General features: G+C 39.6%; 1 protein-coding gene across 1 annotated transcript; it reads right to left on the reverse strand.

Annotated features, from left to right (window-relative positions):
* Positions 1-14,273: 14,273 nt before the first annotated feature.
* Positions 14,274-59,074, reverse strand: CYP38 (cyclophilin 38). Its single transcript, XM_089385465.1, has 7 exons — positions 58,688-59,074; positions 58,276-58,560; positions 57,599-57,798; positions 25,656-25,891; positions 15,074-15,216; positions 14,731-14,802; positions 14,274-14,616 (listed from the first exon to the last, which is right to left on the reverse strand). The coding sequence occupies exons 1-7, from the start codon at positions 58,931-58,933 to the stop codon at positions 14,389-14,391; spliced, it is 1,410 nt and encodes a 469-aa protein (XP_089241591.1). The 5' UTR covers positions 58,934-59,074; the 3' UTR covers positions 14,274-14,388.
* Positions 59,075-72,089: the final 13,015 nt, after the last annotated feature.

Raw genomic sequence — 72,089 nt, forward strand, 5'->3', positions numbered from 1 at the left:
ATCAAAGTTCCGTTCCAACAATCTTACACGTAGGTACAACCTTAGTATGCGTTGGTCTCTGACGGAATATCGCCCGTTAAGTTGATGGACGACCAGCTGGGAGTCCAGGTTCACCACTAATTCTCGGATGTCGAGGTCAACCGCTTCGGCAAGTAATTCAATTACAGCGCTGTATTCGGCAACATTGTTAGTGGTACGACCTAGGCAGACACCCTGAAGGTCTAACAATTCTCCGTGAGGATCGTAGATCACCCACGCCGCAGATGACAAATTGCAAGTGCTGCGGTAGGCGCCATCAGCGAAACCAACATAGGGTGCACTAGACATCTGCACAAGAAAAAGAGAGCACAATAAGAGGAAAAACACGCTTTCACACCAAGGCAAAAACGAAAACATGCACAACACACAAAACACACGTATATACAAAGTGAGTGCGCGAAGTTATGCATAATATTTCTTCAGATACAGCCCGTTGCGGGGCTTGTCAAGAGGATTTCCTTCATAATCAATCAACTCATATGCGCCCTTTTGTAAAACTCTTTTCACGATGTAGGGACCTAACCACATAGATTCGAGTTTCCCTGCCCCCAGCTTATCCTTAGCTTGATCGTAGAGCAGTACTAAATCTCCCTCAACAAAGGAACGAGGATGAATATTCTGGTCGAAGTGAACCTTGACTCTCTTCTTCTGCGCTTCGATAGCCATAGAAGCCAGACGACGAGTCTCGTCTAATCGTTCTAGGTAAAGAAGCCGTTCCTCCACCGGAGTGGTGTTGGGGAGTAACTCGACAGCTAATTTTAATGAAGGAATCTCGCATTCGACGGGAAGGGTAGCCTCCAGTCCATAAACCAACTGGAAAGGAGTGAAACCGGTGGCATCCTTCACAGAAGTCTGGTAGGCCCACAAGGCTGGGAAAAGCATAAGGTGCCAGTTAGACTTGTGCATATTGACGGTGCGCTGAAGCATAGTGATCAAAACTTTGTTCACGGCTTCAACTTGACCGTTAGATTGTGGATAGTACGGTGACGAACTATCTTGGCGCAAGCCTAGTTGGGTCGTTAGCTCCGTCATCATATGATTTCGGAAATGCTTTCCATGATCTGTAACGATAGCCTGAGGGACTCCGAAACGAGTAATAACATGATTGAATAAAAACTGCGCCGCTGTGTGACCGTCTTCGTTCAATGTAGGCATCGCTTCGGCCCATTTGGTGAAATAATCCACAGCAACGATAATGTACCCATGCCCCCCGGCCGAACGAGGGTTACAGGATGTATAATCGATGCCCCATTTGGCAAATGGACCTACGGTTACAACAGGGTGCAGTGGTGCAACAGGTGCACGCATCTTCCGGTGGTAAACCTGGCATTCGTGACATGCACGTACAGCAAGGATGCAATCCTTGAAGATGGAAGGCCAGAAATAACCAGCACGGAGGATCTTCTGGGCGGTAGCATATCCGGACATATGGCCGCCACAAGCGCTGGAGTGGCAGTCATTCAAGACTCGCTCAGCCTCCTCGAGAGTTAAGCACCGGCGAAGAACAGAATCGACGCCGAGGCGGTACAGGGTATCGCCCAAGATACGATATGGTTGAGCTTGGTGACGAATTCGTCGTCGAGCATCTTTCGATACATTGGGACGGAACGAAGACGTTTGTAAATATACGATAATATCCCCGTACCACGGGTCGAGGGTGCTGATGAGAAACAAAGTTTCATCTGGAATATGCTCCTCTGAGCGGGATGGTGCAGAGTGAGATGGTAAAGAACAGAGCAGTTCAGCAAAGACCAGAGATTTCTTAGACTTGGCTGCAGTGAATGCCAAGTCGAACTCTTGGAGGATTACAATCCACTTCGAGTATTTGCCCCCCAGCAGCTGACGTGACAAAATGTAGGTCATGGGGTTGCAATCAGAGATCACGGTCGTTGTGCGCAACAGGATATAATGACGGAATCGTTGGACGGCACAGACAGCTGCCAATGCCAACTTTTCAACATATGCGTAGCGAGTTTCGGTATCCAGAAGGTTGCGGCTAAGATAATAGATAACATGCTCGGTGCCAGCATCATCGTCCTGCACTAGAACCATACCGATGGTGGTGTCAGCGGCAGCTAAATAGAGAATGTAGTCGCGGTGATAGTTCGGAGGTCTTAGGAGCGGAGCTGAGACAAGAAGGTCTTTAAGGCGCTCAAAAGACTCCTGGGCGATGGCATCCCAACGAAAGGGTGTGTCTCGCTGTAATAACCGCGTGAAGCCTTTAGCCACCTCGGCATAATTCGGGATAAATCGTCTGAGAAAATTAGCTTTCCCTTGCAAGCTCTGTAACTGTTGTAGAGAGGCAGGGGGAGGAAGATTCAAAACGGCCTCGACCTTAAGGGGATCCAGACGGATACCCTCCCGGGAGACGATGAACCCGAGCAGTCGGCCAGATTCTACGCAGAAGACACACTTATGCGGATTGAGTCGAATACGGTAGTGTCGACAGCGGAGAAAGATTTCGCGTAAATGAGATGGATGGTCTTGACGTTTAGCTGAATGAGCTGGTAGGTCATCCAGGTAAGGCTGTACGATGTGTCGGATATCATGAAAAGCATACGACATCGCATGCTGGAAAGTGGCACCGGCATTTTTAAGACCGAAAGGTAGCTTCTTGTAAGCGAAGGTGCCCCAAGGACAGATGAAAGCAGTCTTGTGCTGGTCTGCGGGGGCTATGTTGATCTGGTTGTAACCAGAGAAGCCGTCCATAAATGAATAAATTTTGCTTCCTGCGCAATCGTCGATAAGCTGATCAATAAAAGGCGTAGGAAAGTTATCTTTTGGACAGGCGCGATTGATGTCGCGATAGTCAACACAAACCCGAATAGTACCCTGTTTTTTATTCACAGGGACTATATTAGATACCCATTCTGTGAGAGGAATGGCATAGATGAAACCAGCTCGAAGGAGTTTTTCAACTTCGGCCTTGATGGCTGCAGCCTTTCGAGGGTGCACTGGGCGTAAACGCTGACGGACAGGCTTGGCGCCAGGATAAGTAGGGATTTCGTGCTCCACGATACTGGGATCAATGCCGGGCATTTCCTCGTAAGACCATGCGAAAACGTCACGGAATTCACGAAATAAATCGGTATAAAGTTGAATTTCCTCAGGAGTGCATGTGACTCCAATGTAAATATTCTCGACAACCCCTGTTTTGACAGAGATTTCGATAGCCAGAGTTTGCGTAATGTTACCCATGTTTCCTTCCGAAGACACTTGATACAACTGAACAGGCGTTTGGAGAGGGATAGATGGGGCACATGAAGCAAACCGCTCGAGACATGTGGCCATTTCCGAATGAGGAGGGAGAAACGAAGAGCGATGGTGGTAATCTGACCAAGGGAGCTCCTCGGGAGACATAGTCTCGATGATAGCCTCGTCGGAGGGGAATGATTCCTTCAGGGGATCCGAAGTGGCCTCTTCTCCCAACCAAGGGAAGCGGTCATATGAATCGGGAATGCTGCTTGGAAAAGCAGGTTCAGGAGGTGGAGCCGATGCAGCGACTATCTCGATGTAGTTGAGCTCGGCAGGGCTCAACGGCATCATCTCGCCCCAAGAGTTTTCCTGATTCAAGGGAGGGAGAACCCATGGATCGGAACGCACTGTGATCATGTTAACGGAGGCGAGATTTGGAGGTGGGAGGGGAAAGACTCCCATCAGGGAGGGATCTTTAAATAACCCAGCACCCACACTCACTAGCGATTTGGAGGTATGCTCTACGAATGGCACGTTCCCTTCAGAAGAGGAGGCAAAAAAGGACAGCTGGTCCACCGTGACGATTTTCCCTTGATGGGGGAAACGAACGACACGGAACAAAGAGGAAGCCACGGCGTGCATGGCATATGTCCAGCTTCGTCCAAGGAGGAGGTTGTAAGTGAGATTAGCGTCAATGACTTCAACCTCGACTTCTACCGTTTTCCCTTCTAAAGAGATAGGCAATCGCGGGAGGATACCATATGGACGAGATTCTCTTCCATCGAAAACCTCTAGGGTGGTAGGAGACTGGCTCAGAGCAGGAGAACCAATAGCTTTCCAACAAGCAACCGACATGATGCAGGTTGAGGCACCTTCATCAATGACCGTACGATGAATCGTTTTGCCATTGATGAGAACCTGTATAAGGAAGGCCACCTGGTGAGGCAATCTCTGCGTGAAACCCTCGAGATCAAAAGAGATTAAATCCGAATCTGCCGGGTCTATGCCACCAATCGCTGATAGCAGGGACTTCCTCTGGGAGGGGCAGCTCTGGAGGACTTCTAATGCGGACATAGCAGACGGAGCCTGAGCTAAGTCCTCGACAATGCTATAATGTTGTGCAGCACGAGCATTGGGGTTATAAGATGACTTCCTGAGTACACCTTTGGGAGGGGGTCGGGGAATCGTCTCGGTGCTGGGCCGTTCGATGTGAAGGGGACCAGAACTGGACGGAGGAGCGCTGGAGGGAAATTCTGGCTCCTTCCCGGCTGAAGATGGATAATCTTTCGCTCGAGTTGTAACATGGATGGGGATGGTTCCAGCCATGAACACCTGAGAACCGAACGAGGAAGAGGATTGAGAAGGATCTGCCACCTGATGCGTCTGCTGGGACGGGAAAGGCTCTTTAAGCACGGCAGGGGACCCTGGAGCACCTTTCAAAAGCCGACTAACTTCGGACCGCCTAGGGCAATCCTTGGTGTAGTGATCCTCCTCGCAAATGAGACAAGGATACTTAGGCTTCCGTTTGGCTCCTTCCTCGGAGGGAGGTTTAGGAGGGTTCTGCTTAGGCTGTCCAGATTTATCTTTGGCCTTCCCTTTCTTTTTGCCTTTCGAGGATTTGTCTGCCGCGGTGGACTGAACGGCATTTACCTCGGAGGTATTCCCAGGAATAGATTGGCTCTGAGAAGCATTCTCGTTAGAGGCATTTTGTTTCTGCTTCCCAGGGTTCGCGGCCGATTTCTTAGATGATGAATTTACGGAACCAATGACTCCATCAACAGAAGGCTTTGGTGGAGCTTTGGGTTGTCCGGGCCTCGGGGCATCTGGCAAATACTCATACAAAGTACCTGACTGAGAATACACTAAGTCTAGGTATTGAGCTCGCGCGATTGCTTGCTCCTCAGTTACACACGCCCCCATTGCGATATCTTTGGCAATTTTAGGGACAAAGGACGTGGTAAACCAGTCGGTCAGGAGTTGATCAGGGATCCAAAATTTAATCAAGCGACGGCGCCTTCTCCATTCATGTATATGATCGGAGATGTGCGTCGTCGTATCCTGTTTTAGAGACGTGAGAAGATGGGTCCCAGTCTCGTACCGAATGGGTAACTGAAAATGAGTTAAAAAGGCCATAGCCAACGAGTTAAAATCTGAAAACATGCCGCGATTGAGTTCGATGTACCATTTAGCAGCTGAACCAGTGAGAGTCCTCTGGAAGAGGCGAAGTCGGATAGAATCATCAAGCCATGAGTTAGATGAGCACCAAAGGTGATAAGTCATTACATGGGCCTGAGGATCCTCTCCGGATTTGCCGTCGAATTTTGGACAGTCACCTGGTATTTTGGTTGGAACCGGTGGCCAATATGGATTATGCAAGATAGGGTCATTTGTTAACTTGGACACATCAGGTAGTTCCAACGTTGCCAAAAATGGTAGCTGCGGGTTGAAGGACATCTGTGGCTGCGGATTCGAGGCGATATTAGGGTTCCACCCAGATTGGGGTTGCCCCCACGAACTTTGTCTGGACGGGCCCGACCCAAAAGGACCCGGCGCGTAGGAATTTTGTCCCGATGGACCTGGTCCAAAAGGACCTGGCGCATAGGGAGTTTGTCCGTAGGAGTTTTGTCCGTATGGATTTTGGCCATATGCGGACGGCTGTCCCTGTATCTGCCCCCCAACTCCCCATGTATTAGCAGCTTGCCCGACAGGTTGGCCATATTGATAATTTTGATAAGGGGTGACCTGTGGTTGCTGATAATTTTGATAAGGAGCATACTGATTTTGCCCCTGGGGCTGCTGGTAGCCAGATGACTGCTGGGTCCCATACGGAGCCTGGTAGGCAGGCTGCGTTTGGTACGAGGGTTGATAACCTGTTTGAGTTTGAGGCCCAGAGTAATGTCCTTGAACCGGCTGGGGTTGAACTATATGTCCCGAAGGTTGACTTGGTCGGATTCGAGATGGACCTGGTTGGCCAGCAGGGTAGCCTTGCTGGGCACCAGGTTGTCCATGTGCCACCAAGGGTTGTCTTTGCGGAACGGATGGTCGAATTGGCTGGATAGCTGGTTGACGCCGAGGTTGGCCAGCTTGTCCAGGTTGACGATAAGGGTGGACAACGGGTTGATTTGGCTGTATAGACGGTTGGCCCGTTTGTCCCCCAGCGTGAACAGATTGAGAAGAGGGCTGGGCTTGCTGTATGGCAGGCTGCCCTCCTTGGTGTATGGGCTGAGCAGAGGGTTGGCCTTGCTGTACAGCAGGTTGCCCCCCTTGCCCAGAAGGATTCGTGATTTGAGGGGTAGGTTGGCCCTGTTGAACATAGGGTTGTCCACCCTGCCCAGGGAATTGACCAGACTGGGCGGTAGGTTGGCCCTGTTGTACATAAGGTTGTCCACCTTGCCCAAGAGGATACCCTTGCTGGACCACTGGTTGATTTGGAGGATTGTAAACTGAGCCAGTTTGTCCAGAGGGGTACCCTTGCTGGAAACCGAGTTGGCCTTGTTGAAAAGAAGGTTGCTCTGGTTGTCCAGTAGGTTGATTTTGATATGGATATGGCGGACCTCCAATGCCCATGGGTTGTTCCTGGTAAGGTTGACCTTGTGGGCCCCCAGATTGTCCTGGGTCAGGCGGGCCATAAAGTGGTTGCCCCTGGGGGGTTTGCACGTAGAGTGGCTGGCCTTGATTGGGTGGTCCTATGGGCTGCCTGGGAGGATCCCGGTTCCCTTTGAAAATATGAGTAGCGTGATCGTACGTGACATTCAAGGGTTCCTCGTTTTCTTCGAAAGGGCGATGAGGAAGACCTGAGATGCTCTCAAGGAACTCACCGTTTTCATCATAGTAAAAGAAGGGACCTTCGTAATCCGGGTCCGTTATGGGTTCCCCAAAAGCATCATACGGTCCTGATCCTGGAATTCCACCAATAAAGGAACCAGCTTGAGGGTTTTCAGACGAGGAAACCGGTACCGCACTGACGACCGGAGTCGAACGTGCTACACAGACAGTAGGTTGAGTGGGAACTGAGGTGACGGGCGTGTTAAGCCCTGTCGTAAGGGGTGTACTAAGGGGCTGCGAAACAAAAGGCCCGGTGGAGGCAACAAGACTAGGATCCCATATAGTTGTAGAAGTTGTTCTAGCGGCATACCTATCCCTCACTGATTGATATCGTGGAGGGAGGGGAGAGGAAGCCGGGATCGGAGTCTCGATGTCTGTGACCACGGGTGTCTCACCGGTACTGGAAGCTGTCTCATCCATGTGGGAAGAAGACATTGGAGACGACATACCGAGAGGGGTACGAGGGGTACGGGGGGTATAATCGGGCTCCCAGATGGGATTCCAATCCTCTATGTAATCTTCGTCGCCTGGGGCACGTACGTTGATAGGCTGGATACTCGGAACAATGGGAAGAGTACCGCTTACAACTGGTACCTCTGGGGCAACAGAGGATGGAGAACCTTGATCACTTAGGTCGGGAGTTGATGGGTCAGCCAGGATGACCAGACCCCTTAGAAAACCTAAAAAATACTAACGATAAAACCCTACTCAAAACTATCGCACACAAGATCTAAAATAGGTGATGTTATCGTGGCCAAATTAATTTTAAGACATAAGAACCAAACTTGACCTTTTCATGTTTCAGGAGTCGAGAAAAGGACGAAAAGATGACTCCAGTCTCCTTCGAATGTTTAATGAGCACGAAGTGACAAGACGCTCACAGGCACCTTTTCGTTTAGGGAGTTCGAAAAGGATCAAAAGTGACTGCTCTGGAATTCTAGGTAGAGGGTGTGCCAAACTTTTCGCAAAACCACAGAATACTTTTTAGGGTACTTGTGGTCGATCTTCGTGAATGTTGTGTTCACTGCATTGCGAATCGTAGGGCGGCCGACTCGGCTTCCTATGGATAAAGGATAAAAACCTAGTGGGGTCTCCCTATATACGCGACGGTACGTGGGAGCGCAGTCCGTGTTAGACCACTATCGAGTCACAGAAGGAGGAATCACCCAACCTAATGTGAAACAACAGTGACTATGTTTAAAGACGCCGGAACACGTCTCTAACCTAGACCTCTAGATATTTGCGCTTAGTTCCAATGCGTTTTTAGATTCATTTGGTTCATTTTACAGTTGATCTTGAGATTAAGTTTCGATTTCAAGCTCTATCGTATGTTCGCTCACAATTACCTAGATGCAATCTATATGCCAAAAAATTCCGTTTTGTTCGATGAATTCTAGCTACGAGAGGGCAAGGAATTTTTAATCAAACAAAACAAGTACAAGCAAACAAGCAACTTAATGCAACTAAAGCGAGGAAAGGAAACTTTTTCTTTTTGAAGATGCAAATCAATGAAATGTTCTTTTCCTTTTCAATTTTTTAAAGCAAAGCTACTAGTTTGATTTCTTTTCAATGACACAAAGCATCTAAATGAATTTGGAGGAACCGGAACACCAAGTAAACTACTTAATGAAAGCACACAAAGTTCCCGAAACACTCAACCAAAGCTTCCAAATCAAAGGAAAACAAAATCCGCACGAGCTATGTGATCTAAGCTCTTGCAAGACAAGCGAGGATTGCAAGCAAGGAGGAAGCGAAAAACCACTCGGAAACACAATCCAAACACTCCAACAATCACTGAACAAGTGCATAAACAAATCTGAAATCGGCTGGTGGAACAAGCAAACAAGATCCCTACGGTAGGCTTGACACACACACGGCCTCTAGATGTCCTAGGGCTAGAGTGTGAAATCAATAGAGAAAAGCGAACACCCGAAGGACGAGAGTCACAACCAGTCAACTAGAGACCCAACACAATCCAGCAATTGCAAAAGTAACGTTGGAAACACGAACCAAGCAGCGAAAGCAAAAAGGGAAGGTATTTGCAAACTTAAGAACTGAGCAAAAACGGAACCCTAAGGAACCAAGCTCCGCAATCAAGCAGTTCAGAGTTCAGACAATGAAAAACAGGTCATCAGACAGGTGGAGAGAAGAAGGGAAAGTCACAGCAAGAGGTTCAAAAGGCCAATTTGGTCAAAAATGAATTTTACAGGATCAGCGCGGGTAGCCTTCAGCAACTCGACGCTGACAGGGGGAGGCCTGTAGCAACTTTGCGACGTCAGCGCGGAATGACAGGGATAAAGCGCGCTGTCTCAGAAAAACGAGGTCAGCGCGGAAAGAAAGCACACAGACGCGATGACAAAAACCACAAAGAAGCGGGGCCGCGATTCCAGCGCGGAAGGACACGAATAAAGCGCGCTGTCTCTGAAAACGAGGTCAGCGCGACTGTTAGACGTACAGGCGCGATGGATAGAAAACCAACGAACAGGGTCGCGATGTCAGCGCGGCTGTTCGGAATTAAAACGCGCTGAGAGCAAGGCCAAAAAATAAAAAGCTCCCCAAACCAAAGGCAAGAGCCTTTTAACAATAAAAATGCTTCCCAGAAATACCCAGAAAGTTCATAAGCAAAGAGACAATCCCAAAAACTCGAAAAGAGATCAATCAAAGTCAAACACAAAAGTGGACTCAAGAGACAAAAAGGCTGCTCCCCAGCGGAGTCGCCAAATTGTTGATGAGGTAAATCCCCTCTACGGATAGAGGCGATCCCTACTAGCCCAGCAAGGGTCTAGCAACAATCAAACAATGCTGCTATGCATGTTCCTAATTACAATTAAACAAGAGGTAAAGAGCACCTACTTGGATTCCAGCGCTGTCGTTTGACGAAGAGATGTTGCCTTCGCTCCTTCGCTTTGGCTGGTCACAATCCTCCGCGATCTCCGCGAATAGATACCTGCACACACGAAGAGGAAACAAACGCAAGCGTGAAATCTAGTAAAAGCAACCATACATCAGTCAGAAAAGATGTAATTCACATTTAACCATTGCAAGTACAAATGAGAATGGAACAATAATAGCAGTCATCTATTATTAATCAGAAAAGAGAAGAGTACAACCAAATGTTCTGACGTTGGTAACCTTCTCAGGAGGGGCCAGTCAGCATGTATCTCAAGCATTCACCTTTGAGGATGATTCTCCCAAGACAAACAACTCTCTCTCACATACAAGCAACACAAAACAACCTTCCCTAAGCAATCAATCACTTCCACACCTAGCACACCAAATACCTATAGTAGCAGCAATCTGAGCACTATAAGCTCTATACAATCCAAGCTATGTCTAACTAGCTGCTCATGGTAATGGTGAAAGTATATGTAGGAGAAGGAGCCTCCTAAAAGGGTGGAAGGATGAGCTTATCTTCAAGGGAAGTGGTTGCAAAGGGTCGAACAGACATGCCAGAGAAGGGAGTCGACATTCACAAAGCTAACAACCAAGCCTGGAGTTATCTGGAAGGCTGGTTGTTTGAACAAATTCGCCCAAACTGGATCAGCGCGGATTATGAGGAAACTGACGCGATGTCGCCGCGTCCACATAACTAGGACAGTCATGTCAGCGCGGAAGAACACGGGAAAGGCGCGCTGGCGACCAGCGCGGAAAAGTGATGTCCTTCCGAGCTGGCAGCGCGCGGGATACACTATGGAGCGCCAGTCATCGCGGGTATTTTTCAAACAGACGCGCTGATGAACAAAACTTTAGGAAAATGGGTTTTTTGGGCCAGTTCAGAAGGCATGAAGCTTAGTGATTGGCACAGCAGGGTGACTGACAGGAAGGCAGTGACAAATTACTGTGTAACAATAAGTTTTAAAGGAAACAAATGAAAAATAAATTATGAAATTGAAGTTGTGAAAATGAGATGTCATTAGATAGAGGATTCACTTATAAATCCATCGTCATAAACTCCACCACGTAAGATGAAAGATATGAAGGGGTTTCACCCCTTAGAGTTGCATAAAATCTCGTAGAAAGGATAATATATTTATGGATTTGAAAATACTATTGAGCAATTTAGCTCAATCTAAGGTTTTTATAAAGTTTAATCGAAAGTTTAACAAGGATTTTCATAATTACCTCTACTGAGGGTTAATTAAACCCTCAATCTATATCATTTTGGGTTGATAAAAGTAGCTCAATTGAGCTAAATGCCTTCACAACTAATTAAAAGTGACCTCAATCAAACTCTTTGGCCCAATCAAGGGCTTACTTAACACAATCTAACACCCTGATTCAACATTTTCCATATCCTCTAGAATGCTCAATTAAGTACTTATTTAAGCACTTGATCAAGGTCTTCATAATTTGATTAAGCACTTAATTTACCTCAATTGAGGGTATTATAAACATTATTTTCATGCTCTTCCTTGTAGATATTTGCTAACCAATGTCAAGATTCACCCTGTAGAACATATGTTGTGGTATGTATGGTTCTAGTTGTAATGCAATGATTGGTTAAAATAATTATTGATCTCCATGATGTAGTGTTTGTGTTTTTGGAGAAATGGAGTATCAGTTATTTAGTTGATTTGTGACTTTAAGTGGAAGGTGAACAATGAATGTTTGGATTTTATCTACTTCATGTTCCATTTTTTCAATTTCTCAAAAACTAAAATTTTAAATTTTAGATTTATATTGTCACGTTTTTCACATAAGTAATAAAAATAGTATGTTTATAAAGTTAAATTTATATTGTCACATTTTTCACATAAATAATAAAAATAGTATGTTGCATCTCCTCTTTATTTTTTAACAAAATACTATTTTTTATAACCTTTAAATACTCATTTTTTCAGTCAAAAAGAAAATATTATGATTTTTTTAGTAGAAATAAGTGAACAAACTCACCTCCTTTACTAATTGTTGAAATTTGAACAAATTAACATATGAAGGTAAAACTTTGACTCGCAAGAGAAAAAATGGAGGATAAAAAAGGTTATGTTTGTCCACTTATTAGCCCATTGCCTAGATATTGATTCCCAAGTAACATCAACTTCAACCAACCCACAACAAACTCATGAGTAGGATAAAGAAGAAAGATGTATTTAACAAATTCATATGTAACATTGGGATATCCTTTACAACAACTAGAGTAGAGGCAATGACATAAAGAAAATTGTATCCCTCATCGATGCACAATAAAGATGAGGTGTGGCTTTTCTAGAAGGATCAAATGAAAGGTCCTCTCACCAAAAACTTTAGCATAAACATCTTTAGTATGATCAATATACGATTAGTTCAGTGGTCTTCATTGAAAGCTTAATTTTAACCTTTTTTAATATGACCCAAACGCTCTTATCAACAACGAATGACAATGCCTTTAATCCTGACATTTACTTCTCAATACTAATGTACATTTTAGTCTTTAACGTTGAATTGCTTAAGGGCAATTCTAAAACCTTTCATCTTTAGTTTGATGGCCAAACTCAAGTATTCAAATGCACTCATGTTCATGTCCATTGGATGTATAACCATGCATGTTCCATGGCCTTGCATTCATAGCTTGTGATTTATTCAAGATGCATATAGTTTAATACACAACTCATTAAAGTCACAACCCTTTTCCGGTCTAATTTGCTTTTCAACCGCTTGCCCCTCTTGATATTGGAGTAAATTCGAAGTGGGAAAAACCACCTCGTTTTAGATGGAAATTCTCTCTCAAATTTAGCAAGGACTTTGTTGAAAGTCGTAGTTTCCCCAGATTGAAGGGAACTTCAATCATGGTTACTTTTCCCATGATGGTTTTGGGTTATCTTTAGATGACTAAGACTATCAAAATTTTGAAAAATATGCAAATCTAAGTGGAATTTTACCTCACCACAAAAATGGATTTATGAAAAAGGTTAAGTGTGTCCACTTATTAACTTGCTCCCTTGATATTGATTTCCAAGTGCCAATAACTTCAGCCAATGCACAATAAGAACATGAATAAAATAAAGATCAGTGTGTTTAATGGGTTCAATAAATTCATAATTGATACTAAGACATCCTTGCCTCACAATAACTAGAGTTAAAGCAATAACATGAAGCACATTTTGTTCTTCACCAATGCTCAATTGGAGATAAGTATGGTTTTTCTAAAATGATCAGTGCAAAGGTCCTCATCAAAAGCTTAAACTTAAACCTCCTCAATAGGACCCATACACTATCAATACAAAGATTTTCATCGAAAGCTTAAGCTTAAGCCTCTTCAGTATGACCCATACATTATTGTATGAACAAGAAATAGCAATGCCTTTATTCTCAACATTTACCTCTGAATACATGCATGCATTTGGTGTTTAATGTGAAATTTCTTTAGCATGAGCCTACAAACTTTCATTCTTGATAGGTCTACAATCTTTCATGCTTTGTTTGAAGTCAAACTAATGTGGTCAAATGCACTAATGTATATGTGCTATGCATGTATAACCAGGAACATCCATGACTTAGAAAGATAGTATGCCATTTACTCAAGATGCTTATAGTTGAGCCATACACAACTCATACGAGTCACAATTTTTTAATAGGATTGTTTTGGTTTCCGACCTCTTGATATTGGAGTAACTTGATAAGTCAATCTTGATATTGGAGTAACCTGATAAGTCAAGAAACTCACCTTTCCAACGTAATTTTCCCAAAAATCCAATAGAAATTTTGTCAAAAGTCATAACCCCCCTCCAACCATGGCCATGACACTTTTGCCTACCCATATCGATGGAATTTTGAAAAAATAAGCAGACTAGAAGGTTAAAATGGGTGCTCCTTCGATGTTGCATAACCCTCACCTAGAAGGTTCTCAGACATTAAACAGCAAAAGCCCTTCCTAAGTGTTGATATTTGATGTCAGATGATGATGTTAGATGTTAAATGATATATACATTGCATATTTTTCTGGTACACAACTCAAGCACTGTAGCACTTAAATATTTGAAAATGAAAAAACACAAGCACACTAACAGAAAGTTCCACACATTTATACCTATTAGTTTTTCTGGGGAATTTGGAGTACTGGATGATTTTCAAGTTCCTCACTGTGTTAAATTCCATCCCCATGCCAAACCCTTCAAAAATTATATTTAATCACCAATGTTATTTGCACTGAACTCTGTAAGAAATGTCAGTGTATCAATATTACCACCGGTGATAAAACTTATGAACCAAGAAAATTGCATACGCTTTCTTTAGTGTAGATGCACAAAAGAATCAATTAAATCAACTTATGTAGAGTAAATGAACAATGAAGTGTAATTTGCCGGTATTCCTCAAAATTTCAAAAATGAAAAAAAGATTGGTATCCTCAAATCAGGCTGCAATCTTATAGCTTGGATTGACGAGATTATCAATGCCAGAGACAACATGCGCCGACTCAATCACATCTCCAACTTTTAAGTCTGCAAGATAATCCTTGTTTTCAGTTACATATCCAAACACTGCATATCTTCCATCCAAGATATTGGCATCACTAGGTGTGAGTTCACTTTCTTTAAGAAGCCAAAATATTTGGCTTGAAGCAGAATTAGCATCAAATTCCTGTTTCAGAAACATTAAGAAATTTCAAGTCAGTGAGTAAACAAAGTAAAATGTAAGGACATAAGCGCAATTGAAATTAGAGAAAAATAGAAACTATTTCTGACTAAAACTCACATCTCGGGCCATTGCCATGGTACCAAAAGCATTGAATGGGAGCTTTGTCCGAGCTTTGTAACGGCCAAGCTCCTGCCATATAGGAAAATATAAGGTTTTAGTTTCAAGTGGTTGTTATAAAAGCTAGCCAACTTTCATCTGATCAGTTCCAACATGTCACAAACTCCAATGTGTAGTCACTCACTTGCAAAGCTAACCTTCACATATAATGCTAATGCAAGTAACTACAGTGATAAGCTCGATAGAATAAAAGGGTAAATCAAGAATTAGGAGCCAATGCCTACAACATATAGATAAGCCAAAATATCACCCATGCCTTTTTATTTGCAAAAGATTACTGTACCTCTAGAGTAGCACCGTAGACAGGTGATTTGTCTCCATCCACCATTATTTCTAGTGGGATGGTACGTACTTTTTCTGTACTGGGGTCCACAAATCCATCTGCTGGTCCTTCAGGATCACCCGTTTGCACAACAAATCCATCAGCTGCAAGGTAACATATCAACAGTTTAACCATCTATGACTGGAAATTTTTAATATCCTTAGTACAGATCAGGGCAATCTTTTTTAGGCGTTGTCTACCAAGGTCACAATTTTGCCCAGACGGCCAGAATCCGGTGAAAAAAAATTCAAGAAATCTAGTCTTGGGAGTGTTTGAATCGTATTTTTGATGGTGGAAATGGCTTCAGCACCGTCAAGAACCCTTTGGCATCCAAAATTCTGATGGGTCCACAAATCCATCAGCTGCAAGGTAAAATATCAACAGTTTAACCATGTATAACAGTGGAAATTTTTAATATCCTTAGTACAGATCAGGGCAATCTTTTTTAGGCGTTGTCTACCGAGGTCACAATTCCCAGACGGCCAGAATCCGGTGAAAAAAAATTCAAGAAATCTAGTCTTGGGAGTGTTTGAATCGTTTTTTTGATGGTGGAAATGGCTTCAGCACCATCAAGAACCCTTTGGCATCCAAAATTTTGATGCTTGACAGCTGTAACCTGGATTTCCAAAAATTTATGCCAGAATTTTTCAAAATCCTGCCGGAATTTCCATTGTTTTCCAGATGAAATTGTGGCCTCCTTAGACTACGGCCTCTTTTATCTGTTTGTGACATGCAGGAAAGCCTAAGAGAGCCTAAGAGGACAGTGTCGCAATAAATTGGTTGTCTCCATCACCATAGGCTCACCATGTGGTGGGGTTGTCGAGGTTTAATGCACGGCTGCTGTTCGTGTATGGAGGCAAGAATTTTTGCTTTTGGAGCGTGGGGGTTTAAAATTAAGATTACAGAATGAGAGTTGGATTAGAATGAAGTCCACAGATTTGAAGTCAAACAGCTTTAAAACTTAAAAGGTTCTGAAGGAAGGACACACATCATATGTATGGTTTATTAGTGTAGAACACAGCTTGACTGTGAAGAAGCAGTAGTCATATTAATGTGGAACGAAATCCCCAACAAGGGATATGCCACTGATTTTAATAAGTTTGAACTCAAAAAGCATCACAAAGACAACAATCGCAAGCAAGGGGACCCACAGAGCACTCAAGCAGCTTGAAGCATTGTCAGTACTGGAGTGAGGGGTGATGCCATAACGTCAGATATTGGCCTGATTAAGGGTGAATTAGTAATCAGAAAAAAGGCATGTTTTATGTCCATCGGTAAGAAAGAAAACAAAGCTTGGGGTTCCCTAGGGGTTTAAGTTTTTGTTAGAGTGGATGCTGCAGACAAACCCAGGTTCGCCTCAAGGGTTTGGATGGGTTCATTTTGGAAATTTCGAAGGTTGGGTATATCCCACTACTGGGACACCTAACTAAATTCTTATACTTGTAAGCGAACTATGCAATACGTTGACCTCATAAATTATATTTTAAAACAGGTTTTCATGTTATTAAAATTCTTGAAGTCTTGGTGCTATTATGTTTGCAAGGGCAAGCATCAAAACCAGTATGCTAAGTAGCAGAGGGAGCAGAGGGCAGATATTTGAAGGAGCAATTTCCAGTTTCAACATTCAAGCACTCTCCTATTCTAAGGAAAATTTATGCCTATAATGGTGAACATTTTTCCTTTAGATGCTTTCACAATACAGGACTATAGTAGAACTTGAAAATAATCAAATTTAAATGTTAACTGTACCTCTCTGAGATGAGATTCAATTGAAAGAGAGAGCCACCCTAAGATCCCTTGGATTATAGTATATATAAGGAGACTTGAACCTCATCTTGGAAGCCCACAAAAAGAATGGGGGAATTGCAAGAAGAAGCAAGTTCTATGACTATCCTAGAAATTTATCGATAAAATTCCTTGGAGCCAAAGAAGGGAAACTCCACATGGAATTAAAAATGAAAAAGTAAGAGCTTTTGTTACGGATCACTTCACAGATTCTTGCTCAGTGAGGAATGGTTTGATAAAGGCTTTGAAGTTGAATCTTTCATTCTTAAAGGGGCTCTTTCAGATCACTGCCCTGTATGTCTGGATATATCAAATGGTGAAAAAGCCAAAAACATTCCCTTCAGGTTTGAAGGCGTGTAGCATGATCATCCAGACTTGGAAAATAGAATCCCGAGTAAGATGTTTATTTTATCCAGGAAACTGCAACATTTAAAAAGAGGTTCAAGGCCAGAAATATCAGAAAAGATAAGATATGATGAGATAAATTAATGTGAAATTGAAATCAGTTGAGAGAAGGAATTGTTGATTGAGGTTCTTTGTGAGCCATGACAAATATCTCATTCTCGCTTACAGGCTGGAGGGTGAGGTGAGAAGTTACATGTGAGAAAAGATGAGGTAAATTAAGATAAGATAAATATCAGATAAGATTAATATCCAACAGTGACCATAGTGTTGGTCAATCGAACTCAAAAGTGCAGCCAATGTGAATAACCAGTGGGAAATACCTCTCAAGAAAATAAATGAACTGAAGAATGATATGACAAAGAAGTAAAACAGGATTGACAAGGAAGAGTTGAACCAAGAACTCCTAGATGAGGAAGAAAGTTTGTCTGGATGAGGTATACAGAAGAAAAAAGATTTTTGGTAGGCAAGGTAATCCAATAGCTCAAAGAAGGAGATAAGAATACTACCTTCTTCCAAAGAACCACCCAAAACAGGAGGGGAAACAACAGAATATCAAGATTAAAGAAATACAATTATAGATTAACTTAAGAGCAAGAACATATTTGAAATGGGCGGAAGTTTATTTCAAAGATTTGCCGACTGATCCAAGATCCAAATTCTCCATTAGAACAGCAGAAATACTGGATGCTATCCGGACAATCATCAATGATGAGATGATGCCAAACTTATGGCTCCTGTTACTGAAGAACTTTAGGAGGTCTGTCATTTCTTGAAAAAAGATGAAGAATCCTAGCCCATAAGGATTCCTGGCTGATTTTTATCAAAAACTGTGGCATACAATAAAGGATGATCTTCATGGATCAGTGGAAGAATCTAGGAGATCAGGCAGAATTCTGAAGGCTGTGAATTGTACTTTCCTAACCCACATTTCCAAAAGAAAGATAGCTTTGAATTTTGATGCTTTTGGACCAGTTTATCGTGCAGCACATAATACAAGATCATTTTGAAAACACATGCTTCCAAAATAAAACCTTTACCTAATAGGCTAATATCAGATGAGCAAGGTGGTTTTGAAGCTGGTAAGGAATCTTCAGACAATGTTATTTTGGTCGAAGAGTTGATTCACTCAATCAGGCAAAGGAAGGATTGTGGAACAATCCTCAAGCTAGACTAATCTAAGGATAAAGTGCAGTGGGACTTTTTAATGGAAACACCACTGAAATGCAGCTTCGGTCAGGAATATGTCAGCTGGGTAAGCACATACTTCTCTACTACATTATTTCCAGTCCTTGTTAATGGGGGACCTATAAAATATTTTCAATCATCCAAGCTTTGTGGAAATCCATCACCAATGCAAGGGGTTCATAAAGGATTAAAGGTGTCAGCATTAGCTCAAATTCTAATCCCATCACTCATCAAATTTGTTGACAATAGGATCCTAGCTGGAGCGGATTACTATTGGACACACTGCATTCTTGGACAAATAGATTCCTCTCCACCGCCAGAATATTTGTTCTTATCCAATTTGTTGTTTCAAATATTCTTCTCTAACAAAAATCTTGATTCTATTAGCTCTAGTTGCCACTCTTTGTGAGTGGAAGCATCTTTAGGAATTTTCTGTGGAAAAGGGCAAAGAGTGAAAAAAATGGCATTTGTTGCAATGAGATAAGGTCACTGAGTCAAAATGGACAGGAGCAGTAGGTATATGGACTGCTTTAGTAAATAAATCTCTGATGGCAAAGCTATACTGGAGACTCTTGGTAGAAGCAAATCACTTTGAGCTAAGACCTTAAAGTTGATAATGTGGAAGGCATTCTAAAATAAAATTTAAATCCCATTTTCCCAAGGGAACTAGTATCTAGAACGGTATCCTCCAAAGTATAACTGTGATAGATAGATAAATGTTGCAAACATCGTGTCTGAAAATATATTTCCAAGTGTCCAGAAAAAAACTTATCAGCAGCATCAGGAAAAATATCGGCAAACATTAAAAAATACAAATATTTGTTTTTTTCAATTTTTTAAACATCTGAAAAAAAAATACATCAAATAAATTATAAAAGCATTGCCACATAAGTTGCAAACATCATGTCTACTGATATATAACTATGGGTCCAGAAAGAAACTTATCAGCAACATCAGAGAAAATACCAGAAATTATTGGCAAGCTTTAGAAAATACAAATATTCATTTTTGTTAAACATCTAAAGAAACAACATCAAATAAAAGCATGGCCACATAAATATGAAAATAAAACTGATATACAAGATGTATAAAACCATTGTGAAATGATCAGTGTTTTAAAAACCGGGCCAGTTTGAACCGGTAACCGGTCAAACCGGCCGGTTCACTAGCCGACCAGGTCAAACCGGCAGAAAAACCCAGTTTCCTTCGCCAAAAAATTAGAAAAACCGGTCCTAACTGGCCGGTTTATGGTCAAACCGACCAGTTCGATCATAAACCGGCCAGTCTATTGCTAGGGCAGCTATAAACCCCACAGAATGCATTTTTGTGAGTTTTGAAGCTGTTTTGAGGGAAATTTGGGGTTTTTTCCTCCAAAAAGAGTCCCTCCAAGAAAAACATGCCTACCCTCTCATTTTTCTGACACATCTCAACCCTAGCAATGTTGGCAATTAATGGTAATGTTAAATTTTTAAAGTAAAAGGATGAAAATGACTTTTTCATCCTTTTACTTAAATTTTTAACATTACCATGAAATGACTCAAGATGTTTGAGAGTGGTTTCGACCTCATTGGATTTCATATGGAGAAACTAGAATTTTAAATTCACTCAAAATTCAGCAGACTTAATGGTTTTCAAAATTTCATGGTTTGGGAGTTTGCAATGTTTCCATTTGATTCTATCATGCGTGAGGGTATGAGATTGGCATTTGATCAAGAGCATGAAGCCCTTTAAAAACCTTGATGTTGGTGGCATTGATTGTTGAACTTTGTTGATGTTGGTGGTATTGATTGTTGAACTCCTCTACCATGGCCTTAACAAGAATGCACCCTTCACTCGAAGGAAAACAACTGGTTAGGCATGCTAATATTTTTCTACCACATTATAAGGTTGAGGAGATGAACCCTTCACTCAAACCAAAATCATTGATTAGGCATGTTAAGCCTTTTCAATTTCTATCATGTTATAAGATTGAACAATCCAAGTCTGAAGACTTTGAGCTAGATGATGTTTATGTATCTCTTCTTGATGATGTTCATGCATTTCTAGTAGCATTGAAACTTGAATCAATGATGGGTTTCATGAGTGACAATGTTGATCAGTGATTTGTAGGTTTTATGTCTATTTTTGCTACTACTACTAAAGTTGTAGAGGAGTTTTAGGAGTCCTCAAACTCTGAGCCATATTATTTATGTAGCTCATGTTGATGATCTGTTGTCTAGTAGTGGTGATGAGTTTGATCATGATGAGGAGTGATCATGTTGTTGATCACTAGTATGTAGACTTGTAGTAGGTCAGTGACCCCGTAACTTAGAGCATTGTTTTCGGACTCTAGAAGCCATCTAGAGCCTCATTGATTATGTATTTTGTTGTTGATATGTATTGCACTCAATGCCACTTTGATATATTCACCTTTACATGGTATATAGATGAGCAAACCTTGCATATTTTCTCTCTATTGGTTTGGAATCATGGTTTTAAATCTTAAAAATAGTTTTTTTATTAAAAACTAATTATTTCATGTATTTTTTTAAAGGCCGGTTCATTTAGACCTGACAAGTCCCGGTTTGACCGGTTCCGGTTTGAAACCTAGTTTATTAGGTGGACTGGCCCGGTCACCGGTTCCAGTTTTTAAAACTATGGAAGTGATACATCATGCATTGACACTGAATCTTTTCCTGAGCCCTGACTCCTGAGTCTCAAAATTACATTTTTTGGACTCTTTGCTCAAGTGAACTTATCTCCCAAGACAGACTCCATAACTCATGTACAGGACTTTTCTGTTATTTAGCACTATTTTTTAATTATCTTGTCAACTCTTCATCGATCTGAGTCTAAATGCCAAGACAAAAACTAATTATGATTATATCCTCCCCATTTGACTGTTATTAATTCCAGATGCTCTTCCAGGGGTTTTCAACTTCTGGGGGCTGCTGGAAGGGTCAAAGGGGACACACTCCACAATAAAGCTACTAATGGGCAATGAAGGCACTCAATTTCCCCTTCTCATTTCAAGGAAAAGCAGTGAATTACTCCTTTTCTCTCAATCTCCTGCTTCCTCTTTTCAACATGAGTCAAAACATTGGATTTTATAGGCAACCTGTTATGGACCTTACGATTTTTTCCATTGACTTCTGATTTTTTGTCAATATATCACAATTTTTTAAGACATCATGATATATTCAAATTTTTAAAAAATCATGATTTTCACTGGTTGTGCCTAAAGGCACTCTACACCCCAGTATTGAGGAGATGTTGTCATGAACATACATAATAATGTTACACTAACAAATAATAAAAAGATACTTACATTAAAAATTGAAAAAATTCAAATCAGAGTGAGTAAAAAAAATATAAATCGGCTTTAAAGTAAAACTAAATTTATATTTATATTAATTAACCAAGTTTACAAGAATATTAAATTAAACTATTATCAGAAAAACAGCACTTGATTTTACCAATGATATCACAATCATATGCAACTAGCAATTCTTTAAGATTGGCTTTGATAGTTCTTTATTATCATAACCCATACTTAACTCCAAAACTTGATAGTATGCTATGTATTGGCAGATTGAACAGGTTTTCGATGTGGTTACACAGGAATTCAAGAAAAGATGACGAACACTCGATCATATGTTGAATTATTTGGATATCTTCAAAACTAGCTCCACTATAAGGTTTTTGTCGTGCATACACAAGAATCCTAGCAAAAATGACGAACACTCAATCATATGTTGAGGTATTTGGATATCCTCAGAATTAGCTTCACTATCTCTTCTTTACTGTTTAATATAATAATTATTCTCAAGTTATGTGAATAGTTTTCAGTATCAGATTGTTTTATCCAAACTCTTCTGATAATTCCAATTTTTCCTGCTTACAGTGATGGAAGCTCAAGTTTGACACCATAACAAAATTCCATAGCAGCATTAACAGCAAGTTAAATGCATAACAACCATTCAAAAGTTTATTGTTTTAAATTGACTTAAAAGTGAGTAGAGCTTTCACAGTACACTTCCATCATACAACTGTACTATTGCTTTCTATCCATCAATAATAGTTCTAATATTATTATCATTATTATTCTCGTAATATTATTTTTAAGTACCTTGTTCAATTGAATTGATAATTACACGCACAAATAACCCAATATATATTCTACCACCCTAGATATGTCTTAACCCCGATCTATCAAGCACTAAGATGGATCAAATCTCTTGAGATGCAAACCTTTTTTAGCTTGAGGTAAGCATTTTGCACCTTGAGAGATTTGATCCCTCTCAGTGCTTGATATATCTGGGGTTAGGATGGATCTAGGCTGGTGATAATATCACTGAGCCATATATCGCAATGTCAGCTATATATCATCAATATCTGCAACACTAGATACATATTCTGGGATATTCATGATAATGATACAGTTCACTTTTGGGACGATGCTCAGAATGTCACACTCCTCTCAAAAAGCTGTAATGGACAGAATGAAACAAGTTAACAACTCAATTGGATTAGAGTAAAACAATATTGGAATGAGTCTTGTTTGGAAGAGACTCAGAATATGGCATACGATCATCATCTTGGAAAAATTCTGAGTAATCCAGCTTCATAAGGAGCGAAATATCCTTCTGACAAAGTTAGCCAACAGAAAACTTTGGTAAATGAAGGGAAAGATGTGTTGTGTTGGAACTCTAAAGGGAAAGGTGTATACTCAGTCAATGAGGATTATTTGTTAAGTATTTTACTATTTTCGAGGTAGAAGATCACCAAAAGTCCCTCTTTTGGAAAAAGGTTCGTTATTATCTAGTTGGGCTAAGGTATATTTGCATGGCTGGCCAGGAAAGGAAAAATATTATCTGAGGTAGCTGAGGAAAAGGGGTGTATCAAGATATAGTGAGTGTTTTCTGGAGGAGAAAGATGCAGATCACGTTCTTCTTCATTGTGAATAGGAAAAAAGTTATGGGACATTTGGATTAAATTATGTGAACTTAAGCTTCCCATATACTCATCTGTAGAATAAACAGTGAGAACATGGCCAGAGCAATCTTGGAAGTTGGAACAGTTTATACAAGTTTGGTACTAGTTTCTAAATGTTGTCTCTTGATGCTTGTGGCAAGCAAGGAACAGCAGAATCTTTTAAAGGAAATGATGGACTAAAGGACAAACATGGGAAAGGATTAAGAGGACAATTTTGGAGACCGTAAAAGAAATATGCACGGAAAAGATAGAGGGTGTTGGAACACAGATCAAAGTTTATTTAATCAAACCCATGGGTCTACCTTATATCAAGGCTCTCATTGAAGGAAAGAGTTTGAGCAAGAATGTAGACAGCAGAAATGCAGTCCACCTGAAGGGTAGATTAAGCTTGAATTTGATGGCACATCTAAGGGCAACCCTAGATTAGCAGGGCGGAAAATTTTTCAGAAATCATCATAGGAACATTTTTGCTGTCCTATACAGATTTTTTGGCAAAAGAACGAAAAGCCAAGCTGAGCTCGAGGCATTGTAAGTTTGTGACTTTGATGAAAGATTATACCTAAGAACATTCCAAAGTAGTTATTGACCTTCTCGATGGTCAGTATCACCATCCCTCATAGAAGATGACTAGTAAGACCAAGTGGTTCAAACAAGCCATAGGAGGTCTTGATTGCTACCAATTTGAACACCTTCAAACATTAGCCAGTGAGGTGCCAAATTAGATCACTAACCAGGTTAATGCCTCGAAGGAATACAATTTCCTAGTACTGGGAGACTACCCCCATAGAAGAAAAAGGGAATTGGAAAGCCTCTTTGGTTACATACTTTTACCAAAAGCTCCCACCCCACCCCCCAGCTTTATTAACCAGCTGAATAATGCCTCAAAGGAATACAATTTCCTAGTACTGGGAGACTAACCCCATAGAAGAAAAAGGGAATTGGAAAGCCTCTTTGGTTACGTACTTTTACCAAAAGCTCCCACCCCACCCCCCAGCTTTATTAACCATCCATTTTATTCAGAATGAAGATAGACAAGGTAATAATGTTGAACTATTCTTCAAATCATTCTCCTGGCACAGAACATGATGGTACAGGATGATCACCACCTCAATGGCCCTTGACGCGGAGAAATTGCTCTTAGGTGTATTAATCAATAAGTAATGTGGGACCTGTCATTCCTATTTCTCTTGTCTTTGCTTAGTGTGCCCGCTGTCCAGAATTCTGTTTATTAAAATTGCAGAGCTGGGTAGGAAAGGGAAGAATTGATCTAGGAGCCAGGAAGTAGACTCGATCCAACCACTTTGACTCCCACAAATGGTATGAGAATTTCCTGCCCCAGCATGGCATGGCTCAGTTGGGCAAGGGTACAACCTCTTTTAAATTGGACTCAAAGAAGCCAAAGCAAAACAGGATGTCAAGTGAGAAAATATACCATGTCTTGGTGGAATTTGGACAGCAATTGAGAGATGTAGACAAACATAATTCTCATACAGGCTGCTGTTTCTAATAAAAAGGTTATCACTTTTGTGGAGAATTTTTGCTTGGCTCATCTTGCAAGACTTCTGAAAAGGAGTACAGGGAAACTTTCAAGAGAAAAATCCATGACTGTCTGGAGATTATAATGGGCAGAAAACTGAATCAGCAGCCACTGGTGTTCATTAAAGAGGAAGCACCCTCAAGTGAAGAAGGGAAGACTTAACCAACACGCTGAATTCCTAGTACAGTACTCAAGAGTCAAAACTATGGTTTTAAATCTAATATGCAAGCTTTATGTCTGCATTGCATAGATTTAAAAGTCATCGATGATAGGAATGAAGATCTTTTGTTTCAAACCTACCAGTTTTGTCTCGAAAATGGGCTGTACATTAACAATCTTTGAATTAATTACAGTCAGGAACTGAACAGGTTTAGTTTTGAATCTGAATTTCATCATTAATGTACCTGGTTCTCTCAGAAATGAGTATTATATATCACGATTATCTAGTGGGATCAAAATGCCATTTAAGTCACTTTCACTTGTAAATGAAAATTCTCTTTAAACTTCAAACCTGACAGTGTAACTTTTTTAACAACTTAAAAAATAAAGGAAATCACTATCAGGCATTTGATAGAAAACAAATAAGAATGATCAACATTGACAAATGAGAAGCCCAATTCTAAAGAAAATAAATATCAGATGAGATGTTCTTCATACCTCTTTGAATTTCCATCCCATCATAGAAGTGTCTTTCCACTAGGTCTGCAATATTTCCTGCAGTAATGGGGGCATTGTAGCCATCCAGAACCAGCCGAAATGTGACATCTTCAACATTAGGATTGTTTTTAACCTTCACTTTCATTTCCACGGTTGCCCTCCCCTTTAAAGTAGGCTTACTGGAGTATTCTTCAGGCACTTCAAAAGGAAACCCGTCCACCATATCTTCTTCAACACTGCAGAAATCCAATGTCCCAGGAAGATCTCAGCTGCAGTCAATAACAAAAGTGTAATATGAGATTGCGGATACTGATAAAGCTACAAGATTAATTTATTAAGAGTTAAACATGTGCAGCTAAAATCACTTTGATTATTTTCATTGATTTTCTCTCAGTTTGTCCTTGATTTTGAACTAAGATCCTGCCCAACACAGACTACATATTTTATCCTTGGGAACATAATTTTTGTCAGAGGGGTAGTAGAAAGAAATAAAGTACACACATTGAGGGTCTTGAGGAGTGAATAGATAGATCAGTTACCAACTTCCCAGGTGAAAAAGAGCTTAGAAGGGTAATGTCCTTATCTCAAAAATAAGAATGGCTGGCTTCTGAGTGAGGGTGGGCTAAAGAAATATCAAGATAACCCAATTATACAACTGGTAAGATGAATGCAGAGATGGAAAGTGCAAAGGAAAAAGCAATGTGTTATTATGTAAAACTTCTAACATGTAGTAGTTGTCTTAGACTCTTAGAAGCCTGTTTAGAAGCTTTACTGATTGTGCATGTTGTCAAGTAGCCCTTGTTAGGAAGTCATATCTAGTAGACTTCTAAGAATATCCACAAATTGGTCTCCTTTTCTAAATGATTGATGGCTGGGGAAAGGTAAAAAGCAAGGATCTAAATGTCATCTGCCTATCTTGCAGAAAGTGTCATATGTGGAAAAATAGCTACTGCTATAGAGGGTTAGATAAATCTCATCCACATATGTAGAGAAGGTGTTGAGACTCAAGAGCCTTGTGTGAGTCGTAATGTAATATGCTAGGGCGATTTTAGGGTTTCGGAAACTAGGTTTCAAAAATTATTTCGCTCATTCAGTGGTGAAACATTCAATAGTAGTATAGTACAATATAACATGGTCCACAATAATATCACTATTTATTTGCTCTAGATCTACCAAATGCCAAGAGGGATCAAATCTTTTTTCACTCTAAAAGAGCTTTGCATATCAAGAGATTTGATCTCTCTCGGCGCTTGGTAGATCCAGAGCTAAGATGGATCTATGCTAGTTTAATTCCCCCCTTTAAATAGGCTATATTCCACATGAATACCGGGTCAATACCATGGGTTCTCAATACCATGGGGTATTTTTATTTTTATTTTTATAGGGTTATTTTTATTTTGTTATTATTATTGTTTTTACATTTTTATTTTATTTTGACAAAGTGAAAATGTTTACATACATTACATTAATCTTTTGATTTAATTTTATATTTTTATTTTTATGTAATTTGACTTGGTCAAAATGTTAAACATTACATTACATCATCTCTACACACCGGACTGGAGAGCGCCTCTCGACGCAAACAACACAATATAACAATATCATTGTCCATTCAATCAATGATATCACTGTTCATTTGCACATGTAATCCAATCATATTAAACTTCAAATAATCCATAGTGAATCCCAAGTCCAACAGAATATAGCCAATGAATAATTATACGTCCACTACTAATGACTAGAATCATAGATAGTGCACAACTAGGGTTCTCTTGCATATTCTATTAGAGGGCTTAACAGAGTACCCCTAGTTTAAATCTGCTACAAGAGGATCAATGCCAAGTTCAGGATCCGTCGATTCCACCTTTCAATCACCTTAGGAAATTCCTCCGCAACCTACCTCAGGACCTATACTATTTTTAGGAGATTTCGGTCTACCACAATCTCTAATCTAGCCCCAAAAACAATCTTTCAGGAGGGTCCGAATACTTCAGGAAACTTTCTTTATGCTCCAGAATCCATTGGTTGCTTCAAGAGAACGATATTGTTCGTCTCAAGAGTATTTTGACATAAGACTATAGATAATTCATATTTCCTGCCTCATATAACTTTGAGTGCCTCAGGCTTCGATCTGGCGGTTACAGGGGTCCTCGGCTGCCTCAGAATAGTTTGCTTTCTACCTCAAGTTCGTTATGCTAGCCTTTGAGATTTGCAGTTTGCTTCAAAATGCCTTTCTTTTGCCACAAAGAGAAGCACGCGATGATTAAACCCAATAAGACTTCAACCTATCCAGAAATTGTTCCTCAGAGAACTCGTCCAGCTTCAGTGTGATTAGGTAATGCCTTGCCACAAATCTTCCCAAAAATAATTCGTTGCTCCTTCAGATAATTAAATCCCTGCTTGCCAAAACAAAATAGAGAATATAGAAAATAAATTTACTAACTAGAGTGGAATCTTTCACCACCAAAATTAGTAGAAAAGATGAGGTCTTCAAACCCTCAGAGCCACAGCTCAAGAGAGACAAATGATTTGATCCAAATTGATGATGATTCATTTGATCTCAACTCTCCTCTATTTATACATTTTCCAGGAGCTCCAAAATGTGAGGGGTTGCACCCCTAATTTTGGGTTTTTTAGCCCCAGTCGACCCAACTTTTGCCCAATGTTGCCCCAACATAGGAAAAATTGGGTTTTTACCCTTTTATCAAGACTATAGCCTACAAGGTCGGATAGGCTATTTCGTCTCCATTAGCCATCATTTTGGAAAGGACATTACAGTCCCCCCTTCCCGAAATTTCCTACCCTCAAGCAATTGCAAATTGGTATTCTGCAAAACTCGTTCTCCTTCCCATGTGGCATCTTCTTTCGGAAGATTCTTCCATCTAATGAGATATTCTGAAATTACTCCACCTCTTAGTTTTCTTTCTCGTACTACCATGATTGCTTCTGGGATTAGCTCCAGTTGTCCTTCATCCAAAGGGGGCAGTGCGATAAAAGTAGTGACCTACTACCCAACAGCGTTTTTGAGACAGGAAACATGGAAGACATTATGAATTTTGCTTTCTTTTGGCAGTTCTAACTCATACGCCACCTCTCCTATTTTCCGAAGAACTTTGTAGAGTCCATAAAATCTTGGCTTCAAATTCTATGCATCGCTTTTCTTGAGTGTATATTGCCTATATGGTTGCAATCTAAAAAATACGAGGTCTCCTACCTCAAAACTATGTTATGTTCAGTGTTGGTCTGCGTACATCTTTTGTCGATTTTGGGCAGCCTGCATGTTTTCTTTGAGTGTCATGAGAATATCCTAGCTTTCTTGTATCCAATCTTTAGTTAATGGGGCCCTGTAGTCTCGAAGACAACATCAAGAAAGGATGGAGCATCATAACCGCACAGTGCTCTAAAAGGTGTCATCCCAATAGACAAATGATAAGTGGTGTTGTAACAATGCTCCTCGAGGTGTAGCTATTTGATCTATGCTTTTTTGCTTACCAGTTACGTAGTTATGCAAGTATCCCTCAAACCATTTATTCACGATCTCCATCTGGCCATCTATCTACGGATGATAGTTGGTGCTTGGGGTTAATTCTGACCCGACTAGCCTGAAGATTTCCTGCCAAAATGCCCCCATAAATTTGTTATCTTGATCACTAACTATATTTTTAGGTAGTTCGTGAAGCCTAAAAACTTCTCTGAAGAAAAGTTTTGCTACTTGTTTGGCCAAGTAATCAGTGGGAAGAAATGAGCAAATTTCATCAATCTTTCAACCATTGTATAGATGCAGCCTTTGCCTTATGCTTTGGGTAGTCTTGTAATGAAGCCCATTGAGATGCTTTCCCATTTTTGTTTTAGAATATCATGCATTATTTAACATATTTTAATACATCATTTTTTAGACCTTTCCATGAAAATCGTTCCTTGATCTGTCGGTAAGTTTTGAAGAATCCCTGGTCTCTAGCTGATGGTATGTCATGTGCAACGTTCAAGATTTTCTCCTTAAGCGTAGATTCAAGAACCAAGTATATCTTGTCCTTATAGTAAATATTATCATTAACTATCTTGTACTTGTCATCTTGAATGAGTCTGTTCGTCAAAGCATAGGCAAATTTGTTCTTGGAATATTCCACCGAGAGGTGAGCCTTCCAAATTTTTGTGAGCTCCATGAGAGAACATGCTGCTAGTTTCTTGGAGAGTGCATCAACCACAGTATTCTTTTTCCTTTTTACGTATTCAATATCAAAATCATAAGCCTCGATCTTGCTTACCCACTTTTGTTGTCGTTCTTTCGAGTCTTTTTATTCCAAGAAATGGCACAAGCTATTGTGGTTTGTCTTCACTACGAACCTATTTCCCACCAAGTATTGCCTAAAATTTGCCAAGGCATACATAATAGCTAGCATTTCCTTGTCATATATGGATTAAAGTCTCTCTGTGTCCTGAAGTTTCTGACTTTCAAATGCAATAGGATGGCCCTTCCGCATTAACAATGCTCCTATTCCTTCCCCTGATGCATCACATTCTAACACAAAGGGTTGACTAAAGTCGAGTGCTAGTACTGGACATGAGCTGATTACTTCCTTGAGCTTATTGAATGTCATGTTTGATTCCTTTGTCCACCTGAATGCTCATTTCTTTGTCAGATTTGTTAATGTTGCACTTGGTTGAGAGAAACCTTTGACGAATCACCGGTAACAGCTACAAATTCTGAAAAATCCTCGCAATTTGGTCAAATTCTTAGGTGTTGGCCAGTCCAAAATTCCCTAAATATTCTCTTGATGTAATTCCACTCTCCTTGCACTAATTATGTGTCCCACATAAAGAATCTTCGTCATTCAAAATTCACATTTTGATGCCTTGGCATAGAGTTATTGTTGTTGCATTATGTTCAAAATTTCATCCAGGTGCCCCAAGTGATCTTCCCATGTCTTGATGTATATGATAAGGTCGCCAAAAAATACTACTAAGAATTTCCTCAATTGCTTATTGAAGATGTTATTCATGCAAGATTGGAATGTGGTGGCAATATTGGTTAGACCAAATGGCGTGACCAGGAACTCAAAGTGTCCATAGTGGCATCGGAATGTTGTCTTTGGCACATCTTGCTCTCGAACCCAGATTTGATGATATCTTGATCATCGATTGATCTTTGAAAAGTAAACTACTCCACGTAACTCATCCAGTGACTCATCGATCCTGGGAATAGGATACCTACTCTTGATGGTCTTTTTGTTGAGTGCCCAGTAGTCAATACACATCCAAAACCACTGACAAGGCGAACGGACTTGAGTTGGTTCTAATGTGGCCCATCGCCAGCAATTCTTGGATTGCCTTCGCTATTCCATCCTTGAATTTGTTTGGGTGCCAATATGGTGTAGTGATTACGAGCTTGGCCCCTTCTTCCAACTCTGTAGTATGTTCAAATCCTCTTTTAGGAGGTAATCTTAGAGGAATATCATTAAATACCTAGCCATGCTTGTCCAGCACTCGTTGAATGTCTGCTTTGTATTGTGGATTGTCATTGTTTGGTGTCTTTTGGCTTGTAATCATGCATTTTGCAGTATATGCTATATCTCCATGCCTAAATATGGTCTCCCTTCTTCTAGCATAAAAGACTTGTGGGCTACCATTTGCCATGCCTATCAAAACTACATTACTGCCATTAGAGGCTTTGAATTCCACTTACATTGCTTGGTAGTCCATAGTGTACTTTCCCAACAAATACAACCATTGAACTGTTGAGAATTCAGTAGGGCAATATTTATGTTAATTATCTTTGCTTGATAATTGCTTGTGTTAGCTTTTTCCTTATTAGCATTGATCTTTATTAGTTCAATATGCATAACATCAAACAGCTACCAAAACAATATGAACAATGACACAGTATGTAGGCTCCAAGCCAAGGCCAAAACCCCTCCTCTTGAGAGGAAAACCTATAAAATCTCTTCTCATCTTTTAGATCTTTCAATTAAAGAATACCATGACCTAGACTCATAAAAGTACCCTCCAAGATCAAGTCTTCCTCGACCTCCTGTTGCAATATCTTCGACCTCCTCAGTAAATTTGAAATTCTGCCCCAGCAATTGTTGTTGCTTCACTAGGAGACTTCGATCTCCTTCTTGTTGCTCTTCCCTTGACCTCGCTTGCCTTGATTTGAGTCTTAGGGCTAGAAGGAAACCCTAAGAGACCTTCGCTTGCCTTCTAGCTCTTGCTTCTTCCAAAATCGAACTTCTAGACTTCCCCACTACAAGACCCTAACTTCACATTCCCAGAAGAAAGTAGAGAGACCCAAAACACTTCGACTTCTTCTTCGCACTTCTTTCTTCATCCTTCTGCTGCTTCCTCCTTCGTATGAGAGATGAGTGAGTGAATGATCCAAATGGAGGATGAGTTCCTCTTATATATAGGTTTCCTTCAAGGGTGGACATGTCTCTTCACTTAGGCCAACTTGACAGCTCATGTAGGCCGACTTGATCTTGGAGGTATTTTGACATTTTCAAGATAAACTAAATTTTCTTTTACAATTTACAATGTGCCCATAGGGTCTTCCATATATGAAAATGAGTCTTATACCTAGGACAAACCTAGAAGCACTCAATGGGTGCTTGACCCATAAAATAAAAGAACTTGAGCACGAAACCCATGCTCCAATAATAATAATAATTTCTTTTTTATTTTATATATACAAGAATACACTTCATACTAATGAAGACCGAACCTAGTTACACATTTTTCAACACTCCCTCTTAACTAGGGAGGTATTCATAGAAGGTAAATGGTCATTCTCAATCTGAAGAAATCTCATAAGAAGAGTTGGGTTGGTAACCCATCTGTCTAGCATCATAATGACCAGCATTGTTATATAGCAAGGCCTTGACTAATAGCTCTATCTCTCCACAAGATCAGAGCACAATGCTGGCGAGACCAATGATGCACAAACACCAACATCATTGTCTCTCCAAGGTACATACCCCACCTAGGTGTTCCCAGAGTATGACCTCTCGTTGGACTATTCTTATCTTGGGTAGCTAATCCTCAAAGAATATCGGTCCACGACTACTCTTATCTTGAATGCCCTACCACATTCTCAAAGAGTATCAAATGCCAAATGGTTACCCAACCCTCCATTCTTTCTTCCCAAGTGAAGACAAGAATGCTTGTGTCTATCCCTCCCTCTCAATCCAAGAGGACAAATCCACCAAACCCAGCTTGTCCCTTAAGTATACAAGCTTCTTGTTTGGAAGTGATTTTGTCAATATGTCAGCTACTTGCTCATCAATGGAGATATATTGTAGCTGCACCACACCATTTTGCACTAGTTCTTGTATATAGTGATACTTGTTGTTGATATGCTTTGTCTTCCCATGAAACACTGGGTCCTCAAACAAACGAATACAACTTGTGTTATCACAACGTATCACTGTAGGGTTCATCGGTCCTTCAAATAAGTCAAACAACAGCTTCCTTAACCAAACTGCTTCCCAGCTAACTTCACATGCTGCAACATATTCTACTTCAGCACTCTTGAAGGCAACGGTGTTTTTTTTTATGCTCATCCATGAGACCATAGATGATCCCAGACTAAAACATCCTCCTGTAGTGCTTCTTCCATCTTGTTCACTGCCTCCCCAGTCGGAATCTGTATAACCAATCAATTGAACATTATTCCTTCTATCATATTTCAAACAGTAGTTGATGGTTCCCCACAGATATCTTAGGATATGTTTTGCTGCTATCTAATGATCATGCTTCGGCTCCACTTGGAATTGACTAAGTATATTTACTACAAAACATATGTCTAGACGAGTATTCACCGAGTGCATTAATGAGCCAATCAATTGTCTATATCTGGAAGGATCCACAGGGCTTGATTCGGAACTTCTTAGTTTTTTCAAGTTTGTGATCATTAGAGTAGTCATCTCTTTACAGTCCATCATGTTGAACTTCTTCAGAATCTCGATCACGTACTTTCCTTGAACTAAATAGACTTCATTAGCTTCCTGCCAGACTTCTAGTCCCAGATAGTAATGCACTAGCCCCAGATCCTTCATGTCAAATTTTGCTGCCAATTGCTTCTTACATTCTTCAATTCGACCTTCTACACATATTAAGAGAAGATCATCTACATATAGAAGAATGATTACAGGTTCATTATTTACAACCTTACTATAGAGGTTTGAGTCAGCAGAACTTTTTGTGAAGGCTAGAACTTTTTGTGAAGCCTAGTCTTTGTAGATATGTATCCATTCTAGCATACCATACACCTTGGTGCTTGCTTGAGGCCATATAATGCTTTCTTTAATCTGCACACATATGCCTTCCTATCTTTGATTTCGAATCCCAAGGGTTGTTCTATGTAGACTTCTTCATCTATTGTGCCATTTAGAAATGCAATCTTGACATCCATTTGGTGGATGTTCCATCCCATCGATGCTGCCAGAGAGACTAATGATCGAATTGCTGTGTATCTTGTTGTTGGAGCAAAAGTTTCCTCATAGTCAATGCCTTCAAGTTGAGAGAACCCTCTTGCCACGAATCTTGCTTTCTACTTGTCTATGCTTCCATCGGTTGCATGCTTGATCTTATAGATCCACTTGGAAGTAACTACAAATTTGTCTTCAGGCCTCGGTACAATCTCCCATACTCCATTCTTCATTATAGATTGATATTCTTCATTCATGGCATCTTTCCATTCTTGATGTTCTATAGCCTCTTCGAAAGTGGATGGTTCTGCTTCTATTAATTTTGTCATGTATGCAGCATACCTCGAGTATCTCTTGGGTCTTTTACTTTCTCTAAATGATCATTGAGTTACACCATGACCTTCTGCATCTAGTGTAGACTTCAACCAATTAGGTCTTTTCCTTGTTTCTTGAGTGACCACAAGTTGAATAGGTTCACTAGGTCCTTCTTCATCATGGTGAGATCCTTCTTCCTTGTCAACTTCTTCCTCAAACATAGGAAGTTCTTCGTCATCAGAATCTATAGAAAGTTCTTTTGATTTCTTGAATGCTATGCTTTCATCAAATATGACATCACGACTAACTTCAATGTGATGTCCATCTTTCATATAGATTCTATAGGCTTTCGATGAGTTACTATACCCAACAAATATACCTTTCACACCAGAAGGATCCAACTTCTTTCTTTTGTCTTTTGGTATATGAATGTACACAGGACATCCAAAGATTCGGAGATGATCAACAGATGGCTTCTTCCCAGTGAACACTTTTCCAGGAGTTTTGTTGTCTAGAGATCTGTGAGGACATTGATTTTGTATGTAGATTGTTGTCTTAGTTGCCTCACCCCATAGAAACTTTGGTAGATCTTGATCATGTATCATTGCTTTTACACTTTCTTCAATGGACCTGTTCTTTCTTTCTACAACTCCATTTTGTTCGGGGTCGTATGGAACTATCAGTTCCCTCTTAATCCCAAATCCCTTACAGAATGCTATGATCTCCTTGGATGTATATTCTCCTCCATTATCAGATCTTAGTATTTTGATCCTTCTTTCTGTAAGGTTCTCCACTTCAACTTTGAATTCTTGAAATTTAGTGAATAATTCATCCTTGGTTTTCATTAAGTAAACCCAGGTCTTTCTTGAGTGATCATCTATGAATGTGACAAGATGTCCTCCAAGTGATTTTGGAGTCATAGGGCCACATACATCAAAATGAATAAGATCCAAGATTTCTTTCCACCATGAAGCACTGCTTCCAAATGGTTTCTTGGTATTTTTGCCTAATGCACATCCTTTGCAGACACCTTCATGATCCTCCTTTAGACTTGGTATTCCATCTACTATAGAATTTAGGGTGAAGAATTTTGAAATGTAGATGACAAACATTCTATGCCAAAGTTCACATGGACTAATCTCAGTGTGAACTAGGGCATGATTTACATGAGATATTAATATGTAGAGTCTTCCTTCTCGAATACTAAGTACTTTAGCTTTTTCTATGCTCGAGTCTTTTGCCCAAACAACTACTTTTCCATCAACGAATGCTACTCTATCTACTTTATCTTCTAAGCTTGAAATAGAAAGTAGATTTTTGTGCAAACTTGGAACAAACAGAATTTTGTTGAGGTGGATGTTGCTTCCATCTTCTAGCTTTATGGATGATGATCCAATGCCTTTCACGGGATAGCTCTTGTTGTCTCCAAGTTCCACAGAGTATGCAGATTTTCCTTTTGATAAGGTCTTCAATTGGTGAGAGTGACCAGTCATGTGCCTTGATGCACCGCTATCAATTACCCAAATGTCTTCGTCTTGAAATGTTCCAGAGAGAGCAGAGAAGAGTCCTTCATCTTTTTCTATGATTGATTCCTTCTTTGAAGAGAATATGAGACTCCATACCTCTTTGATGCCTTTCTTGAGATGGCTTGCAATCCTTTTGATGACCTTCTTCATTGTAGAGGAGATCTTCATGATGCCCTTAGATAACCAAAGCTCTGATACCATGTTGAGAATTCAGTAGGGCAATATACATGTTAATTTTCTTTGCTTGATAACTGCTCATGTTAGTTTTTACTTATTAGCTTTGATCATTATTAGTTCAATATGCATAACATCAAACAGCTACCAAAACAGTAAGAACAATGACACAGTATGTAGGCTCCAAGCCAGGGCCAAAACCCCTCCTCTTGAGGGGAAAACCTGTAAAATCTCTTCTTATCTTTTAGATCTTTCAATTGACGAATACCATGACCTAGACTCAGACAAGTACCCTCCAATATCAAGTCTTCCTCGACCTCCTGCTGCAATATCTTCGACCTCCTCAGTAAATCTGAAATTCTGCCCTAGCAACTATTGTTGCTTCACTAGGAGACTTCGATCTCCTTCTTGTTGCTCTTCCCTTGACTTCGATTGCCTGGATTTGAGTCTTAGGGCTAGAAGAAAACCCTAAGAGACCTTTGCTTGCCTTCTAGCTCTTGCTTCTTCCAAAATCAAACTTCTAGACTTCCCCAGTACAGAAACCTTAACTTCGCAATCCTAGAAGAATGTAGAGAGACCCAAAACACTTCAACTTCTTCTTCGCACTTCTTTCTTCGTCCTTTTCCTACTTCCTCCTTCATATGAGAAATGAGTGAGTGAATGATCCAAATGGAGGACGAGTTCCACTTATATATAGGCTTCCTTCAAGGGTGGACATGTCTCTTCACTTGGGCCGACTTGATGTTGGAGGTATTTTGACATTTTCAAGACAAAATAAATTTTCTTTTACAATTTACAATGTGCCCATAGGGTCTTCCATATATGACAATGACTCTTATCCCTAGGACAAACCCTAGAAGCACTCAATGGGTTCTTAACCTATAAAATAAAAGAACTTGAACATGAAACCCATGCTCCAACAATAATAATAATTTCTTTTTCATTTTATATATACAAGAATACATTTCATACTAATGAAGACCAAACCTAGTTACACATTTTTCAACATGAACCCCCAATACCATATTGATATCTACAAGATCTATTACATAAAAATCACTAGTAAAAGTATAGTTACCAAGTGTTATGCTCAAATCTGGAATCATCCGTGTGCAATCCAAGTTGTACCCATCTACTACAATCACATCAAGGCCTTCGAACTCTTTTATGGGAAGTCGTCTCTTTGCTACTAATGTTGCATCAATGAAATTGTGTCGCTCCTCCATCAACCAATGTTGTGATGTGTTGTCCCTTGACGACTCCCTTGATCCTGAAGGTGTAATACCTGCGGATTCCTGATAGGGATGCAATCTTAACTTACAGTCGATTTTTCTTCTCTTCGCGTGGCTTTTTCTCTTCTTTAGCTTCCTCATGGGATTGTTCTTTCTCTGGGTTGCTAGGCTCATCTTTTGGGGTGGGTTCTCCTTCGTCCTCATCATTGAAGACCACTTTGATGTAGTGGATCTTCCCTTTGCCTAAACAACGTTTTCTTGGCTCCCATGGCTCCTTGCAACTAAAACAAAGCTTCTTTTGCCTTAGTTTGCTTCGGGTTTCCTAATCCAACCTGTCCTTTTCGGGCTAATCCTGTTGGAAGGGATGCTTCTCCTTATCTTTTTGAGGGACAAAAGGCTTAAGTGGTGCCTTAGATCTGATTGATGCATTCCCCATATCTTGAGTCTTCTTCATTGCATCTTGGAGAGTTGCGAGATCGAATGCCTTAACCCAACCTTGCAAAGGTTTGGCTAATCCTTCCGTGAAGAGCATGACTAGTCTTTCTTCAGCTATGTCGGTTACCATGATCGCAATTCATTCAAATTCTAAGATGTATTCTTCATGCGATCCTATCTGTTTGAGTTGTGCCAATTCTCTGAAGTGTATGTCCAGGTTCTTTCGATCAAATCTTTCTATCAATCTTTGCATAAAAGTCTACCTAAGAAGTGATGTTTGCATGCCCGAATATAACCAGTCTATGATACCACCAATCATGTGTGTCTCCTTCTAGATGTAGTGTGGCGAATTGGATAGCATTTGCTTCTAACATAGGGTTGAGCCTGAAGTAGGTGTCCAATTTTTGCACCCAAGCTCTTGTTGAACATTTAGATGATCCATCAAATGAGGGGAGGGAAAGTTTACTTACCTTGCGCATTAGATCAAAATTTCATTGTTCCTTGGGTCTATTCTGGTATCTGATGTTGTTATATTCTCATAAAGTCATGGTTTCTCGAGTGTTTTCTTCTAGTGTTGCATACTCCCGAAAGTATTCGTCAGAGAGTCTATTCAGTTATGTTGCTTCTTGAGTTGTTTCCTGTTGATGGTTTAAAAATTGAGGGAGTAGTGGTCTGTAGTTCCTTCCATTTGTTGTTTTGTGGTTTGTTTGAGCAACACTATTGGAAGAGCCAGGGTTATGACTATCGTTTCCTTCGTTACCAACTATATTTCCTGCGTTCAATCCACGGCTACCCAGCTCATTTATGGCTTGGACAATAAACTGAGCCATCTATTATTGTCCTTGCATTAGAACATTGGTCATTTGTTGTTGTTGTTGGAGTATTGCATTTAGAAGGACTCTAGGATCTTATTCTCCTTGTCCTATTTTATCCACCATGGTTGACTGATGAGTGTTCCTTTTTCTTGTTATTGTGATGTTGCTTGTATCTACCGAACACGTACAATGCTCATGTACTCACAGGCTGGTAGGATGCCTTCGCTCTGATACAACTGCAATATGCTAGGGCGATTTTAGGGTTTCAGAAACTCGGATTTCAAAAATTCTTTCACTCATTCAGTGGTGAAACATTCAATAGTACAATATCACATGGTCCACAATAATATCACTATCTATTTAACAACAACACAACATAACAATATCATTGTTCATTCAATCAACGATATCACTATTCATTTGCACATATAATCCAATCGCATTAAACTTCAAATAATCTACAACGAATCCCAAGTCCAACATAATATAGACAATGAATAATTATGCATCCACTATTAATGACTAGAATCTCATATAGTGCACAGCTAGGGTTCCCTTGCATATTCTATCAAAAGGCTTAATGGAGTACCCTTAGTTTAAATCTGCTACAAGAGGATCATGCCAAGTTCAGGATCTCAGGAAACTCCTCCGTAACCTACCTCAGGACCTATACTATATTTAGGAGATTTCGATCTTCCACAGTCTCTAATTTAGCCCCAAAAGCAATCTTTCAAGAGGGTCTTGTTGGAAAATCAGAACGGCAGAAAGATTTTCTCTATGTTAATAATTACTTGTGATATTCTTATGTTCTTATTAACTTTCTTGTGTTCTTCTTTTAGCTTAGTTCATCAAGCAATTACCAAAACCATAACACGAAGATCAAAGACACCAGATGTAGGCGAACAGCGAAGGAAAAACCCCTATCTAGGGGAAAACCCAGTCAATAATTCTTCCTTCAATAGTTTCACAAGATGATCCAAGACTACTTGACTTAGACACAGAGTTCCTCTAATCACCAAGTCATCCCTACCCTTCTTTTGCAGATGACAACCTTCCAGCAACAACTTCGACCTAGATGCAACAGTGGATCTTCGACCTAGTAGCAGCAGAAACTTCGACCTAGTAGCAGCAAAAACTTTGACCCATTAGGAGCAGAAACTTCGACCCAGTAGTAGCAGCAGAAAGTTCAACCTCTCCAACAAAACTTTGATCTCTCCAGCAGATCTTTGATCCCAGCAGTAACCCAGTAACTTCATACGAATGAGAGAGAGAGATAGCCCAAAACTTTGACTTTTATCCTTCTCCAACAATTCTTCTTCTTCTCTTGGAATTTCGCACTTTTTTCTGCTTCCTCTGCTTGTATATCGAACTTGTGAGATGGATGCTCCAAATGAATCAAACTACACTGTATTTATAGCCTCTTCTGGAGTTTGAATTACCCTAATGTAGGCCAACTTGATCAGGTAAGGGCTGACTTTGTGTGGAGGTGACAAATGACTTATTTTACTCAATCAAAATTTACATTATACAAAGGGTCTCATTAAATGGACAATGACTCTAATGACTTAATATAAAACCTAGAAGTCCTCAATGGGGACTTTGACTTAAAACATGATGACCCAAGCATGAAACCCATGCTTTAATAAGTCATAATAATAATAATAATAATTTATTTTCTTTCTTTTGATAAATACATTTCATTATGACTCAAATATAATTATGAAGATCGAACCTAGTTACATTCTTCAACACTCCCTCTTAACTAGGGAGGTATTCATATATATACAAGTACATGGAAGATCTCAAAACACATGAACCATGAAGAGTTTAGGCACTCACGGTGCCACAGACTAGATTCTTGACCAAGGCAATCTATCCAGGGGGGACTAAGATGAACTAAAGCTTTCAGCCACTCTAGGTACCTTCACGCTTGCTAACCATCAACCTAGGGAACTAGGTGCATAATGCAAGGTTAGAGTTCTATGACCAATGCCACCCTCCCTACCTTGGGAACTAGACATCAACACACAGGTCGGCCAAATGTCCTCCCAGGCAATGTGTATTACACACAAAGCCTCAACACATCAAATCTCTCCCGATAAAACAAATCAGTAACATCAAGCATGCTTCCAAAACTTCGAGAGGTTTACCTGAACAATCACAACCCCAATCAGTAACAACCTTTTCAAATACATAAGTAAACACAAACCTTCGAGGTTTACAGACATCTAAATGTTGCTTCACAATTTATCACAATAGGACTTAGAGGCTTTCCAAACAAATCTTGACAGAAGATTCCTCAATCATACAGCTTCCTTTCCTACTTCACATGCAGCAACATATTCTACAACCGGATCCTGCTTTCCTTCTTTCAATAATGCCTCAATATACATTCTCCAATTTCTTCTTCAAGGTATCCATCATGATTATAATATGCCCTCCCTCTCAACTTGGGAGATATACTCTTTCTGTTATCCAAGCTTCCTCTTAACTTAGGGAGATCAACTACTTTCTATGATATCAGAGAATCTTTCAAGGCTTCAATCCTTCTTATCAGAGTCATCTTCATATAACTTCCTTCATCATGCTTATCAATCAAATCAACTTTTACTTATGAATATCTTCAACATCTGCACAAATTAGATAGCAAGTACAACCAAATACATGTATAGAAGCATGAACTTAACTATATCAGGATCATGGAAGTATTAGACTTTATACAATACCTAAACTTCGTTAGGCTCATAATCAACAAGAGACACATACTTTTAAACCTCAACTTCTTGCTTGGGTTAGGATATAACCCTTAGATCACATCAGTAACTTAATCAAGATATCAGTCTCATTATATATAGGGTCTCAATATTTCTTCCAGAGATATGACATACTCTACTATAATATATTGCAAACCCTAGAAGCAATTCAAACAAGAATAGTTCTACAATGCATCCAACAACTGTAGAATTCATATGTTAGACTTCTACTAGGATTCAATGCAAACCCTCGATTCCATCTTTGAGACACTTAGCCTTAGATGTCAACAAATAAAACCAATCACATCACAATCTAATATGATCAACTTCTACTAGGCTTTGTTGTAAACCTAGATTTTATCCATCATAATGGAAACAATATCACCATATCCTAGAGTATCAAACTTCTACTAGGGCTTAGTTCACAAACCCTAGAACTATGAGCATCAATGAGTCAGTTAGCTCATATAAATATCTAGGATTTCATAATCATGCATAAGTATATCACAACAATATCTATTAGATAAACCCAAGACAAAAAAATCAATAAAAGTTAGACATATAACAAACTTGATTAGGGTAGGGTTTTGATCAAACAGACAAACATACACCTAGGGTTTCATTCCTAGGAGCTTACTCTAGATATTATAAGGGTTTTGCTCATAAACCCTAATTTATCAAAACCTCAAGGTTTAGGAATACATTACCATCCAACCCTAAAGGACTAGGGTTTCCATAACAATACTAAAACTTCAAACATGACATTACCATCAAAACCCCAAACATCAAAAGAATAGTATTTTCTAGATTTCATCAATAACCCTAACTAGCTACGGTTTTCACATTAGCATTGACATACCCTTAGGTTAGGGTTTTACATAGAACCTTTTAGGGTTCCACAAACATGATGATTTTAATGAGGGTAGATTCAATCTAATGATTAATCACCCAAATAATAATATTTATGATTCAAAGGTCCTAGACATAACACTTGTTAGTAATGTAAAGCAGATTTATTAGAATGAATGAATATATCTTTATCACGAAGAGAACAAAGCTTATGGTCTAAAACATACCTTTGAGTTGTTTAGACAAACCTTACAAGACATCAATTCCAATAGAACTTCTATCATGCTTTGTCTTGTAAGATCTTCTCCATAGCCCTTGAGCATGTCAGCTAGCTTTTCCTAAACAAGAAATGTTATTAGCATCTAGTACAAACACATCTAGATAAGAAAAGGAAAACCAAATATAAAATATAATACAAGGAGTAAGATACTTATCTTTGGAAAAATGGTGAGGGGTCCCTCTTGATCCAATCTCGAGGGATACCTATAACTTTAACAAAACAATTCAAAAATGTTTTTCCAAAGCATGTTAAACCTATAAGTACTAAAAATCAAAGTACAAAGGAAAACAATTCAAAAACTTAGAGTAGAGGGACTTAGTAGTATAAGTCCTTTATTTTTGATTCTCCGGTCTTGTTCTTCTTTGGAGATCCTTCTTCGACAACATTTGCTTGATCCTTGTTTCTCTTTTTATTCCTCAGATTGTCAGGACAATCATTTCTATAGTGACCCATCTTGTGACAATTGTAGCATTCTATCTTGGATAGGTCTACCTTCCTTCTAGACCCTTTAGACTTCTTGAAGGTTCCTTTGTTCTTGTGATGAGTGGAATAGGCATTTGAAATTTTCTCCTCTTCATTCTCTTTGTTGCTTACTAATGAAATTCTGACTTCTTCTTGACTACATGCATTCCATAATTGTTCGAATGTAGGAGTTTCCTTCCAACTGTTGATACCTGATGAAAAGGCACTCCAAGATGTTGGTAATCCTAGAAGTGCAGTGATTACAAGTTCTTTTTTAGGTACTATCTCATCTATTGCCTAGAGTTCATCTCTGATTCTAGATATCCTTACAAAGAAGGATGCCACAGTGTCTTCCTTTGTCATCTTCATAGTTCTTAGTTCATTCTTAAGACTTGCAATTTGACCAAGATTCTTGATTGTGAATAGTTTGGCCTCATACATCTCTTGAGCAGAATCTATGTTGGATATATATGGGATGAGGTTGTCCTTTATTCCATCCACCATTAGGGTCATGGCCAATATCTTTGTTTCTCTGAACTTTGCCTTTTCTACATCACTTGATTCATTTGTAGGCTTCTTTACTTTTCCTTTGACTAGATCCAAGACTTTATTCTTCTCGAGGATGAGATCTATCCTCTTCCTCCATACCCTATAATTGGATGCTCCTTCTAATTTGTTTTCTCCCTTCATTGAGTTAGACATTGTTCTTGAAGATAGTAGGCTTGACTTTTTATATGATCATTTTCCTTGATGACCCTTATTCAAACTTCTTAAAACTCCTTATTCTCCTTTCAATAGATCTTCAGGCTGCCTTTTTCCTTCTTCTTCACCTTAGCTCTAATACCATGTTGGAAAATCAGAAAGGCAGAAAGATTTTCTATATGTTGATAATTACTTGTGATATTCTTACGTTCTTATTAACTTTCTTGTGTTCTTCTTTTAACTTAGTTCATCAAGCAATTACCAAAATCATAACACGAAGATCAAAGACACCAGATGTAGGCAGACAGCCAGGGAAAAACCCCTATCTAGGGGAAAACCCAGTCAACAATTCTTCCTTTAATAGTTTCACGAGATGATCCAAGACTCCTTGACTTAGACATAGACTTCCTCCAATCACCAAGTCAACCCTACCTTCTTTTGTAGATGACAACCTTCCAGCAACAACTTCGACCTAAATGTAGCAGCGAATCTTCGACCTAGTAGAAGCAGAAACTCCGACCTCTCCAGCGAAACTTCGATCTCTCCAGCAAATCTTTGATCCCAGCAGTAAACCAATAACTTCGTATAAATGAGAGGGAGATATAGCCCAAAACTTACTTTTATACTTCTCCAGCGATTCTCCTTATTCTCTTGGAATTTCGCACTTTTTATGCTTCTTCTGCTTGTATATCGAACTTGTGAGATGGATGCTCTAAATGAATCGAACTACATTGTATTTATAGCCTCTTTTGGAGTTCGAATCACCCTGATGTAGGATGACTTGATTAGGTAAGGGACGACTTGGTGTGGAGGTGACAAATGACTTATTTTACTCAATAATAATTATTTTTACATGATACAAAACCCCAAGAAGGGTCTCATTAAATGGACAATGACTCTAATGACTTAATATAAAACCTAGAAGTCCTCAATGGGGACTTTGACCTAAAACATGATGACCCAAGCATGCAACCCATGCTTTAATAAGTCATAATAATAATAATAATTTCTTTTTATTTCTTTGATAAATACATTTCATTATGACTCAAATATAATTATGAAGAGCGAACCTATTTACATTCTTCAACAGGTCTGCCTACTTAAGGAAACTTTCGTTCTGCTTCAAAATCCGCGAGTTGCTTCAGGAGAATAATATTGTTCGTCTCATGAGTATTTTCGCATAATATTGACCTTAGATAATTCGGATTTCCTGCTTCAGATAACTTTGAGTGCCTCAGGCTTCAATCTGTTGGTTACAGGGGTCCTCGACTACCTCAAAATAGTTTGCTTTCTGCCTCAGGTTCATTATACTAGCCTATGAGATTTGTAGTCTACTTCAAAACGTCTTTCTTCTACCACAGAGAGAAATTGGTGACGATTAAACCCAAGAAGACTTAAGTTTGTCCAGGAACTATTCCTCAAAGAACTCGTCCAGCTTCAGATTAGGTAATGCCTTGCTACAGATCTTCCCAAAAACAATACGTTGCTCCTTCAGATAATTAAATCCTTGCTTGCGAGAACAGAATAGAGAAAATAGAAAATAACTTTATGAACTAAGGTGGAATCTTTCAACGTCAAAATTAGTAGGGACGATGGGATCTTAAAACCCTCAAAGCCACACAGCTCAAGAAAGACAGATGATTTGATCCAAATTGATGATGATTCATTTGATCTCAACTCTCCTCTAATTATATATTTTCCATGGGCTCCAAAATGTTAGGGGTTGTGGTTGCAAACCCCTAATTTTGGTTTCTTTAGCCCTGGTTGATCCAACTTTTGCCCAATGTTGCCCCAACATAGGAAAAAATGGGTTTTTACCCCTTTATCAAGTCGATAGCCTATACGGTCGAATAGGTTATTTTGTCCTCCATTAGCCATTAATTTGGAGAGGACATTACACCTAAGATAAACAACATCATCTGCCTTGGATCTCATAATATATTAGACAATGAAGGAGTGTTCCTTAGTCTCAATCCCTAGGGAGTAAATTATGTAGTTGCACTGGTTTTTAGCCATGTCATTTTCTTCCTTAGTCCAAATCTATTGCCCATAAGACTCAACTTTGACCTATCCTAAAGGATAAACCACAACCCACAAACTAATGTCATAAAACTTGTCTCAAATGTGGATCAAGTTATCAACATAGAATAATGGTTCAAAGCTAAGGGTCCTAAGAGTGGCAAAACCTTTGGCAATATATCCCATAGGTGTGCTTAAAAAGCATGAATTTCAATTATAAAATCCAGTCAATTTGGTGACCTACCTTGAAGAATAAACTAATTTTTGGAAGGTTTTGAATAGGGAATCAAGAAGTGGCAACAAGTGCGGGGGGAAATCTCAAAGGAGAATAAGAATCCTCTTTCGCTTGGAGTTTAGGGGAGACTACAATCAATCAAGCAAAAGCACTAGTGTTGTTACAAGGGATAATTCTCCCAAAACAGAAAGAAATTTATCAATTCTTGGTGATTGAGGATTCAAAGGTGATAATTAGACATATGCATTCCCAAACAACCCCTCAAGAGCTATTGCTACACTGGAGAGTCACTTGAGCTCAAAGGTTGGCAAAGAGTTTTGCTCAGTGTGAATTTTACCATGTTGTGAGGCACTTCAACTCTATAGTTGATAAGCACACACATGAAGGGGCTTGTTTTCATCCAAGAGCATTTTGAATAAATGGGGGAGTCCATGAATACAACATTTCCCATGAATTACACATCACCCTTGAAACCAAAGTTTGGACACAAGTAAAAAGTATATCCAAAGGCAAGTATTGGTCTACTAAGAATCCTTTACTCCCCCCTTGTTAATTTCTAACCCCAACAACCGAGTTAATTACTTCCTAGCAGATCAGTTTTAATGAATAAAAAACACGACAGAGATTTTAACACTTAAAATAAAATATAACAGCAGAAGCAAATTAAAACACCAATCTCATACACATGCACAAATAACTTTTGCCCTTCAAAAATATGTTGTTTTATTAATTAAAGTCTGTGACATACAAGGGCTCCCTTCCAAGGATAATGGCCCTATGAGGAAAAATATGAATACAACAAAAACCCGGAAATGATCCAACTAATCAAACCCCTAATTTGTCCTTCGATCTACTGGTTGATCTAGATCCTTCCCTTACAGCCCCTTGCACTCTTCCTCGAACCCTACACCTAAGTTACCAGGATTCGGATACGGATTCGGATCCGGATCCGGATTCGGATACGGATTCGGATCCGGATCCGGATTCGGATCCGTCATATTTTTGAAAATCCATGATCCGGATACGGCAAGGAAACGGCAAGTGCTATATATATAGTTACAATACTTATGGCTATTAACATAATCTCTCTTGATACAATTTAATGACCTTGACATGCAACTACATCTTTATGTGTAGACAAAACCTAGCTACATAAACTAATCCATTGGAGTTACATAAGGGGCAAAATTATGTTCTTATCAAATGCTTAAAGTCTTTGGTTGTTAGCTTAATTCCTTATGTTTTGAGGAAAAAAAGATTTTAGCCAATCAACATTTTTTATATAAAAATACAACTTAAATAAAAAAATTTAAATATGTATAATTTGTGTTGTATGTATCTAAACATTTTAATAATATATCTATATATATATATATATATATATATATATATATATAATATACATAATAGAGATATAAAACATATATATAATAACATATATAATCTTTTTAAGTATTTAATTTAATAATTTCTTTAATGAACCCGACATAAAATAAAGCATAAAATAAATTAACATATTTATATTTATACACTTTTTAATAACTATATACATAATCTTTTAAATTAAAAAATTCTTTAATGAACCCGACAGGGAAAATCAGGGATTAAGTAAATTAATATTTTAAATATTTAAATGTATATAAATTTTTATTTATATTTGGATATATAAATTAATATATTTATATTTACACACTTTTTTAATAACTATATTATTGAACCCGACAGAAAATCAACGATAAAGTAAATTAATATTTTAAATATTTAAACGTATATAAATTTTTATTTTTATTTGAATATATAAATTATATGGTATAATTATATAATATAAATAATATAGATATAAAAATAATGCATACGATTATATAATCTAATTAATATATACCATATAGACACACTTTAATAACTATATACATAACCGTTTAAATTAAAAAAGAAAGGAAAAATTAGCGAACCGGACAGAAAGCCAATGTATCAACAATTACACGGTTTGGTGGTGACATTCGGGTCTTTAGTGAACCCGACGGGAAAGAAAGTGTGGGATGGTGAAATTCGGCTTTCCTATACACGCTGCTCACCATGTGACGACACTTTGAAAAATTACTATTGAATTTGAATTAAACGCATCCACGATTCGCTGTCCAGCTGTGAATGAGCACAGGCATTGAAATTCAGCTAATACGAAACTGCAGGGAAACCTTGTAATTTTTATATTTAAAAACCGAAAAAGAACAAGATGCACATATGAATCTCGGGATTCGTTTTATAGTGGGACACATTTCTTTCCATCAGCGCATGAAACATTTATCAAACAGATTTTGGGCGGATCCAGGCGAATCCGAATCCGGTTCCGGATCTGATCCGGGGATCCTTCCCCCAAGATCAACAGGTCAACGGATCCGGTAACATAGCCCTACACACTTGGATGAAAATCCTTCTACACCCAATCACTAACATCTCACTATCTCATTGTGTCTTGTGCTCAAGATATGTATTTTCCCTTAGACTTGTGCTCATGATGTGTATTTTCCCTTAGCCTGGCCTTTTTTTATAAGTTTGAGTTATTGACCGAATCCACAACCCTAATCTCCAAAGTGATTGACAGATGAGATTAGATCTCAGCATCACTTGAGATCAACGATTGAGATTCATCTAATTCACTAATGCAAATAACCTTCGCATTTCATTAGATTAACTCAATTTATCTTATAAAAGTCAATTACGATAATAATTAAAGTAATTATTAAGGTTAAGGGTCAAGTAGGCGACTTCGACACACCTAGACTCTTAGGCATGTGCAAAAGCACCTACCCGAACTACTAACATCAACACTCCCTCTTAGCGAGGAAGGTACTTCCTGAAAAGCCACCTGGAGTTGGTTGTCCCTCCAGTCTTAGCATAACATCACATGCATCATCCTTCACCATGGCTTTCCTCCAAACCTCCTAGTTTGTTTCCTCTTCAATGATGCTACTCTTCAATGCCATGTAGTTCAAAAACATCTTCATAGGCCTACTTTCCCTGAATGTGTTCCTAGGAGCATCCACATGCTCCTTAGCATCCCTTAATTTCTACTCGAACCACCAGGGTCTCCTGACAAAACAAGGAGGAGCTACTGACCCCTCCCCACTTGAAGGTTGATTGCCTGAATAGGAAGCCTCTATATGTTGCTCTACCTTCAAAGCCTCCAACTCCTTGTCCCTCTGTCACTACTAGAGGCAACTCATTAGACTTCCTAGAGCCCAAATTCTTCTTGAACTTAACGTCTCTGCTCACAACTATCTGCATCTATGCCGGTATGAAGATCCAATAAGCTTTTGAGGTCTCGCTATACCCAACAAATATGCCCTTATGTCCTCAAGGCTCTAGCTTCGTCCTTTTGTCCACATAAACATGGAGGTACACTGGAAAACCAAAGATCCTGAAGTGTCCTATCTCTAGCTTCACCCCTGTGAATACCTCCTCAAGAGTCTTGTCCCCCAATATCCTGTGAGGGCTCTTGTTCTGCACATAAACTGCAATGTTGCATGCCTCCGCCCAAAGAAACATAGGCAACTCCTGGGCATGTAGCATAGCCTTAGTAGAACTGATGTGGACTGATTTTTTCTCTCTACAACCCCATTATGCTGAGGATTGTACGAGACTATCATTTCCCTCTTGATCCTTTCCTCCTTGCCGAAATCATTTAAGTCATTGAAGGTGTACTCTCCCCCATTATTTAACCTTAAGATCTCATCTTCTTTCCAATGTGGTTCTCCACCTAGGCCTTGAACTCCTTGAATCAACTGAAAACCTCATCCTTGGTCTTCATGAAGAAGATCCAAGTTTTCCTAGACTGGTCATCAATAAATGTGACATAATATTGTGCTCCTTGCATTGACACCATTACATCGATCAACATTCATCTAAGTGAATGAGATCCAAGATCCCCTTGGACATACTCTCGTCGCTCGAAAAAGGAGCTTTGGCACTCTTGTAAAGTGCACACCCTCTACACATGCCCTATTGCTTAATATTGAAATTTGGGAGACCAATGGCAATCTCCCTCGGGATTTATAATGCCATGTAGTGTAGGTGTCCCAACCTCCTGTGTCATAGCTCACACAAGTTGTCATTGTCATGTACTAATCCGAATTGGATCATTATATTATTTATCATCCATCTTGATGCTTTTAGAGTGGAAAAGGTGGAGGAATCACCTCATAAGACCATTATTACTTGTTGGTCCTAGTTTGGCAAATTAGGGTTTGAAACCTTCCAAAAGTAGTTTGAGGCATCAAACAACATTTTTTAGGGGTAAAACTTTGTCACTTATGCATTCCATCCCCTAACGTTATTCTACACGCAGATTCCTTTCCAACAACGCAAGAATCACCTCAATCGAAGTCCGTATGCAAAATTTATGCCACCTTAAAGTTGACCTTCCTGTTTTGACCACCATGATTCGAGAAGATGTCGCACCACCCCCCATTATTCATGGAAAAGGGGCTAGCCACATTATCATGATGAAGAAGACTCTAGAAGAGTCAATATTGTAACTCTAGTTAAGAGTTCAAAGAGTCAAAGTTACCCACTAGTAACTTATTAAGATATGTTATAACCGAGCTACTAGGAGGAAAAGGGGCTCCATTCTATTCGAGTGCATTTTGTTCCAGAAATGAGTAGTAGATGAGTGGATAGAGAGGGTGCAAACAAAGAGGGTTAGTATACTATAGCAACCCACGGGCCACAAGTCTCACTCCTTTGTACTTGCATCCACTTCCATTTAGAGAAAGAGAGCAAAGCAAGATCACCATACAGCTAGGTTTTCTCCTAAAAGAGTTTCTTAGATTATATCTTGTATTAATTTTGATTTGTGAGTTTTATTTCATTGTTCTCTATTTTTTGCATATTTTTTCTATTGTGTGCATAAGCATAACACAATAATTAACATATCCAAAAATCTAAGGAGAAATCAACCCTCATAATGTAAATTTTATATTTTAAGTATAATTTCATCAGATTTGTTGTGATGAACTATCCAATGGAATATCCAAGACAGCTTACAGATCATGTACCAATGCCTAAACAAATTTTCCCATCAACCTGTATAAGTTGCTCTCTCTAACCCTAATAACCAATGCTATGTTTGGGCTAGACTCCTTTGGACAAATAAGCATATGCCCATTCCTGAACATGACCCTGTATCCTCTATCCTCGATCATTGATACTGAGAACAAGTTCTTCTTCAGTCCTAGTACAAAAAGCACATCCTTGGCTTCCAACGTCGCTCCTAACTCTAGCTAGAACTTAATGGTTCCAACACCCTCCATTGCATACCCGACGTCATTATCTAAGTCTTTATCCATTAGAATACTAAATAGCTCGCGTGCCTCTATCATATGGCATGATGCACCACTATCCAAGTACCAAGAATTCCTCATGATGGTGTTGGTAGATAGACAGGAGGCAAATAAGAAGTCCTTTTCGAACTTCACTGCAAACCATCAAGCTTAACCTCTACTAACGTCGTTGTCTGTTGCGACCTCCCCTTCCCCTTCTTCTTCTCTGAACACTGTGATACATATTTCCCATTCTTGTGGCAAATGAATCACTTGAGCTTGCTCAAGTCCTTCTTCCCTAGCTGAGAGGTTGCCCCCTAACTATTACCCTTGAAAGTTTGAAACCCTTCCACTTTCCCTTCTTGGCTATACAAACCAGGCCCAGGTTCTCATCTACATCTCCCTGCCTACTGGCTTTAGACTCCTCCCAAGTCTCTTCCTGGATGCAGTCATCCCAAAGCCTCTCCCAATTGGGAAGCTTCTCTCGACTGCAGATTCCCTTGATAAATGGTTCCAATGACTTGGGAAAAATCATTTAGTGCCACATATATGAACTCTATGTCCCCCACATTTTCCCTAATGGCTACAAATTGATCCCGTGTTTGGGTGATCCTCATGAAGTAATTGGCAACGTTATCAAAACTTGGACATTTGAATGGATCTAAGCTTGTTTCTCAAGATCATCTTCCTATTTACATTGTCACTTGAGCATGTTCACTAAAGCCTTGAACATCTCCCTGCTTGTCTTCTTTTCTACCAAGTGAGGAATCAAATGATCCTTTATGGCAACCATGTTGGCCCGCTAAGTTTTAATGTCCTTCTTTTTGTGGGCTACCAACTACATTTGATTTGTTGGCAATTGAATTTCCTTGTCAACAATCTCCCAAAGGTCATTTTCTTTCAGCAGCAAGGTATCACTTGCCTTCCAAGGCAGGAAGTTAGATGCTCCATCTAACCGGTCCTCAAACCTGAGACTGGTAGCTGCTATTTAGATCTAATAATTTTTGCCTTGTGTTAGGTCCTTCTAGCACCCACAAGAATAAAAAGTTGTTGGTTTATAGATCTGCTAAGATCTCCTCATGGATCTATGTTTCGATCATTTCTTTGTTGTCATATGATACAACCGATTTCTCACTGCATGTACGAACTGCACTTTCGACCTCCACACACTCGGCCCTATACAGATTCTAGTTGTGTGTTGTATTTCAGAGATTGGTTTTCTAAAGCTAAGATTTGATACCATGTTAATTTCAAACTTTTAAGTTTAGGTATGTTCTATGCTTAGAGCAATTTATTTCAATTTTCATAGTTAGCTCAATATCTTTTCCAGATTAGCAATCACATCAACATTAAAGTAAACTACAGATAGAACATAAACGTAAATAGTAGAAGACAAGCCAAGACAAGAGGACACAAGATGTGGCGCTGGCCAGGGACAAACCCCAATGTGGGGAACCGTTGATCAATTCTTCTTCTATGTTCTTCAATAGTTCAGCAGGTAGAGAGAGAGAGAGAGAGAGTACATTTACAACAGAAGTCAACACTTTTACTTTCTAGATAAGAGAATAGATCATCTCTACATGAGATCAGTTGAAGACATGTTGCTTCAACTGATTCTCCAAGGTGACTCCTTCACCTATCATTGTGTTGCATCTCGTCCATGTGCTACACCTCACTGTGTTGCACCATGCTGCACTCATCATCACAGTGCTGGACCTAATGACCATGCTATGCACTTCATGTTGTTGCTCCTGTCACTGTGCTTCTCCAATCACTAGGCTGCTCTCATCACGGATCTACACTCTATGTTGCACTCATCATCACTGCATCCAATCATGTAGCTGCATCATACATAGTGTTGTACTATGCATCATGTCATGCTGCACCCTTTTTACATTATGTTGCATTGCTACCCATCACTGTATGCTGATAGCACTATGTTGTACTAGCTGTTGTCCCATAATATGTCCAGCTACACCAACATGCCCAAATAGTCCAATTAGGCCATGCTGTCATTTGTTTGCACAGCTGTTCTCTGCACACCTGGTTAGGGCACTTGCAGCAGCCCTAGTTTCATCCCACAGTCAACAAACTAACCCTTCAAGGGCTGCGGCATACCCTCATAGGTGTCCTCCTCACCCACGCTGCTTGCTTAGGGTGCTGTCCACCCTTGACAGCGCTCACACAGCCTCTAGTTGTGTGCTATGGCTTGCGGCCTAGCACAACAGATTGTTGTAGCAACAGACCTCCGAAAATGTGCCAAAATAACTTCCAAACAGCAACATGTTTGACCCTTAGGAACTCGGCCTAACAGTCAGCCTTCTCGGCCCTCTTCACAGCAAACTCGGATCCTGATTATATCACAGTTCCAGCCCTAAGACTATCCGCACTTACCTCAACCACTCGGCCTCCTGTAGCAGACTTCGGATCCCTGTTTTCCCACGCTGTCCAAACTCTAGGTTGCTGCGGCTAGGGTATATCCATATCCCCCTTGGGGAGGGCAGTGTAGGGCCTCCTCTAGTTGCTGGTTAGGGCCTTCCCTTTGCTGCGGATTAGGGCTCCCATTAGCTGCGGATTAGAGCTCTCTTTCGCTGCGGATTAGGGCTCTTCTAGCTGCATATTAGGGCCTCTTAGATTTGCAGCCTCCCACAATTCTGCGGCTAGGGCTCTCCTAGATGACCCTTCTTTAGGGCTGCGTAGAAAGCATCTCCTCTAGACCTCCTCTTCCACTAAAAACCCAAACAAGTGGAGAGTGAGATCACAAGAGATGATATCAAATGACTTGAAGTCCTCCTTTATTTATACTAAAACGTTGAGCACAAGTGGGGTATATTTGGTTGCTGGCCAACCTTGACGAATTGCCCACAACACAAATAAATTCATATCTCCGTGAATATTTATCGGAATCGGATGATCTTTAGATCAATCCTACACCTCTCGATGAGAGGGATCCAAGAAAAATATCAGCTGCTATTAATAAGATGACCCGCATGGAGTTTGTCCTTAGTTGCCAATTTTAACATTAATCTCAACAAACCTAGTTAATTACTTCCTAGCAACTCAGATCTACTGAATAAAAAACACAGATGAGATTTTAACACTTAAAGAAAATATAACAGCAGAAACAAATTAAAACATCAATCTCCTACACATGCACGCCTAATTTCTGCCCTTTAAAAATCCTGTTGTTTCAAGTTTATAGCTAGCATACAAGGGCTCCCTTAATGGGATAATGGCCCTCTGAGGAAATGTACCAATACAACAAGAACCTGGAAATGTTCCAGCAGATCAAACCCTTGATCTGTCCTTCGATCTGCTAGCTAATCTGGATCCTTCCCTTGTTGCCCCTTGCACTCTTCCTCAAACCCTGCAATTTTGGATGAAAGTCCTTCTCCATCCAATCACTAAGATCTCACTATCTCACTATGTCTTGTGGTCAAGATGTGTCTTCTCCCTTAGCCTAGTCTTATTTTCATAAGTTCGAGTTATTGACCAAATCCACAACCCTAATATCCAAAATGATTGACGGTTGAGATTAGAGCTCAACATCACTTGATATCAATGATTGAGATTCATCTAATTCATTCATGCAAATAACCTTTGCATTTCATTAGATTAACTCACTTTATCATATAAAAGTCAATTACTTTAATAATTAATGTAATTGATAACGTTTAAGGTCAGACCCAAGGGTTAGCTCAGTTGGTCGAATCCCCGTCATTAAAGCACCTTTGCTATTGAGAGGTCACAAGTTCAATTCTCTCAACACTCTCAGGGTCAAGCTCCATGGTTGAACCGGCAAGAAGTGATCCTTTCGGGTAAATCTCCCTGGTACAAATATTCTGTGGAAGTAGCGGTCACCGATCTTCGAGGACCGTGAACCACATAGAGAAAAAAAATGATAAGGTTTAAGGGTCAATTAGGTGACTTCCACACACCTAGACACTTAGGCCTGTGCACTACTAACATCAACCCCTCTCATGTCATTTAATTCAATGGAAACGGAGGTAATATCCCGTGCCAGGATGGGATGGTAGATCCCATGTGGTACTAAAATTCAACGTGCTTAGAGATTGTCTGTGGTTCCATTGTTTCCTGCTCACCTTGCCCTGAGCCAACGTTTTCCAGCCACTGGGATTGGCTGGTCTCATTTCATTGTACAGGTAGTAGGGACTACTCTTTGGAAGCCCAAGCCATATGAATGGAAGCAGTGTCACCCTGGTGTGATAGTATTAGACCCAACTATTTGTAGTGAACAAATTCATCAGGAGAAAACGGCAAACCCCCATTGTCATTCAGAACATCGCACTCTCTGTGAAAACTTGGAGCTGCATAGAGGCATCTGGAGGTGCGAGAGGCATATCAAAGAGGCTCAGGATTTCTTTTCTCGGTATACCAGCAGTAGGAAGGTTGAAGGAACGACTGGGAGAGAAGGAATGCATTGGAAGCCAAGGAAATGCAAAGGCAAATAAATGGTATCAAATTTCAGATAGACTCAGTTGAAACCAGCAGAGGCAGATTGGAATCAGTTCAGAAAACAACACTCTGAAGATTGATGAGATAGCAGATAAAATAGACATGTTGCAGGCCAGGATTGAGAAGATAGAGCTGGAGAAAAAATATGTTAATGAGGGGAATCAGTCATGGGTACATCATTCCCTCTGTGTTGGTTCATTTGAAATGGACATTCTAATGGATAAGGAGTATGCTATTGTGCAGCAGCCATCAGCTCAAGCAATGAAACAATCCTCTGTTGTTCAGTCAACCAAGTCCGGTAACAATTTAAAAGCCGACAGTGAGCCTGAACATCACTAGTTTTTGAATTATGCAATGTTTTGGAAAGTTGTTCTTTTGCTAAGACAGTTTATACAGCTATATACTTGCCAGATAGATAGTGGTAGAACTGGAACCTTGCATCAAGTGGTTAGAACAGAAAGTAGTGCTGATAGAAACTGTTCTTCAATTTTGATTCTGGACCTCCTAATGCTTTGTATTATCTTGCTAGACAGTTAGGCTGCAGCATTATTTTAATACAAATATAGAACTGTTTCTGTTCAAAGAAATAACGAGTTAAGCAAATGATTCCCACCATATTCAAGTTCACAACATGAAAACATAATCTCCGGAAGAATTTCATTTTAATGATATAGGGATTCATGCAGATTATCACCAGAACTTTGAAGTTTGCAATCTTAAAACATACCCATGTTCAAATGGCTGGAATCTTATGATCTATTTGATATAGCCATAATTTTTAAACATTTTTAAGCTACAATTAAAGCATGCTATAAAAAAATGTCTTCATGTTTTTGTTTTGTAATCAGGAATTCAATTTGACTTCAACTTGTGGAGTGTTAATCATCTTTTGTTCTTAGCAAAACCCAAGGTCATAGTGACCTGTGTGTATCACATGAAGGGTATAAAGGTCATAACATGCAATCCCATGTGTTAATATAACAATGGATAAATCATAAATACGAATCACTTGACCATTAGGGTTGCGGCAGATAGTTGCCTTTCACTGCCCAAATGTCCTCACCACAACTAGTCAGTGGTGACAGAATAACTCTTCTTGATATCAAAATATAAGTTGGGTTGAGTTGGTTTTAACATCAGAACAACAAACTAATTGGTTGAGGTTGTCCCAAGAAAGGTACTATGCGAGGTAAGTGATAATTACTCACTAATTCTCTGATATTGTACAAAAACGAGTAAAAGGTTGAAGAGGTGTGGTTCCCTCAACCATTTGTGTGATAAAAGAGAATAAATCTATAGAAAGCAATAGAGGAGATAACAGATCCATAGAAAGCTGTAAGAGCTGGGGGTTAGAAAGCCAGACTACATAAGAGTTGCTCCAAATAATAGCCACATGTTGTATGCATGATAATGGCAAGCAAAGATCATTGCCAAACTTCTATACTTCATTCTCTCTACAATGCACGAGAAAGAAAGTGATAATGATAGAAAGGATGACCACTCTAGCTCATAGGAGTGCCAAGTGATTGCCATTATCCTCGATGGTATGTAGGGCACCGCTCAGGAGACAACACTTATCCTAATAATTGCAAATTTGAAATTTCTGATCAAGAAAATTTCTTATCATTTCACCGAGTTGGTTCTATTGAAAATAAAATCACTTAAAATTTCGTAACATTTCATTATATTGGTTCTATTGAAATTAAAATCACTGAACGTTACCTACAGTCTTCTATTAGAGGAGCATCTCCACAACGATAGTTCAAACTGGACCTAAGGTTCAACGCACATTATGATTTCTTCTTCTGTGGAACTTTCCCGAAAGGTAAAACATGCAAATGCATAGCAAGAAAATATGCACTTAATATGACAGAACTCGCGTTTTGTGCTTTTCTTAAAAATTAATATCTCAAGAATTGTTTTGGACATTACCCTCCTACAAATTCAAGCAGCTGTTGTTGTTTTGGTGCAATTGCATCTCTCTCCCTTTCTTCCACAATCTTCTGAAAGTCTTCTAGTCCAACAGTGAGCTTGTCCATCAATTCCTGGCCATGCTCTTTCTTTGATTCAGCAACACCTGCAAGGATGGCTTGCTTATTCTGGCTGAGGATGCGAGAAGCTTGCCTTATGTTCTGCTTATCAAGGAGAAAAAAGGGAAACTTGTAGTAAGCTCAAGCTTAACAAGGCACTAAAAAAAATCCAGCAAGATAAAACTCCTAAACATTATATGGTAAAGAGAAAGGACACTGAGCTCAAGGATAGAAAAATGAAAGGAAACGAAATAAGCCAGAGATCCCTGAGTTCACAAAGAGACCAAACTCCACTCTCTCTGTGTCTCCCCATGGATAGCTGTCAGGTTTGACCATGTGGGCATGCAGAGCCTAATTACTTAATTTTAAAAAGAGGGCCCTACTATGCTTTCGTAATAGAGCACACCATCGAAATACGAAACCTAATAACAGAGATCCTAGATCCTGGATCTACATTGTTAAAAAACTGCTCTAATATGACCCGAGTGGATGTTAAAGAGAGGAAAAGCGAAAATATTTTTAAAAAGAAGAACAAAAAGAAGTGTTCTCTATTTCCTTTTGTAGTAAGTATTTACGTACCCTCGCCACAGGCTCCAGTGCCCTCTCTCCCGGAACCTTAAGATTCTCTGTGATGTCTTCAAGGGACTTCTGGACCTCTCTGATGGGTTTATTGTCAATAGGAAGAGCATACCTCAGCAATGCTTTGGGATCTTTGATTGGAGGGCCTGAGATCAATACAGAGAGATCAGGTAATACAGGTACAGGTTGAAATGCAGAAGCAGCTTCAACAGAGGGCTGCATTGTCACAATTGTTGCTGCCAATGCAATACAGAAGCTACACTCTCTCAAAGAAAATCCTTTGCTCTGCTCTCAGAAAACCCAAAAAACAAAAAGGAAAAGTCAGTTGCTGTGTCTCTCGGTCCTGCCCATATTGCATCCACTGCTGTAGACTAAAAAGTAATAAATTATACATATAAATAACAGTCAGTACCTTGGGTTCTTCTGCTGAAGCTCTGGAGCACCTAATAGAGATGCCATGAGCCCCATAAGTGGAAGTACATTTGCCTGGACCTCGTCTGCTGACCAAATCCAATAACCTGCATTTCCATTTGGGTAATCTCTTGTTCGAGTCATTGGGCAGTACATGAAAGCTTCGAGCAATGGGAGCACATGTGGACGAGGATGCAGAAGCAGATGGGCCTATAGAATAGTAGTTGCAGCAGATGGTCGCTGCCATCAGTGATAAGGAAGGTAAGATACGAGAGTGCCCTTTCACAACTGATAGCAGGAAGAGTAGAAGGAACGGGTACCCCGAGTGAAAGAAAGTACTACTTCAATGGGATATGCTTCTAAGGGCTGGAGATGATTCAAAATCTGATGTGGCCACGTAGAGATGAGGTATAGATATCCTGACAGTGAAGAGGGCATCCAGTTGTGGATAAGCTATCTTCGTGCGCCTGAGAGTAGACCAATTGGCTGGAGTCCTTGCAAAAGTAAGCTACCACGTGTAAAAGCTTCTTGTAAAACATCCGTAACCAATCAAGTTCCATTGTCATCTATCTTCTTGCTCCACTCAAATGTAGTTTAAGTGGTAATGTGTTTTTAACTTCTGAATTCAGACCTGTGTAGTTTAAGTGGTAATGTGTTTTTAACTTCAGAATTCAGACTTTTGAGATTTGTGCATATTTAAAATCAATAAATGTAATTTTATTTTATAAATAAAATTTATTTTATTTTATTTTCTGAAATTCAAATTATTTTAAAATTTAAAATATTATTCAAAAATATAAAGAAATATTTAATTTTTTTATAATTACATCATACATCTAAATATTTAAAATTATTTTTATAATTATATCAACCATTTTTATATAATTAATAATACATCTAAATATTTAAAATTATTTTTATAATTACATCAACCATATTTTTATATAGTATTTAATTTTAACATAACTTCACAATAAATACATTTGTGTCAAAGAATGAAATGTATAATATGTAAATAATTATAAAGATTAAAAGATATAGTTATTCAAAATTATGTGTAATAAAATATAAATTAATATAATATTAAAAGATAATATTGGTTTATGAATGTGTTAGAGTCCTATGCTATAGTAATTAAAATGAGGTTAGTTTTTCATTATTTTGGTCAATTTGTAAAAGTGTTGCTATGATCTTATAGAGATCAAGTTCTTAGTTTTTGTGAAGAGTGTGAGATCAGAGTTTTGGAGGTTCAAAGAAGATATTTGAGGTTGTCAACATCATCCATCAACCATTTTGCTTGGTCACAGACTTCAACACTTGCTCAAACACATGCAAGTGAAGTTTCGTTCCGCTCAGTCACTGCGTTTTTTCTGTAGGTGATGATTTTCAAGAATGGAGGTTTACAGTTTGAACAGATGTCTTCTATTAAGTACATGATGTGTTAGAGGTTGTCTTCCACCTATCTCACACATTCAGAAATCCAGGAGATGGCCCAAAGTATGAGAATGGTGAATTCGTTGTGTTTTTGTTGCGCTTTTTCTGAAGGAGGAAGTAACGCAGCAAATTTGTTGCACTTCTACACAGTCATAAATTTAACCTTTCAACCCGACTCCAGACCTCTTGAAATCAGTTTATATGGTTTTGACAAGTGTCTTGCAGATTCACATCCATAGGTTTTATATTTTCCTTTCAATACGTGCAAGCTTAGTCACAGATTATTGTTTTGGTATGTTGAAGGATGATGTGTAGATTAATTCAAGTTCGTTAGTATGCTCAGAAGATATCAGCGTTCAAGCATTGATTATATAGTATGAAAAGAAAATTTGTTGCGTTTCTGCTGCGTTTTTTCTGAAGAATGTGTTACCGTGTTTTTTATTGTTTCAGCAGTTAACTTCAAGATTAGTTTCTAACCAAATGGAGAAGAATATTGAAAAACAAAAAGACATTTTTGTCAAACATGAGCTAAATAATAAAAACCTCCTTAAGTTTCTTCACAGATATCATAGATTGGAAGATTTGAATGAATCTTTATAGCCTATTTTTTAGATTTCATCATTTCATGTTTTAGTCATGATCTTTGGGCACGTATTCTGAGGAGTTGGAGAAGAATTTTCGAAAAATGAGAGAGGTTTCTCTCAAGCACAAGCTCATATACAAAAACCTCCTTCATTTTTGTAACATATGTCATGATTCAAGATATATGATCTAATTTTTTACCCATACTTTCCCTAAATTTGATCCCTATTTCCTAGCAAGTAGTTCCAAATATTAATGTAACTGATTCTATCTTTGGGGAAATGATTGAACTCGACCTCCTTAGCTTGGGAAAGAATTTTTCCTTTCTATTTTTGTAAATTTCTATGAGAGAGAGTTGGCATGTGATCGAAAGAAGATATTGTGCATTGTGCAGTTCTGTTAACGGTGTTGGAAATCCGTCAACCAAGGGATCTCCCCAATGTGAAGTCCCAATTAGACCTCACATCGTTTGGATTAGGAGCCTCATCCTGAACATCGGCCTGGTTTCCATGTATTCTTATAGATATGCCTTGGCTCTAACTGTTAGCAAGAGAGAGGAGTGCACATGCGCCTTCGAAAAGCAAAGGGGTGTGTCTGGTGAGTGTTCGATCATATGTGTGTCAAAGTTCTTTCACTGCGGAGGGGAGGAGAAGTGATCCTCTAAGAGAGAGGTAGTAGTACCACCCTAGTAGAGACACACATGAACAAGAAGGGTCTGTGCAACATCAAGCGGAATAGTCCACAAAGATGCGACGATCATTGAAACCAATATGACAAGGAAGATTTGTCTAATATCCAACGGAATAGTCCATGAGGATGTGACAGCAATAATAGCAATTACAGCACATTCTCCATATGATAAATACCAAAATAACGAAAATAGTTCAGCTACTTTAACATGGATGAAAGCAAACATGAATTATAAACATTCACATAATAGTCTCACAAATATCCATAATCCATGCATGAAGAACGTGTTGGCCTTGAAGGCTTCTGTTATTAAGTAAAAGTTCCAAGACATGTGTATACAATGAACATTACTAGCTCCAATAGTGGAGTGTTGGAGCCACTCCTTGCTCCTCAAAAGAACTGATCTATCTCTCTAGTGCCTTGTGGGAGGAGCCAAGGTGAAAAGTCCTTTGCTCATACAATGAGGGTGTATATATAACCAAGGGGTGATGTTTCACCCTCCTTGTGACTCTTTGACTACCCTCATGACTGTTTGACTTCCTATGACCTTTCAACTTACATGACTCTTCATATTCCATGTGTGTCCCTTAGACTTCTACTTTGCAAAACATTTTGAATATACATGATTCACAATGATGATGTGGCCTATGACATCTCATGACATGACATGGCATGACACTGTTGACATGGACTGCTTGATGATGTGGCAATGTCACGCCACTACTACTGTTGTGTCTCTAATATATGCTTGAGAATGATTTTGTCTTCCACCTCCTAATGGCTTGGTGATAAGGAGTCTTCAATGATCTCAAGTCTTAGGTTGTGGTCAGAAATTGGTGTCCCTTTTCTTTGCCTCGATTGATCAGCTAGCATGTTCAGCTGCAAAGATGTCTTTCAACATGCTTCCCTTTTGCATCTCCTTCTTCATCATCTTGTCATGGTGTTAGAGGGTACCTGCATCTACAATTCACTCATGACGAAATGACATCAATCTGAAAACCCCCTAGCCTAATATAATGCATTTAAATTCATTAACTGAGTCGGGACCGGGTTATAGGTCGGGAGAGAGGGCCCAGTGACTGTGCAATTTCACAGTTCAAGAAGCCAGGGGTGAGGCTTGATCATTGAGACTACGTAGTGCGCAATTCATGCCAGACTGGGGGGGAAATGCGCAGTCCTAGGTGACAGTGAGGCAGGCTGAGGGGATAGACACTGGGAGGACATATTGCGTAGTTTTAGGAGTCAAGGGAGACTGAGCTACTGTGAAAGTACGTGGTTTAGAGGCTCAGGGAAAGAGCTTGAGGCTTGTGATTGCGCACTGTGATGTTAAGACCAGGCTGGGAGGAATGATTGCGCAATCTTGGAGGTCAAGATTGGGCCTTGGGCACAAAAAATGCGCAGTGAAGTAGTCTTGGGAGGCAGGAATTGTGCATTGTGTAGTGCCAAGGGGGAAGGTCACACCTTGAGGTCTGGAACTACGCAGCGCATGGTCCAAGCAGGTCGGGTGGAGCCAAGTTGCTTGGTTGAGAAGCCTCTTAGGAAATGGTTGAGCGTGAGACCGGTGAGACTGATATGTATAATGATAAGAATTTAATTGAGATCTCACACTTACAATACTTGACGACGCAACAACATAGATCACCCATGACACATGAACAACATATTTCCCTCTGTGTGACCACTTTATGACCAATTACGACAAGTGCAACACTTAAGATACACTTTGCGACGACACTTGTGCGACAGTGCTCAAAACTTTGTGAATGAGTTTACATGGTTAGGACAACTCATATACACAAAGGTAGACCCTTGAAACCATTAGAATAGGATTTTACACGTTGTGCAACAACTAGTATGTGAAAAGACGACACTTTCCTATGTTGCAAACAGGACCAAAACACTTAAAGAAAATGCATGAAATGAGTTTCAATGTTTGCGACAATACATGACATTGAAGACATAATGAGGTGGCAATGATAATGTGCCCTTCTTACTTCAACTTCACAAGGGATGTGATTTGTTTCTCATATCTATCCTCCAAAAGGTTGTAAATCAGGTGGAGTCTTCATGTGGTCCTGATCATATTCTAGTGTTCCTTCGTCTTCTTGCTTGATGATCATCCTTTGTCCTCAGTTCCTTATGTGATAGCCCTGGTGAAAATTCCATGTAATAAAAGTTAATAAAGGAAAAATGAGACCACGATTAAGGGACACTTGTTCCAAGTTGAATGTTGGGGAAAGATATCCTAGTGGGCATCACTGGATGTGTGTATTGTCTAAGGAAAATTGGCAAAGGCTAAGCCAAAGGCATTAAAAGGAAAAAAGGCATTTTTGGCACATTTATTTATGAAAATAAAGGAAATTAGGAGAAAAGTAAGGTGAAAGGTCACAGGTTGCATGTGAGGAGGAAATTGAAGGAAAATAATGGAAAATGAAGAAAATATAAGCCTCATTAATAAAAAGGCTTATGAGGATCAGTTGGTAACCTTTCGTCAATTCAAGTTTGGAGCTCTCTCGTTATTCTCTCTCTCTCTCTCTCTCACTTTTGGTCACTTGGAGTTTTCTTGGAGTACTCTAGCTTTGGAGCAAGAAAAGGAAAAGAAAGTAAAGGGAAAGGAAGGAAAGCAAGGATCTAGGAAAGGAAAGAAGGATCAAGCAGCTTCAGCAGGAATACTTGCAGGTAACCTTTTGCATGTGTGATTTCCTAGATGGTTTGGACATGCATGGCTTTGCCTGTTGGTGTATGATTCTCTTACCGTTGGTGGCATGGTTTTGTCAAGTTATGACAATGGTTTTCAGCCTAGCCTTGCCTTTTTCCGAATGCCATGGTATGTTGGGATGTTTAGTTTGAGCTTTGGTTTCTCAGATAGATTTCGGAATGTGGGGCAGAGGTGGTCAAAAGTTTCATTCCCAAAGGCCTAGGAATCCCTTGACTAGTTTTGGCGAGATACACAGTAAAGTCTGAGAGAGAAGTTTCGGTATAGGGCCTAGTGATCCGGGTTTGGATTGCGGTAAAGCCTAAGAGATTGGTCTTGGTTTAGGGCCTAGTGATCCGAGATTGGATTGTGGTAAAGCCTGAGAGACAAGGAGATGGAAAATTCTTCAAGGATAGTGATGGATTCTGGATGGCATTCTAAGTTCGGTTCGATTGTGATCGAAGCACCATTTTTGGTGTGATAACGGTTTAATGAGCGTGGAGGTGGTTTAACCTCTGGATTCCCTTGGTTGTTCATGGATTGGTTGTTTTATGAGATCCCACATCCATGCTTGGAATATGGCATGGGGGTGATTGTCCGAAACAGAGATTTGGTTCAGCCATGTCTATGGTCGGGTGGTACGTGGAAGTCTCGAACCTGGTCAGATCTACCTATGATTAATAAAAGCTAAGTTCTCTTAATTTGCACTAGTTTATATGTGGATTTAATGGTTGTCATATCTCTGATATTTATATGGTTTTATGTTGGTTATAAGCATGGTTAAATGATTGGTTCATGTCATGGTTATTTCATGTATTTACTTGTAATTGTTAAATGGATGGATGAAAGACCTAATTGATGATATAGCAGTTCAATAGAGAAGGTGGTGATCCTTCTGGTTATGTTTCATAAGTTCTTTCAGTGATTTATGCTTTGTCTTGTATCCTAGATCTGTAGGTTGCATTGATGCCAAGTGTTTGATAGAATGTCAGTCCTGGTTGGGGATGCTCAGGCCTAGTCCTGAGGTTGATTTTTGATTTGTTTATCTTGTCATCATGTCTTTGATGGATTCTGGAGGTTGTAACAAGTTTTGGGCAAAGGCTGGGATTCTGGGCTAGAAAAGTGGCTCAAATCTTGGGGACGCTAGCATAGGTATGCTGAAAAGAGTCCAAGGACGCTGGCACATAGGCCTGTGAGAGTGACTTTGGCTTCTGGACGTTGTCTTGCCTATAACATGAGAGCGACCAGGGGTTAAAAGGCTTAAATCATCAATGGGACTCAAGGACAGGATGTTTGATTGGCTGACATGTCTCATAAGGGTGTTGAAGTTGATGTGGATGGGTTTGTTTGATATGTTTCATTGATTCAATTTCCTTAAGGTCACCAAAGAGATTGAATCCCTTATAGTGACCTCTCTCATCGCATGTTTACCCTGACTGGTTGGTTGCTTGGGTGGACCTGGGAGGAGGGTGTGTTACAGATTGGTATCAGAGCCAGGTTGTGCTCTCCTTGGGTGAAGGTGTTTGGTCATGTATGTATGTGTTGAGTCAAATTATACTTGTATAATTTGTCAATGTGAATTTTCAACCCAGGGAGGTAAACTGGTGAGGTGCCATGCAAAGTATATGTAGGCTGACTACCTTGAGTGCGGTATCGTTACAGGAAAACAACTAATGTCCCTTTCTGAATCAACAATGTTGCAGCAAAGCCATTGAGCAGTATATAACACTCCTCTTTATAGCATTGTTGACTTGCTGATTATTGATCAGAAAGAAGGTGAAGGATCACTCAACAACTAATCATGCATGCCTATGTTCTTGCAAAAGTGTGGTTACAACAATAGTCATGAAGGGTATATAACAACCCTTGACAACTTATTTTGCTGACAATCATGCAAGAAAGAGATAAATAAAAATAATCATACAGTAATCGTGAAATCATAACAGTGTTGGCCAACAAAAGAAATCTTCAATCTACACTATCACAATCCAACACAGAGTAATGGCTGCAGAGAATACAAAAAGGTTACATTAGTTGTTGCAGGAAATCTACTGCACATTGAAATCGAAAATCATTATAACTATATTATAAGAAATGGTTTGTTACATAAACGAAAAGGAAATCGTATCATTCACACACTGTTATTGCAAAGAAAAGTAAACACATTAATAAACAGGACAGAAATTATACATACATTTAATATACACCGAAGTTGTGAGTGAAGGGGGCCCTCCTTCACTCACAACCCCTTCAAACATGAAAGAGTTGCTTACAACAGAATGTTGAACATCAACGATATACTTTCTTATAAAATAAAAGTCGATACATAAAGAGACTGAGTGCTGGGACAGTCACACTTCATCTCCTGATAGCATTTGATCCTGTCTCCCCTTTTCAAAAGCAAATGAGACTATGTTTATACAATTTCCTGCAACCATATTAGGCTGGAAATAACAAATGTAATCTCAGCCTCTAACTGATTAATCCCTAAGATTAAATCTACAGCAAAACAAAATAGTAATTTTTAGGCATACAACCATCATCATAACAGAATGTTCTTTGTTTAGTCTAATTCATGACTGCAAGCATGAATTTAGACTATTTGGTTATATGGTTGTAGCTGTAGTCCGAAATTAGCGAAGGCTCTGCGGGAATTAGAGTATCTGTTGGATCTTAGAATTCCTACAGGATTCTCGGAGGTAGACACTGTCTGCAGGATTTGTGGCTATTGAAATCTGCAAGAAATTCTGAGTCATGTTAGAACAAAAAGAAAAAAAAGATAAAAGCACAAACAGTTAGGAGGAGACTCGAATGTAGGTAAAAATGACATTTAAAGATGTTTCGTCATACCTTTAAGCCTCGATACCCTGTTTAGCCAAAAAACAGAAAATATGGAGGGCTAGGTATAATAAGATGGCAAAAAGGTGTCAAAATGGGGAAATAGGGTAGGATATTATCAGCAAAAAGATGGTAATCTCTGAACTCAACATCTCCCCCAGGCCAAGATTCTTGCATGTCCCTTATGCAAGCAAAAACAATACTTCTAAGAAATCAAATTTTGTCTTGTGTTGCAGCTGTTGCAGCCAATTGATCAAGTGGGTGGTTTGTCTCTACTGGAACCTGCTTATATTCATTAATTTCCTGTCACAACTGTTTGATTTCCTTTTGCATTATGAGGTTGCTTTCCCTAAGGGTTGCATTTTCTGCCCTCAAAACCCTTTCTGACACAGTTAGTTCAACGATAGTCTCTTCCAACATTGTTTGTGATGGCTTCTTTGGTGAAATTCTCTCCTCATGGGTATGCCCCTGTGATGATTGGGGAAAATTTGCTTCTTCTTGTGGTAGAGCAACCACGTTCTAGCTTTCCTGCATAGAAGGGGCAGGAAAAGATACAACTTCCTTCTTATCACTAATAGCAGGTTTTGTCGATTCTTCCTTTCTCTCCTTGCTACAGGATTTTTCAAGCTTCCCACTCTCGACTTTCTTGGAACTTTTGGCAGCAGACTGAGCGACTTGGCTCCTAGTATAGCATTTAGAAGGGGTTACAGGTCCTTTTTGCTGGGAGCTAAAACCGGAAGTATCCCAAGTCACAACGACCTCATCGTCATCGTCTTCTTCTATCTCCTCATCTTGGCCTTCCTCATCCTCCTGGAATTCTACTTCATCGTCCTGGGCTATATCCTCGTCATCTTGAGCTTCATTCCCATATTCACGATCTTGGGTTTCGGGTTCAATTTCTTTCTTTGTTGACTTAGACACAAAATCCTTTTTCCCGAACCTCTTCTGGTCATGCTCTTTTTCAGACAACTCGAAGTCAGACATTTTGTTTGTCGCCTTATCCTTAGCTTTTTCAGTCTGTTCTGTCGGCTCGGGCACAGTTGCCTTCTTTGCCGATCTCTTTTCGCGATCCTTTCCTTTGGTAAATTCAGACACATTGGTTTTCCTGGCTGACCTTTTCAAGGGTTTTTCGTCAATTTCCTTCTCCAGGTCCTAAACCCGTCATTTTCTCCCTGAGGATTTCTCCTTCTGAACTTCTTCGGGTTCCCGTGGCTGTGACCCCTTCTTCACTTTTCCTGCAGATTTTTCTTTGTTAGCTTCCAACAAATCGGGGTCTGTAAATCCGTTTTCCTGGAGGAAGGCCTCCCAGGTTTTGGAATGCTTCCACAGGACTTCCAACATAATGATTTTCACCAAACCGTGGTGATAAAGGTTCTCTTCAATATTAGAAGCCCTATCTTGTGCAGCCATAGACATCTTAATTAGAGACATTTTTAGAAAATAAGGTAGGTTAATGGGGTCGTCTCGGAACTGTCCGAGGAGCTGCATGTGGAACAAAAATACCAGGCCGAAGCGGCCTTCACATGTAACATATTTTTGTAAGAAGAAAACGAGTCGTCGATACTTACACTTCAGTAAATCCGGTGAGATGCCTTTGCCCCAACTCAAGTTTAATGGGTCTTCCTTCAGGAATGGCGCACATCTTTCTTTGCCAAACTGACGATTCTTGAACCATCTCTCGCCATCCCGCGGAAGCCCACAAGCCTTCGATACCAATTCTTCTGTTAATCAGAAATGCAGGTCCCCAACCTACACTTGGTCTCTTTTAAGATTCAAGGCAAAGGCCTTTGTCACCTTGGCATTATGGCCACAGAATTTCTAAAAAAATGGTAGCCATCCTACCTTCTCGAACTTCTTTTTGCTCTTTGGCCGAGAATCCAATAGTTCAGAACCCTGTGGTTCGTATCTGATGGGAGCTCGCAGCCTGGACATTTTCTTTTTGGAAGCTTTCTTCTTTGCCATAGCACAGTTGAAAAGAAATCAGGGTAAAAGTTTTTTTTTTTTTTTTTTTTTTTTTTTTTTTTTTTTTTTTTTTTAACAGGGACGTTGATTGTAGGGATACTCAGAGTGTTATGTAAGGATTTAGCAGCGAGGAGAGGATTTTAGGGAGCAGGTCATGATCATGATAGAAATCATGATCCGAACTTGTAAAGCGGGTTTAGAAAGTGCAGGAATTGACGGCCGAGTGAGCTGGCAGGTAAGTTCTAAGGAGGTGGTGACATTTGGCTACAAGAAATATCGAAACTTTAATTGTTATACGAAACAAATTTAAACTACCATCATACCTTACCTCGAGGCCTCCTTTACCGTTGTACTTTACCCTTTCTCTGTTTTAATGATACCACCCGCGTTGACATTTCCTGTCCCTCTGATGTTATCAACTTTATCTCATGAATGATGCTAATGATTACTTCGTGATGCTCCTATCCTGAGATGATTTCCCAGTAGTGTGTTGGTTGACATACTCTAAAATGATGTAATTCAACCATTAATTAAAGGTTTTAACTGTTTTATTATTCCATGAAAATAACTCATTTGATGACTGTGCTACAGGAATTTAGAATGACTGTAGCCACAGGCTACAACTGCTGGGTGCTGCAAGTATTGAAATTGGTCCTGCAGGAATTTGGAACAACCGTGACCAAAAAAGTTTTGAACTGCAATCTTGAGACACTTCTGCAAAAATAAATATTCTTCAGGAACTGTGACACTGGAGATCCTGCAGGAACTGAGACGGGTCTTGCAGGAATTCAGAACGGCTGTAACATGCACTGCAGTTGTTAAGATCTGCTATCACCATTGAGTTCTGTAGGAATACTGAATCTGCAGAAACTGTGACTGTGATCATTTTCTGAAATTCTGCAGGAGTTCTGAAACTGAATCTTGTAGGAGCCCTTTTCTTTCCCGTCCATTATGTACAGTCCTCTGCACATGAATAAAGATGTCGATGTCGAATGTGCAAAGGGCTCGTTGGATTACCAGTTGTTAAGGTAAACTATTAACCAACACAAGGCCTGTCACCGTTGATGAGAGTGGGGGCCAAGGTACTCTGATGCATCCTATCAAGTGTGAATTTATGAGTTGATGTCGAACCCCCTGTAGGATCCAGTGGTAAAGAAGCAATGATGATTCCCCATTACCACCGGCGAGATAACCTGTCATTGAGGCATACAAGTTTCAAGGCATCACAAAGCTCTGATCCTGAACCTAGATAATTTGCTGATGTCTATGGGCCAGAATTGTTGGAAGGAAGGCCTTAAGAAATCCCGCATCAATCCAACACAAGCAAATCATAGATTAATTTTTGGAAAAAAAAATAGATTTATTACAATGATCCCAAGGGATCTACTGTCCAGTGGTTTTAACGAGCCCGGGACAGTCCATGCTCACCAGATTTCAATTTTAGAGAGTCTGAAATACTGAAAAAGAAAACTCCAAGGGGGCTCCTTTTCCGTAAGTAGTCCATTGGGCCCGGAAAAAGGAATAAACCTATACCCAATAGACATTCCTCTCATGGTTTGTTGAGCATGAGAAAGAAAAGAGTAAGCTCATTGCCTTAGCAGAAAATTAGGAAGAGGTAGTGATAGGAAGAATACCTTCCTTAACCATTTCTAACTCTTTCTTCCTTGTAATTTCCTTCATAAATTCCTCCTTGGATTTGGGTTTCTGATATAACTTGAGTCTATGTCCATTCACCAAGAAGGTAACATTCTCATCATTAATAGTCTTAATTCTAACAGATCCATTTTCAAAAGCCTTCTCAACTTCATAGGGACCCAGCCAATGTGTATTAAATTTCCCTTTAAAATTCTTAAATTTAGAATCATACAATAATGCCCAATCACCTTCTTTGAACTGCTTCTTTTTAATGTACCTATCATGCTATTTAGATCTTTGCTACTGGGTCAGATCTATCTGTTAGAAAGCATCATGCCTGATTTCATCTAGTTCATTGAGCTGCAGGATTCTCTGCTGTTGTGCTTCGTCAAGATTCATCCCCAATCCTGATGCCATTCTGAAAGTTTTAATCTGAAATTCGATGGGCAGCAGAACCTGTTTCCCGTACACCAATTCATATGGAGAAAAACCAGTAGTTCCTTTCCATGTAACCCGGTAAGCCCACAAGGCTTCAAGAAGTCTATCAGACCAATCCTTCTTGTGTAGCTGAACTGTTTTAGTAAGGATTGTCTCCAACACCTTGTTGGTTGATTCCACCTACCCATTGGCCTGTGGATGGTAAGGAGTGGACTTCCAGTGAATAATCTGATACTTTTGTACAATTTCCTGCATCAGTTTGGACACAAACTAGGCACCTTGATCAGTAACTATTTCCCGCGGTACCCCAAATCTAACAAAAATATCAGAAAAAATGAATTTTGTTACTGATTTCTCCATTGCTCTAGGCAGCGCTTTTGCCTCCACCCACTTTGTCACATAATCAATGCAAACCAAAATGTACTTCTTACCTTTGGATGGGGGATTTATGGGGCCTACAAAATCAGGAGCCCACCTCTTAAATGGTTCTATAAGGACTTGTGGTTGCAAAGGCACTTCATTTGATTGCATGGGCCTCCCTATCCATTGGCAACTATCACACTTGCAAACATACTCCTTTGCATCTTTGAAGAGGTTTGGCCAATAGTAACCTGAGAGAAGGATCTTATAAGTTGTTTGCTTGTCTGCAAAATGTCCCCCCCATGGTTTGTCATGGAAATCTCTTAAGTTGTTGTAGATCTCATCTTCTCTGACACACCTGTGAATAATCAAATCAGCTTCGGTGACAAAAAGATCTCCTTTAATCCAATAATAATTAGCACTTTTCCTAATAATCCTTTTCTTATTATTGGGTGAAAAGTGGGGAGGAAACTTTCCTGTAGCAAGATAATTAGCCATGTCTGCAAACCAAGGCATTTTAATAGATATGGCAAACAAATTTTCGTCTAGAAAGTCATCATCAACAGGAACATCCTCACCTGGATGGTTGAGCCTAGACAAGAAATCAGCTACCTGATTTTCCTTTCCTGGCCTATCCACGACCGTGATGTCAAATTCCTACAACAACAACAACCACCTAGTAATCCTACCATTAGTAACAGGTTTGTTCATAAGATAACGAATGGCAGAATGATCTGTATGCACAAAGACTTTATAACCGGTGATGTAG

Source organism: Pinus tabuliformis, chromosome Q (assembly GCF_031772625.1).
Source record: "Pinus tabuliformis cultivar Carrire ecotype Pingquan chromosome Q, CPIR1, whole genome shotgun sequence".
Taxonomy (NCBI): Eukaryota; Viridiplantae; Streptophyta; class Pinopsida; order Pinales; family Pinaceae; genus Pinus; species Pinus tabuliformis.

Bases quoted from the DNA above. Each gene is read 5' to 3' on its own strand.
- CYP38 (XM_089385465.1), bottom strand. From the start codon at position 58,933: ATGGCAGCGACCATCTGCTGCAACTACTATTCTATAGGCCCATCTGCT. The intron at 25,892-57,598 runs GTAATGTCCAAA...GGATTTCTGCAG, and splicing joins CTGCTTGAATTTGTAGGAGG to TGTTGAAGAAGATATGGTGG. The intron at 15,217-25,655 runs GTATGAAGAACA...GTTACCTTGCAG, and splicing joins TGGGATGGAAATTCAAAGAG to CTGATGGATTTGTTGTGCAA.